The 65,844-nt window shown below is 32.7% G+C and overlaps 6 protein-coding genes and 1 long non-coding RNA gene across 7 annotated transcripts; 4 read left to right on the top strand and 3 right to left on the bottom strand.

Annotated features, from left to right (window-relative positions):
- The first annotated feature begins 5,168 nt into the window (after positions 1–5,168).
- On the top strand, positions 5,169–6,162 carry LOC111368038. Its single transcript, XM_022989201.1, has one exon. It carries the CDS (start codon positions 5,239–5,241, stop codon positions 6,109–6,111), a length of 873 nt encoding a protein of 290 aa, XP_022844969.1. The 5' UTR covers positions 5,169–5,238; the 3' UTR covers positions 6,112–6,162.
- Positions 6,163–9,360: 3,198 nt separating this feature from the next.
- LOC111366947 (pectinesterase 1-like) lies at positions 9,361–12,568 on the top strand. The gene is made up of 3 exons (XM_022987627.1): positions 9,361–10,156; positions 10,268–10,354; positions 12,561–12,568. The coding sequence occupies exons 1-3, from the start codon at positions 9,361–9,363 to the stop codon at positions 12,566–12,568; spliced, it is 891 nt and encodes a 296-aa protein (XP_022843395.1).
- A 9,437-nt stretch (positions 12,569–22,005) lies between these two features.
- Positions 22,006–23,004, bottom strand: LOC111366554 (transcription factor ILI3-like). Its single transcript, XM_022987290.1, has 2 exons — positions 22,843–23,004; positions 22,006–22,389 (listed from the first exon to the last, which is right to left on the bottom strand). Exons 1-2 carry the CDS (start codon positions 22,942–22,944, stop codon positions 22,234–22,236), a joined length of 258 nt encoding a protein of 85 aa, XP_022843058.1. The 5' UTR covers positions 22,945–23,004; the 3' UTR covers positions 22,006–22,233.
- Positions 23,005–32,033: 9,029 nt separating this feature from the next.
- On the bottom strand, positions 32,034–34,145 carry LOC111366946. Its single transcript, XM_022987626.1, has 6 exons — positions 33,970–34,145; positions 33,303–33,678; positions 32,871–33,261; positions 32,757–32,812; positions 32,460–32,591; positions 32,034–32,267 (listed from the first exon to the last, which is right to left on the bottom strand). The coding sequence occupies exons 1-6, from the start codon at positions 34,143–34,145 to the stop codon at positions 32,034–32,036; spliced, it is 1,365 nt and encodes a 454-aa protein (XP_022843394.1).
- A 296-nt stretch (positions 34,146–34,441) lies between these two features.
- LOC111368037 lies at positions 34,442–35,463 on the bottom strand. The gene is made up of 2 exons (XR_002697940.1): positions 34,821–35,463; positions 34,442–34,663 (listed from the first exon to the last, which is right to left on the bottom strand). It is a non-coding gene; the product is annotated as an uncharacterized LOC111368037 (long non-coding RNA).
- A 17,276-nt stretch (positions 35,464–52,739) lies between these two features.
- On the top strand, positions 52,740–53,927 carry LOC111366553 (transcription factor PRE3-like). The gene is made up of 2 exons (XM_022987289.1): positions 52,740–53,044; positions 53,756–53,927. The coding sequence occupies exons 1-2, from the start codon at positions 52,919–52,921 to the stop codon at positions 53,903–53,905; spliced, it is 276 nt and encodes a 91-aa protein (XP_022843057.1). The 5' UTR covers positions 52,740–52,918; the 3' UTR covers positions 53,906–53,927.
- A 2,790-nt stretch (positions 53,928–56,717) lies between these two features.
- On the top strand, positions 56,718–60,083 carry LOC111368036 (probable serine/threonine-protein kinase PBL18). Its single transcript, XM_022989200.1, has 6 exons — positions 56,718–57,031; positions 57,910–58,349; positions 58,438–58,573; positions 58,783–58,919; positions 59,002–59,125; positions 59,406–60,083. Exons 1-6 carry the CDS (start codon positions 56,920–56,922, stop codon positions 59,831–59,833), a joined length of 1,377 nt encoding a protein of 458 aa, XP_022844968.1. The 5' UTR covers positions 56,718–56,919; the 3' UTR covers positions 59,834–60,083.
- Positions 60,084–65,844: the final 5,761 nt, after the last annotated feature.

Here is a 65,844-nt window from a genome sequence, read left to right as displayed (position 1 = left end):
TGGTGATCTATGAATAAAATAAAATATCTCTGACCATTGAGATAATGAGTGGGGAAAGTCTACAAATATCTGTGTGAATAATATCAACAATGTTTGAACTCCTTTTGGCACCTCTAGTGGTCTTAGTTGTGTACGTCCCTTTTATGCAGTCAATACATTTCCTAAAATCAGTAAAAAAAAAAAAAGGTTGGTAAACTCCATCATTTACTAATCTTTTCAATCGTTTTATGGAGATACGTCCCAATCTTTTGTACCATAACTTAAATGAGTTTTCTTTAACAATACAATGTTTATTGCCAATACCATCACCATGCAATTCGGACAAGTTACACTCGTAAGTGTGATCCAAATCGAATTTATATAAATTATTAACCAAAACATAATGTCCAACAATAGTCAAACTGTGAAATAAGCTAAAGCCTCTGTTTTCAAATTCAAACTTGAAATTCAAATGTGCTAGTCTTAAAATAGAAACTAAATTACGAAAAAAGCTTGGAACATAAAAACTATTTTTAAGATTCAAATGAAAACTAGAATTTAAAACTAATCTAAAGGTTCCCACACTTTCAACAGTTGAACTCAACTGATTTTCAGAATATACTCTTTGTTCATTTGGTTATGGTTTCCTTAGGTCCAGAAAGCCTTGCACAGTATTAACAATATGAATTGTAGTACTTGAATCAATCCACCATGTATTATTTGGAACATTAGCTAAAAGAGATTCATGACAAACTAAAGAAATAATTGCACCTTTATTTTCGAGCCATTTCTTATACTTGAAACAATCTTTCTTCATATGTTCCCTTTCTTCTTGCAAAAGAAACAGATATCCTTATTGCCATTTTTGCTTTATTGGCATTTTGTTCATCATTTTAGGATTGTATTTACCATTGTTCTCATTTTCTTTATAATGAGTTGTCAAATGAGCAGTTTTCAACATTTCATGCTTTAGCGTCGCTTCCTCTTGAACACATATTGTTACAGTCCATATTTCCTTATATGTACTATACGATATTTTAAATGGACCATACTCCGTAGGAAGATAGTTCAAAATGAGATGAACAATGAATGACTTGAAAATCTCTATATCCAGGGATTTAAGATGAGCAGGAACATCTCTCATTTCCATCATATGTTCACGCACATCTTTAAAATTGTCAAATTTTACACTTAAAAGCCTTTTCATTAAGATGTTGGCCAACATTTGTCAATACTTACAAGTTGCTCTTCAATAGCCTTTACAAAGTCTCTGGCCTCATCATATTGCGGGATTGATCCCCTAATGCTTTTACTGGCACGAGTCTTCATAAGACTCAAGTTTAAGCGATCGAATCTTTCCCATGATTTATACATTGATCTCTCCTCTGGCGTACTTGATTCCATAGGGACAAATGGTTCATTCACATGTAGCACCAAGTAGAGATCCATGCGGCCCGAAGTAAGGGAAATTTTTTCCTTCTAGTTAGAAAGGTTATCATCACATAGAATTAGAATTTGAATGGAGTCATTGAAAAAACTAGGAACCATTGCATAAGATAAACACATACATTAATGCTATGAAGACAATCTTTTTATTGAAATAGTCAATGCCAATCTAATTATATAAATTCAATCCTTCATGTGGGTAGAGGTTGTTATTACACATTGAATTTGCAAGGACTTTAGTAATATCAAATACAAGTATTTTTCATGCTTGTGGGCCTAGGAAATTTCTTGTTTCGATATTTAATAATTACTTTATTGCAATTAAATCCTTTGGAAAACAATTTCCGTGTAAGGCCAAATAATCATAATATTAATTAACTGCACTTTATGAGATATCCTATGTATCAACAAATATTTCTTTATCTAATTTAATGTTCCACGATATAAAATTATAACTAAAGATGCTTTGGCTAATCTTAAGTTACAATGACATGTCAAAACCATATGTGTATATATATGTATGTATAGTAGATAAGTGAATGTCAAAATACTCCATCTAAAATTTTTCATAATTTAATCATTTAGATACTAAACGTGCAAATTTTAGAAGTTGTTAATAAATCAGTCACCTTAACTACATTTACAAACATTTTCATAAATACACTTAGTCTGCACATATTTAATGAAATCAAACTGGGTCCATAATTTCAGATACACGAGGTCTTATAACAGAAAATCATATAATTCAAGTTGCATAATATAAGGGGGGTTTTGCTATTTATACATCAGGGTTAGATAGTCCAGTCTACTTGTAGCAATACCCTAATATTAGCCAAAAAAAAGTCGAAAAAAGAAAAGGCAGAATCATAGGTTCAATGGTACGTGGAGATAATTAATTTGGTCAATTTCATTTTTTGTTCCCATAAAGCAATTTGCGTGTGACAAAAATTGAATGGTTGTGCTTGGTATACATAATTTTATGTGCATAAGGGTATCCATGCCCCACTAGTAGGACCTTAAAATAGAAAGACCTTAAAACTTGTCATGGTTACAAGTTTCAAAGCTTGTCATGTTTGTGGGGGCATGAACACCCTTATGTACATGAAATTATGTACAAGTAAATTTATTCAAAATGGAAACACCTTAAAACTTGTCATGGTTACATGTTTCAAAGCTTGTCATGTAAAATATTATAATATTCATAAATTTAGTGCTATATAGATGTATTGATCAGTTACTGAATGGAGCACTAAATTTTCTGAATGAAAAGGAAATGGGAATATGATGACTGTAAACAAAACATGCAACTTATGAGTGCATATTATTCCAAAATCTGAATAACCAAGCGTGAAGTGGCTCTGATACTATATGTAAAAAATTAAAATTCGTAATTCAAAATTTAATTGAAAATCTGAAATAGAAATGAGTCCTTAAAGTACCAAAAGTTTTCCAATCAATACCCACTTTTTAACCCCTTCAACTTGAGGGAAACAAATGCAAGACTCTCAATTTTAGAAAGAAAATTCTACAAGGATTTTGTACGGGTTTGGCTAGGGATCCTTTGGCATATATATAAGGACAACCACTACAACTTCCATCCATCATAGAAGTGGGTGGTTTTCTCCCACAATAATTTTCCTCTAATAACCAAATGAGAAGTTATTTAGGCATTATTAACCCACCATTTAAACCATATTGAATTAACTTTATATTGAGCACGTTGGCTACAAACGATTTACAGAATTCTCGATTAAATATTTTGCGGTAGTGGTGGTCCTGACTATAGGCGAGATAGACAATCGTCTAAGGCCCTACTTCGGTGAGGACTCCAAATTATGTAAGGCTAATTGATTGGCAGAAGAAAAACGAATTCTTTAAAATGAAATAATCATATGAAAACAAATGAAACTAATAAAAATTGAAAATACAATAACTTTTTAAAAAACATATAAATATCATAAAACTTATCACATAAATATATCACAAACATTACGTTCTCTATCTATAACTAATTTGATCATTTATCTTCCAAATATTCACTTTCTTTGCTTAACCAAACAAAAATGTCTCCTTTTCTTTTCAAATTCCACGTTCAAAAGTCACCCTCCATAAATTTTTTCAACCCAACGAGTAATAAATAATCTCCCTTCGGACTAAAATTTTGAAGATTCAATTTAGTAGATTGGTTTGGTCTCACTACCATTATTAAAGCCTTACGTGTTTCTCTTTCTCTCTTATCTTCAAAAGATATACTACAGAATACATAGACTATTGTTACTATTGTTTTAAAGATGTTTGTTGAAGGTATTTTGGATATAATAATTTTTTGTCTGTGTTCATACTTCTTATTTTTAAGTTAATTTCTCATGAATTAATATAAAATTAAAAATTCATTTGTATTTTATCGTCATTTTCATTATTTTGATACGTTATCTCTCGAAGTTAACATTCTCCAATTTTGTATATAAATCACTCAAATGTATATTCAATTTTGTTTGAAATAGTTACAGTGAGAAAATGATCTAAGAAATGAAAATACTCATTTGCTATTGCATTGTATTTCTATTTATCAAACTTCGCTTATAATTTGTGTTGTATGTTGAAATTTGACATTTTGTTATTTTCATCTTCAAATTTTTAGACTTCATTATTTATATTAGATTCTTCATAATTATATTAAAACTCTATGTAAGAAGACTCAAAATATAGGGGCCTAATTTTTAAAGTTGGCATAAGGCCCCCAAATTATCAAGGTCGGCCCTGATTTGCGGAATGACATTTTTGTTAGTGGAGGACTTTGTTGGATGAGATTCTGGATTTTTCAGTTGATTATTAACCCTTGATCTTTTGGTAATTTGAATGGATTATTGGTTTTGATTTGACGAGACTTTACTCTTCGTTCTTTCATATTTGTCCCTCGAACTCTCCACTTGAAAAACCAATCTTGATGCTTTGATATGATTTTAGTGCTATGAGCATATTCACTTTTGTAAATGCCCAATAAAGAATTAAGCGTTGAAATAATCACCGAACCTATGGGGCCTTGGAAAGTTTCCCGTGTTCTATTTTTAATTTTCTTCACTTTTCATTTCTAATCTATAAGTTATTTGTTTTAGTCATGGTCTCTATGCATAGCATCCTCATTTTCCACCATTTGATACTCATTTTAATGAGGGTTTTTTTTTTATTATTATTTTTTTTATCAAATCTCATTTTCCTACAGTACATGCGTGATCAAACGGTACAAGAAGTCAGATTTTTGATAGGATAGATATAAAGTGGATAATCCCGTAGAGCCTTCATGGAATATTTTGCCCTCAAAGCAATTAAAAATTTACAACATTGCCAATCAGATTTTAACCCAACCATTTCTTTCTAACCTACCATAAATTTAAGGGCAATAACGAGAAGTTAAATGCTATTTAGCATGTGGCCTGAGCAATGTTAGAGGAACCGTCCTATTTTCTAACTTGAGGCCCACACTTGTTGAAAAATGACTTGAAAAAATTAGCATAGAATGAGAGCCAAACACGCTAAATACATACTCAAAAAATCCAAAAACTAGTCCTTACCAACTATCCTCATCCACCCTTGTGTTAAAATTCTTTGATCCCTATACCTAAATAATAAAAATTCCTCGGATTAAGTATTTCAGTTTATAATTAAATATAAGTAAATTTTAAATAAATAATTTCTTTATTGGGTGTGTGGGCATTTTCCCACATTGCTTGGCACACTAAAGTTGACTAGCTCAAAGCCAATATTTTTCCCATTCATCCACCATTTCCACTCTTCCAAAACTCAAATCAAACAATGGAGTCCAGCAATGAAAACCTCAACGCAACTCTCCTCAATTTCGAAGATCAAACTCCACTACCACTACCCAAAACACGAAACAGAAAAACCTTAATCTTTACTTCAATCATTCTCGTCACCTTAATCGCCACTGCTGGAATCTTGTTCTTCGTACAGAATCGCTCGACAAAATCCAAATACTCAGACCTTTACTTCGAAGGATCACGCAAATTCTACTGTCACTTAACAATTTACCCCGATTCTTGCTTCAGTTCAATGTCCCACTTAATCAATCGTAGCTCAATTGCATCCAATCCCCTCCCAATTTTCTCCGCCTCACTTCAAATTGCCCTCACCGAACTCAAAAACAGCAACAACTCAATATCCAACGCGATGATTTCAATCTCGAATGAGTTATCCACCACAGTGTCGACTTTCCATAAATGTGCCACTCTGCTGAGTCACTCACTGAGTCTACTCAACCAATCACTGGCAACTCTGTCCGTTGACCTGGAGGCCATGGAGATCGAAACGTTGACTTATAGTGAAACTGATAATATAAAGTCCTGGAACATGGCTGCAATGACCGGTGCAGAAGATTGTTTCTATGCATTACAGGAGTTTGAGTCAACGGTGGAGATTGACCGAGAGAAAATGGTAGTAAATGAAGTGAGATCAAAGGTGGATAAAGCAAGGATGTGTTTGGCTAACTGGATGGGATTATTTCTTATGAAAGATTACATTCTTGACGAGTTCTATAATCCTATTGTCGTGAGTGATAATTATTACCCTGGTTACTCTGGTTTTGATTATGGGTTTATTTTGTTTCTCTATTGTGGTTTGTACTTGTTCTTGATAGTGTTGTACGTTATGGTTTTACGTGGTGATTGATACAAAAATAGTATATGATATTTACCAAAGTGGGATGATCAATTTAGTTTTTGTGAGTTAAAATTTTTTAGCACTTACTGAATTTTTTTGTTAAAAAAATGATCGATAAAATACCACGAACTACCTAATGTAAAGCTATTCTGATACATGGAACTAACTGACGTGGTTAATGAAAATAGTAAATTAGTCAACGCTACCCATGTGACAAATGAAATGCAAAATAATATTCTTCAATTTTCCTTGAACCAAAGAAATTGAATTTTGCAAAGACGTGACTCCCAAGTCGTCTTGACCGGGGAGTCCATTTGATTTTTGGGTAATGGATCACCAACAATAATGGAGAGAACAAAGCCCTTGTTTGAGCCCATTTTGAGTGGAAGAAAATGTGAGGTTAAAAATAAGAAAAATTTTTGAATTTGTGTGTAATATTATTTTATTGAAAAATTTGTAATTGAAATGATGTCAAAATATTGTAAAAAAATTCATTTTTTCTAAAGAATGAGGATCAAACAAGAGCAAAATGTCAACTCAACTCAACTATGTTACATTGTCAGAAAATTTTGATATCTTCCTTGATTAAAATATCACGTAACATTTTGTCATTGAACTATTTAAAAATAAAAAAATCAACAATTAAATTTAATCAATTCTTAGAATGTCAATATTTCCGACAAAGTAGCTTAATTCACATCGACTACACATTTTTCATATTAAGCCCCCTAGTTGTTTCCAATTATTTGAAGAGTAATTCATTGTTTGACCCTTTTTTTTTTTTTTGGCCAACACGGGATCCACTATGAGAGAAGAAGTCAAAAATTGACAATTGCAGTAGATGCAACGGTCCAGAAATGAATTGAAATTGGGCAATAAATTGCAAACAAACAGAGGCTAAAATTTTTGATTAATTCTAGAACTTGGAAAATCTACCAGTAAATCTTTTGCCAAATTTAAAAGAGATAATTGTAGCAGAAGTCTCAAACCTTTTTAACACTAACAAACATTTTTCTAACATTTCATTTGTTGCAACTGTTACTAATCAGACGAAATGACCCACATGGGGGGTCCTCATATTTGGACACATAGCAAGCACGCAAAAGCGGTCAACATCCAAGGCTGTCACGTTGAGCACTGAGGTTGTCTCATTGAGAATAGCCAAAGTAGCCTTATCCTTCTTTCCGAAGTGGCTTACCTTCTACTGTCGAGCTCTCTGAGTATCCGAAGTCCTTCACAACCAAAAGAGGGTTGGGCAAGCATCTCTTCAGAATTAACTACCGATGTGAGCTGATGTGACGTGTGCAGTTAATAAGTGTTAGGGATGTCAGCTTAGGTTTATAGAGTGGCTAATCTCTTGTCAAAAGTATATCAATGTAATTAATGTGGATTAGAGTTGATGTGACACAAAGGGTCGACAGATCAGGTCACGTGGATCCAATCCAACAATAACCACGTCGTAATCACTATAAATAGGCAATTCTTGTATCATTTACAGGGATCTTGAAAAATATATACAAGAGAACACAATACACATTCATTGTCTACTATTCATTTTCTTCTATAAACATACCGTTTATATTTTACATAAGGTAAACTACGTCCACGTGTACATCATCCTTTAACGACACCTATTAGTCATTTTCGAAGGTCAACAGATTGGTGTTATTTGTGGGAAGCTTGGAATATCTAAACCACGAGAATCCCATAGAAAAGGTAACAAAATTTGGGTATTCAAAAAGATCGAGAACAAAAATCCTTGAATAAAGGAAAACAACTCCAGGAATGGAGCCATGGCCATCAAGAAGGGACAGCTATGAGTCCGACGAAGAAAGAAACCGTATCAAGACAGGCCAAAGAATGCATTGGCAAGGAAACATCCTCTCAGAGTGCCCTAATAATCCCGGAGCTACTGCCAACCGCCCTCCTCATCTGCCACCAAAGAAGTGGCTTAAGGCGTAAGCCTAGGCTAGCAGCAAGGCTCACCAGAGGGTTGGCCACCGTCACCGCAAACGAAGGGACCATCTCTCGGCAAAACGCCACAGTACGAAAACTACTAGAGTGCAAGTAAGGTCAATTGGCTAACTCTTCACAAGACGAGGAGATCGTTCCACTAGAAAGAAAGGTGGATATGGATATGATTACCAATTACGTCACATATCGAACAATCGAGGAGACTGCCGTTCCTTTGGAATACAGCAAAGCTAATGCGCCAAGAAGGCAGACCAGTGTCTTCAACGGGCTTGGTCCTACAAGAAACAGACAGGATCAATCCCCATTTCACTCGCTCAGGCCATCCGCCCTCATATCTCCTTAAACCGGCCACATCCATTCAACTCTTTGTTAGAGGGAAATCAGTATGGACAACCTTAAATGGGAACCGTAGATGAGCTCGCTCTTAAATACATGCATCCCCCGCCTAAGAATAGGCATGAAAGACGAGCTGTACTAGCTCAAATGCGGACCAACTGAGATTAATCACGTGAGGAGAAAAGGCATAGGCCCAGGAAAGCCCTCTCGCAAAAAAGAGGCGCTAAAACATATAACTACCAGGCCGGATTTCACAACCCCGATTGACACGAGCCGACCTTCGCAGCGGTCGGTGAACTAAGGACATAAACCCCTCAGAAAAGTGATCCGCTGTCTTCCCCATTCTAGACAAAGGATACAGACAGGAGAAGAAAGTCATGAGTACTATCCTCATGAGACGGACAAAAGGCCTCGTTCGAAAAAACGAGTGCCAAGGGGAATCGAAATCAGTTGATAGGTTGTGGTGAGTTCGAGGTACATGACCTCGAAAAAGAGGTACCCTACCTCAAAGTTCAGGACAAACTATAGGTATGATTCGTCTTGTCCAACTTTGACCGATGTTGACATTTTGTCAGAAAATTTTAATAGATGTTTTAACATAATTTGAGGTAACAGAAGATGATTTGATAGGAAAGCTAATCGTGCTTAAAACAGTCCAATGATATAACGCCATGTGGCATAAAAAAAATCTGACCCTTTAACATGATTGAACTTCTAATTCCACTATTATGAAGTATAACATTATTAACTGGCTAAATTCCCTTGGACAATCCCGGACGTGTCACCCAAGAATAACTATAATTAAATATTAACCTTGTAGGCCAAGAGTATTATTTCTTCGTTTCTTGCTACTTTGATTTTTCCAAAATGACGTGCGCATACACTACTGCAATCATATAACAAGATATCACAACACACTTCTCAATTACCTTTGAATTTGCTTGATCCATGGAGTCCACGAACAACAAATTCAAAGGAAGCCTCCTTTATGAAGAAGATGAGCATTTATCATCATTCCGCAAAAGAAACAATAGGCTAATCATCATTTTGTTATCCTTGATCGTCTTAGTTGGATTAATCATGGGTGCCATAATCATCTCTCTCTCGCATGATCAATATATAGATACATCCATTCAAATCCACTCAAATCTAGCAGTCAATTCATTTTGCTCCTACTCACATTTGCCTTTTTATTGCTCAAACCAAATAAATTATAAAATCAAACCGAAAGCAAAAACAGATCCGAATCAGCTTTTCTCACTCTCTCTAGATATTGCTATAGAAGAACTCACTAGCACAACTCCACGCATCGATAATCAAACCGAGTCAGCGGTCAAAAATTGCTCGAGTCTGGTGCAGGATTCTCTGAGTCAACTCACTCAAGCTTTGGGGATGTTCCGGGTCAATCCTGATGTGAGAAAGCATACTGATGAGCAGAGGAGTGACATGATGAACTGGATCGTCACCGCTGAACAAGATCTGCGATCTTGTTATGATGATCTGGCAAAAATCAAATCGCCGGCGGTGACTGAAATCAGAGAGGAATTGGATCAAGCCAGGATATACGTGAGCAACATTTCACTTTTTCTCCTCAACTACAGATCCGTATTTTTCGAATTTAACCTCGCGCCTGCACGGAGAAACAGTTTCGATTTCCGCATTGCGATTGCACTCATTAGGAGATGGAATATGGAAAATGCATTTAATCTGGGTATAATTGTGTTGCAGTACTTGTTTTTGATCGGTTTATTTTGTTCACTATTTTGCCTTCGTTGAAGATAATTATCCATTCTTGAGGAGATCATGAGTTTTTCTTTCTTCTTCACATATTGTATGGACAAGTGTTGACTTGCAGGTCGCTTGCGAAATAGAGAATTTCCATTTGTACTGAAATCTGTTCCACACAATTCTGTCAGAAATCTCATCTGTGTGGGACCATGTTGTAATAAAAAATATCAAAAATTCCCCACCCGCTCCTTGTTATGTCCGTCATGTATGGTTTCTGTGTGTAGTTTCTGTACATACGGCAAGCTCCTACGAAAAATCTATCAACACTTGAGCGTTCTATAATTTTTTTTTTTCAAAAAAACTCTTTAATAAGCCCAAGCGCTGGTTTTTAGCCCATATTTGATTTAGTTAAAAATTATAATTTTAATTAAAGTTAAAAATATATGATTGAAAATTTGATAAAAATAGTAAATTCATGAAATGTGTGATTGAAAATAAGAAAATGAGCTTTAAAAAATAAAGTCCAAACAAGAATTTTATACTATAGCAATTACTTTTCTGGGCATACATAAAAATGTTTTGTCATGAAAAGATGCTTACTGGTTAGTGTGTAAGCAATGCTTTCCCACAAAGTATTAAGTTATTTGTATCGTAAATCGCGTATAGAAATCGAGGTCATTGATTGTATCAAGTATTGTTAATATCAACTATAAAACTGTGCACCATATCATGAAATATAAACAAAGCTATCAATCATAATGAAGGTATAGCAAAATTGTTCCTACAAATTTTGGTTATGTATCAATTCATTGAAAAATGTGCGGTGACCAACTACCACATGGCCAACTAATGGGTCAGCATTGACTTACAAACAGCATCATTATTCTTCTGTCTAATAGGGCCGGCCTAAATTTTTTAAGACTTCAGATAAGCTTTATATGGAGTCTTCTATAAATATTAAACAATTAAAAATAAAACTATATGCAATGATTATACATTTGAATGTTAGGCTTTATTTGTCTATCATTTTTTTCATATTTTATTATATTATTTTTTTACAGACATATTTTTTATTAAAATTATATTATACGTAAATTAAAAAAAAATTCTTTTTAAACCACATATTTTAACATTAATCACTATTTCATAATATATTATTCACAAATAATATGATACAAACAAGCACTTAATAGAATTAATATAATAGGAACTAGGGCTAACCAATGAAATCGTCAAACCACATATTTGAAATCAATCATTTGGCTATGTATGAATCCATCAAAATTTTGATTTTAAAAATGAATCAAACCGTTTCAAAGTTGCTTTAGGCTATCACCCATAGTCAAGTCCAGCCTTGTGATGAAAATTTTCAGATAATAAGGGTGCGTTTAATTGTCAATATTTTTAACGAAAAATGTATTTTTGTCACTTAAATTTCTACTTTTATGCTGTTTGATTGACGTTTTCTATGAAAAATATTTTATTACTTTTGGTAATGTGACCATATTTTCCTTAAAATAAAGGAAGATATTTTTTTTAAGGAGAGTAAGATTTGATTTTACATGAAATTCACTCTCTCTTTCTCTTTCATTTATCTGTCAATAAATATGGACAAATATAATATTTTTTAAATTGAAAATTAAATCAATCAAATACATTTAATTGACAATTTCTATGCAAGTAAATTCTAGACAATTCAATTGTCAAAAATTTATTTTCTTTCTAAACAAATTACATGTTTGCAATCAAACACATCCTAAAATAAATTGTTTTGAACGTCAATTTTGAAGAGGTTAATTGTAACTACTCTTCTTGAATTTATATTACTTGTGAGGATTTTACTACTTGTACATAAAATTAATATATAAAAGGTTAAGGAAAATGATGTGAAGGGAAAAGATTGGATGAAAATGTTAACTATTTTTTAAATTGACAAATGATAGAGCGTCATGTAACATTATATAATCCCTTTATGTATACCTTGTTGTACATATAGCAAGATCTTGCTTGTGAAATACATTCGTCAAACAAACTCATATTTGGCCAACTTTAAAAGTTATCATTAAATAATTTTGTTTTTGAAACATATTTAAATAATTTCTTGTCAAATGTATTTGAAGCTTTTATTTGATTTCATTGTTTTCAAAATAATTTTTTTTTATTTTTTTTTTCAATTACACATTTTCTAATAAAATAATATTACCAGCAAATCTAAATTTTTACTTATTTTTTAATCATACATTATCCATTAATTTATTGTCCTTAAATGTATTCTTAGGATAAAATGAGGCACAAAATTTCCTAAAAGTGGTCATTTTTCACCTTCGTGGTAATGGAAAAGCCACTTATGAAAAATCGCCCAATAAATTTATTCTTTTTTTAATTTATTCCCGTTAATATCCTATTTTCATATCTCTTAGATGCATAAGCTAACACTGAGCTGACTGTCCATTAACATGGATCCGTTGAATAACATCTCCAAATCCTCCAGCCTCCTAGAAAAAGATCCTTTCTCTTCAATTCAAGGAAGAAACAAAAGATTAATCATCAGTTTCTTCACCTTAATCATTCTGTTAGCACTAATTATAGGAGCCATGATCACATCTCTCCTTCACGATCATAATATGAAGTTACAGTCTCTTCATCCAAATCTAGCAATCAGAGAATTCTGTTCCGTGACTGGGACTCAGTCAACTTGTATTTCTTCTCTATCTTCCACCATTAGACCCACACCTGAAGCAGACCCTAACCAGATTTTCATTCTCTCTCTTGAAATCTGCTTCATCGGTTTGCACAACATTACTTCAATGATGTCGACGACAAGGTCAAAGGACTCGGTTTTTCAGAATTGCTCGAGTTCATTGCGTGACTCGTTGAGTCAACTCAATGGCACCTTGGGGATCATGTACCACAATCCAGATATAATAACGCAGACATATGAGCAGAGGAGAGACATGACGGTGTCGATCACAACGGCAATTGATGATCTGAGATCTTGTGTTAACGATCTGGGGAAGTTGAAATCGACGGCTGTGGATGAAGTAAGAGAGGAGGTGCATGAACTGGAGGTGTACGTAAGCTACAGCAGAAATTTTCTAATCAACTGCGATGGTGTTCTTGAGAATTTCGGTTACGCTTTGCAAATGGAAAACGCTGAGAATTCAAGTGAATTGCTATTTTTTGAAAATTTATTTGCTGTTGGTTTCTATGGATCCCAGTATTTGGTTTTAGTTTTTCTATTTTGCTTGCTTTTACGCATTTACTGATGTAATTTTTATTACTTATTAATTAGTGCAATATTTTAATCATCGCCATCACTTCAACTGTTGTATTAAGACTTTATTCGGCGCCGTCGTCGGTGCAGTCATCCATGAGTCAGTCACCGAGCCAACCGAGTCCGACGAAGAACCCTCACATCTCGCCTCCAACGCCGCCGAGTCACTCAAAACCATCTGCGCCTTGACTCGTCACCCTTCTCTTCCATTTCCTCCCTAAACCATACACTCACGGTGAATCATTTGAACCTCTTTCTTCAAGCCATGGTGCGAGAACTCTCGAACCTAACTTCCCTGCCTAAAGAATTGATTTTGATGTCAACCGAGTAGCCGATTGGGTCGGCGATGTAGGAGACGACGCGGTGAGTCAACTCAATATATCGTTCGAGTTGACGAAGGTGTTGACTAACATGAAGATCATTGACCTGCGAACGTAGATCAATGCCATGATGGTGAAAAACTTTAGTGAGACAGTCGCAACACGTGGTAGTGTGATAGCAGATCAGTACCACAATGAAGAGAAACTTCAGTGAAGCGGTCGCACCTCGTGGCAAAGCGATCGCCTTATCAGGATGCTCCACCTCGGCCACGTGGTACGCTCGCTCCACTAAAGATGTAGTCATAGCGATGACTTATCAATACTCGTGTAAGAATGGAATTGGACAGATGAGATGAACGGTTCTTGATAAGGTGAAAGGTGGAATAAGCCACTTTTACCTTCTTTTGTTTACATTATAGTTGACACTCCATTGATTTTCAAATTAAAATGGACGAAAAAGTGTGTTTCATTTTAAAACTGTCTACTTATGTTACAACACGTGGCACAATGTCAAAATTGATGTCAAACAAAGTATACATGTAGCATGATTGGGTGAAAGATACTTCTGGGTTCCTATTTCTAGGCCTAAGAACTCTAAGCGGCGTGCAAGTAGCGACTGTGACTTATATATAAATAATGTAATGAGATATGATTAGATCATAATTTTTTTTTAAAAAAAACATCATTTTTATCCATTTTCATCCAATTTTATATTAAAAATTGTGAAATGACGAATAAACCCTTCTATTTAAAAATAATAATTAATTTTCTTTTAAAAAAAATGCAAATGAGTCCCAAATTAATTGTTAAAAATTAAAAAACATTTAATTTTCTTTATAAGAATTGGGAGCCCAATATGTTGGCAAAGCTAAGATTCTAATCGGGGATCCTTACAAGTGCTTTTCACTTGGATCCTGGACTTGTGGGATGATTCTCGACCACGGTTTATATGCAACAAGGATGTTTCCTTATTCGAGTGGGGGAAATTTATTAGTTGTTTGTTTTCCTTTTCTTTTATCTTTTTTTTTTCTTGGTTGATGTGGGTTCGGATAATGCTTTGTAGAGTTTCTTTTCTTGAATAACACGAACTATCACTCACAATTTCAAATGCCATTGGACATGTGAATTACAAGCATCGTGATTGAGAGATGAAAATTTAACTATAGGCAGAATTTATGCTTATTTTTCCGCTCTATAGATAATTTCGTCGATTACTATTTCCTTCACCCGCATCTCTGTATTGAGTTATAGAACTTGTGATTCTAATACTGTATATTTAGCATGTGTTTGGCCCCCATTCTTGCCAATCTTTTCCAACTTTTTTTCAAAAAACATGGGCCCCATGTCAGACAGCAAGGACAGCGTCCCTTACAAAAACCGAGGTCGCCTGCGAAAATGTTGCCAGTTGAGTAAGAAAAATGTTTTCTTTCCGTTTCTACCCTTTTCAATTGATTGTTGAATATTGGTAGAATTAAAAATAGTGGAGGGCAAAGATGTACATTTCCAATGCATCCTAGGGCAATTTAGTTCTATAGGCTCCACGGCATTATTCTTTCCTTGTCCATCGCTGACAAAAATCATGTGTAATGTAACGTGTTGTCAACCAGTTACTATAGGGAAATGAGATGAGTGAAAATCATTATAATGGGGCTCAAACAGGGGATTAGAGAAGCATGTGTTTATACAAGTGAAACTTTTCGAATATTCATATTTACAAATGTTGGTATTCATAGTAAAAAGATTTGTTCGATTTGTTGAGAAATTTAAAATGAAATCTCGAGAAGAACAAGAACACAGAGAATTTTTCACCCTTAAAGGGTTCGGATGTTCAATCACAAAGACCTATTCACCCGTTGAGCATCGACTAAACGATTAAACTTTAGATCCACTAAAATCTCCAAGAAATCATACAAATGTACGAAGAAATCACAGATTTCTTCGAGTTCTCCCTAGCCTCTCTTTTTCAAATATGGTAACAAAGAATCTTACTTACAGATCTTCTAAACAACTCTCAATACTCAATTACAAAGAAATCATCACAAAGATGAAGGTTACCATATTTTCAGAGAACCCTAGTTCACACACAGATGAACAATCGAGAGAGAAAGACTAATCATCTACCGAAAAAATGGAGCGTCCAACAATAAGTACTCAAACTAAACGTTGCAGATCAAGAGTTGCCAAGAAGCCACGTGTAGGGCAGAAAGCATCCCTTAAGAAAGGCAAAAATTGTTATACCGAAAGGCGTTTTTAATAGATGGGCCGGGTACTAAACCAGTTTAAAATGGTCCAGCCATTTAGAAATAGCCAGGCAGCCCAGATCTATAACAAACTCCACCTTGCTCAACTATTTTTTGTTTCAATTAATTGATCTAGAAGTCGCATTAGCTTCATTTGCTCCCAAAATCTGTAAAAACAAAAAAAAATAGAAATTAGTTTAAATTCAATACATGACTTAAGATTCTAATTTATCACTGATCGTCAATCTTATGTGATATTTAGAATCATTAAGCAATTTTTAAACTTGTTTAAATGGAGAATTTTGGTACCTAAATCAGAGGGATTATATTCTGTAGGGATTTTGACTAAAGAAATCATACCTTTTTCAACCATGTTCCTCACAAAGTGGAACTTTATGTCAACATTCTTTGTTCTATCATGATAAACTAGATTTCTACTGAGATATATAGCACTTTGGTTATCAGTAAATATTCTTACAGAATCATTTTGAAAACCAATTTCATTTAATAACCCTCTTAACCGCATACATTCTTTAACAGCATCACATGCAACAATATATTCTGCCTCTGTTGAAGATAATGCAACTAATTTTTACAGTTATGATTTCCAACTGATACAACTACCACACAAAATAAAAATATAGGATGAAGTAGACATTCTTTTGTCTAAGTCTCCAGCAAAATCCGAATCACAATAACCCTTCAGAATTATACATTCATTGCACATTTTAAAATTTATTCCCAAATGACATGATCCTTTCAGATATCTAAGCATCCATTTAACGGCTAACCAGTGGGTTTCACCTGGGTCTGCCATGAATCTACTCAAGATACTTATTCCATGAGCTAGGTCTGGTCTAGTGCATACCATAAGGTACATTATGGATCATATTGCATTAGCATATGAAACATTTTTCATTCTATCAATCTCATCTTTAGTTTTAGGTGACTGATCACATGATAATTTGAAATGATTTGCAAGAGGCAGGGATACAGATTTACATTCAAACATAGAAAACTTATCTAAATTTTTCTTCACATAATTTTCTTGTTTTAAACACAGCATGTAATTATTTCTGTCCCTTTCTATATCCATTCGTAGGATTCTTTTAGCATTTCCTAAATCTTTTATTTCAAATTCTTATTTCAGTTTAAACTTAACAGATTCTATTTCAGATTTATCATGGCAAGCAAGTAACATGTCATCGACATATAACGGCAGATAAATGGATTCAGGACCACTAGAACCCTTAAAGAAAAAACAGGAATCTTAATTACTTTCATAAAGCCCAAAGTTTTCACATAAGAGTAAAATTTTATATATCACTGCCTGGGAGCTTGCTTAAGTTCATAAAGTGATTTTTTTAGAAGACAAACCTGTTGGGTTTTTTATTTTACCTGGTACCCCTTTGGTTGATTCATGTATATTTTTTCATCAAGTTCACCATTAAGGAAAGTTGTCTTGACATCCCGTTGTTCTAATTCCCAGTTGAAATGTGCAATTAAAGCTAGGAGAATTCTAATTGAGGTGTACTTTGCAACTGGTGAAAAAATTTCATTGTAGTCCACACCTTCCTTTTAGGTAAAGACTTTCGCTACTCACATGGTTTTATACCTTTTATTTTCTGAATTAGAGTCGCCTTGTTTTATTTTGAAGATCCACTTATAATCAACTATTCTTTTATCCTTTGGTTTATTCACTAACACCCAAGTGTCATTTTTAATTAGGAAATTCATTTCATCATCCATAGCTTCCTTCCAAAACTTTGAGTCAGCACAACTAACAGCTTCTTCATAAGTGTTTGGTTCTGAATTCAAAGAATCCAGACCAGAAAATAAGGTGACAAATTCATCATTATTAAATCTGGTATATGGTATTCTATTTCTCCTCTCTCTATCTCTTGTTAGTTGATAATCAATAAGAGATGTATTTTCAGATTCAATATCAGGTTCAAGCTGATCAATTTCAGCTTGATCTCCACCTCAATTTGATCATTCTGATCATTAGGGCTTTCAATTTGATTTTTCAGAACAGTTTGCTTTATGATTATGGATTCATTTGACTTTGGTCCAGATGAGTTCAAGTATGGCATATCCTTTTCATTGAATATGACATTTCTACTTATGATGACTTTAAAGCCATTCTATTCCTTAACCCAAAGTCTATATCCTTTGGTTTCCTCTCCATAACTAAGAAAGACACATTTTTGTGATTTCGGTTCCAATTTTCCTTCATTTTGATGAGAATAGGCAGCACGGCCAAAAACTTTTAATTTTCTGTAATCTGGTATGGTTCCTGACCACAATTTTTCAGGTATCTGAAAATTAATAGCACTTGATGGACTTCTATTTATAAGATAGGTTGCAGTTTTGAGAGCTTCCCCCTAGAAAAATTTTGGTAAGCTAAAACTATGTAACATACACCTGACCTTTTCTAATAGGGTTCTATTCATTCTTTCAGCAACACCATTCTGTTGCAGGGTGTATGTCACAGTTCTGTGCCTTAATATACCATTGTCTTTACAAAAAGAATCAAATTCAGTATTACAAAATTCAAATCCATTGTCAGTTCTAAGTGCTTTAATTTTCTTGTTAGTTTGATTTTCAATCATTAACTTCCGTTGTTTAAAGATTTGAAAAGTATCAAATTTTTGTTTCAACAGGAAGGTCCAAGTTTTTCTTGAAAAGTCATCTACTATAAGTATATAAAATCTAAAGCCACTCAGTGTATTTACAGAGGCTTGTCCCGAGAGATCAGCATATAAATACTCTAATATACATGATGTTTTATGAATTCCAGGTTTGAAAGATTGTTTTTGGTGTTTTCCAAAAATACAGTTTTCACAAAAATCTAACTTTTCAATGTTATCCTTTCCAAAACAGCCAAGTTTATTCAAGAGAAGGAGACATTTTTCATAAATTTGGCCAAACCATTTATGCCAGATTAGAGACTGATTTGTTTTAGACTTTACAGCTATGGAAGTGGAACCTACAAGATGTTCACCAAAAATAGTGTAATTCCATGTGTCTTATGAGAGGTGACGACTTCCTCATTGTCGTCATTTACACTTATAAGCCCTTTATGGATCACAATGTTGTATTGGTCATCTAACTACCCTAGGGATATTATATTTCTTTTCAAATCAGGCACATATCTGATATTATTTAACTCAAGTAAATAGTTATTAGTTAACTTGAGTTTCAACTTTCTAATTCCTTTAATTTGACAACTCATGTCATTCCCCATCTGAATTTGACCTCCATTGAATTCAACAAATTCAGCAAACCACTCCTTAATAGGACACATGTGAAAAGTACATCCAGAATCAGGGACCTATTCATTCTGGTCTCTTTTTGGTGTGTTGGCAAGAACAACACCCTGAATGTCAAGTTCATTATTGCAGGCTAGAGCTGCAGAATATTTTGGTTTCTGAAATCTGCCCTTATTAGAGGAAGTGTAGTTACATACATTCTTCTTCTTATTTTGGCTTTGTTTCTCTTTTATATAGAGACCCTCACCAATTTTTATATCTTTGAACTTTGACTTTAGTTCAAGTTCCTTATTTCTTAGGGCAATAGTGATGATATCAACAGTAAGGTTTTCCCTCCCATATTCTAAAGCATTTTTAATATCTCTGTATCTTTCACTAAGTGAATTTAACAGGCCAACAGCCTGCTGATCATCTGAAATTTTCTCATCACAATTATCTAAATCTTAGATCAATTTTGTATATCTGTCAATATTTTTTTCTAAATTTAGAGTATTATTAAATCTGAAGTTATAAAAGTGCCTAAGCAAATAGCATTTCTTAGGCATAGTATTAGTTAAGTACAAAGACTCCAGTTTAGTCCATAAAGCCTGAGTATAAGTTGTTTCCCCGATCTTTCTAATCACACCATCAGAGAGGTGAAGGAATATAGTGCTCCAGGTTATTTCATCAAGTTCTTGCCTTCTATAGGCACTAATTTCAGCAGCCCAAGTACCATCTAAAGCCCCTGCACACCTCTGTTGTAATAATAATGCTCTCATTTTCTGACGCCAAAGGCTAAAATCTCCAATACCATTCCAAGTTTGGACTTCAAATTTTTGTACAGTAGACATATTGACAAATATACTCATAAAGTAATAGTTGTACAATACACAAGATGAATGCAAGTAGTTTGTACAATGCAATTGCAGTGAATAAAGGCAGTACAAAATAGATGATGTTTATTTTGTTACTTATCATACAATTATCGAAGATTACAGAGAATCAGATTATATTTAATACAAAAGTTAATTTGAATTTGGTCTAAGAAGTTATAACCTTGGGGTTCACTGCTTCCTTAGATTTCCAGATCCTCAAGGGTTCTTAGACAAATGAAAGCAATGGCAAGTTACTGACCTTAATGACCTTGTTCAAGATTAACCGAAGAAAAGTTTCAGAATTAAGAAAGGTGCTTCAGAGGATACCAGAATTTGAAATCTCAAGATTTCAGAGTGAAAGAACAATCAAATTACCTGAATTTATCCAAGAATGCCAGCTCAGGTCAGCTAGACAACGAGTCACAGAGACTCAGTAGCACTCAGTGGTGAGTCAGTAGCACTCGGCAAGGAATTGAAACGAGCAGACTCAACTCGACAAGACTCAGTATGAGTTAAGACACAAAGTTACCAAAACTCAACAAAGATAACAGATCTGATCGAGTCAAGTACGAGTTTTGAGATTTAAGAGTTGTTTTCAATAGATTTTGGTTACAAACCCTAGTGTAACGAATATGGAGAAACAAATTCCCCAAGAAGGCAAACTGATTTAAAAAATAAACCAACCAACAGTTGGATCTTTGTAGATCGGGAGTAAAAAATCGGGAAGGTTTCTAGACAAGGATTTTAGTAGAATTTAAAAAAACTTTTCGAAACCCGTTCTGATACCACTTGTTGGTATTCATAGTAAAAAGATTTGTTCGATTTGTTGAGAAATTTAAAATAAAATTTCGAGAAGAACAAGAACACAGAGAATTTTTCACCCTTAAAGGGTCCGGTTGTTCGGTCACAAAGACCTACTCACCCGTTGAGTATCGACTAAGCGATTAAGCTCTAGATCCACTAAAATCTCCAAGAAATCATACAAATGTACGAAGAAATCACATATTTCTTCGAGTTCTCTCTAGCCTCTCTTTTTCAAATATGGTAACAAAGAATCTTACTCACAGATCTTCTAAACAACTCTCAATACTCAATTATAGAGAAAGTTGATCTCCTCTTTTTGCAATGCTCCCATTGTTGATCATCACAAAGATAAAGGTTACCAAATTTTCAGAGAACCCTAGTTCACACACAGATAGAACAATCGAGAGAGAAAGACTAATCATCTACCGAAAAAATGGAGTGTCCAACAATAAGTACTCAGACTAAACGTTGCAGATCAAGGGTTGCCAATAAGCCACGTGTACGACAGAAAGCATCCCTTAAAAGGGTACTAAACCAGCTTAAAAGTCGTTATTCCGAAAGGAGTTTTTAATAGATGGGCTGGGTACTAAACCAGCTTAAAAGGGCCCAGCCATTTAGAAATAGCGAGGCAACCCAGATTTATAACGAAAAAGTTAGATTAGATGAACATAAAAAGTATTAATCCTTTTCGATCTTTGTGTTAACTAAAATTTGAACTTTGACTCTGGAATTCGCTTATGATTAGCATCTGAATAGATCTTCTTATATGGCCCAATTAAAAGTATCGAGCCATCGAAGTACATGTGAATACATATTCCGTAAATTTTACTAGTCGTAGACTCGGCCAAAGTTCCAGCTCATTGAGCGTGACAAACTAATTAGACTCGAAGTTCCATCATGTTCGCCATATACCCAATGTACTTTATATTCATTAGCCTATGCTATATGATTTAAGTTATGACTGAGAAAAAGACACTGTATCTAGATGTTATGAGCTCATTTTGGGCCTATTAGCAAGGTTGTTTATAAAATTGTGTGGGACCCAAATAACATTATTTTGTTTAAGAGAGAAGAAATTCAAACCCGTAAATAGAATTGAACTTACATAAAGATGCCCCGTTATGGATTAAGCCTAATCTCAAATACGAGAGCAATAATGAAACGAACAAAAAGCAACAAGAAATACAGAAATTTATAATAGTCTACGTCACTGCGGCTCTTCCTTGACCTCGCCATGAAGGTCAATCTCGGCCGAGTGGATATATAAGTGAACAATATAATTAAATTTTACATAGTCCAACACTCGAGGGGTGGTTGAATGTGACAAACTCATTGTCGGAGAAGACTCGTAAGGATATCTGTATCAATAACACTGATGTCTCTTGATGCCAGAAGTTCAGAAAGTCTCTCACTTAGACCATCAACATCTTTGTGCAGCTTCTTAATATAATTGCATGTCTCCTTCAGTATCTTTGATGCTGACACCTATTAATAAATACAAATTTTAGCACTAATCTTCGACACTTGAAAGTACCTTAATTGCAAGTGCTTTCTCGAATAAGGTTGTAGGTAATAAGATTCACTAGTTATACTCCGAAAATTGGCTATTCCCATCAAAGATATTCTTTTCTTCCCTTCAGTAAAGAATGACATTTAATAATTATAGTTTTAAAATAGACGTAAAATGCCTAGTTTATTCATGCATCAAACCTTCCACGATGCATTTTTATGCACAAGTGTAAACTTAACAGTAATTGTTATATAATCTACTGCATTGATGTCTTCGAATTGCATGTTCGATACACATTATTAGAATTCTTCTTTTTCTTTGTTAACATTGTCGGGTACCGTCGAATTCATGTGATGTAAAATGCCGAATGCTGAAAACTTCAATAAAAGTATATTAAAAAAAAAGCTATAAGTAAAGTAAGAGCTAACCCTTGTTTTGCACCTTGAACTAGAATCTGGCAACAGAACCTGCAATTTCAAGATGAGTTCATTAATCTCATCTTCTGTAAATCTTGTTCTCCTGCTAGACATGATGATTTTGAGCTATAAAAGCACACACTAACTATACGATAACTGCAATCAAGAATCGGTGGGAAGCTGAAAGGAGAGCAATGGGGCACTTAAAAAGGAAGTGAAGGGCGTGAGGTAGTTAGAAAAGGACACAAATGCAAGCAGTTGTCTCACTTTATTGTATCACTGGGCCCACAATTTTTTGGACATTTTCCCGTAGAAAGCCCATTGTGTAATGAATTTTCCCAGCTTAGTTTCAACCACTGTACATAGAGAAATCCTCTGATTGGACAGGTGTCTGCAACTGATTTGCTTTGTATCACTAACAAAGATGTAAACAAGTCACCTGAATGATACCTTGTTTTTCTCAGTTAATTAGGATTGGGCTGTTGGGGTTTGGTCTTCTTGTCTGTAGCATTGCTATTTTTTGTTTAGGAAATTTTAAGGGGTCTGAGTTCTTCTAAAGAGAAGATGTATCAAGGTTTCAGTTTGTCTACCAAAAGTGTATCATCTAGTTGTTTGCAAGCATCATCCACATTTTGGACTTCTTCATTAGTGAAATTAATACTTGTTTTAGTGATATTGACAAGGTATGCATATCGAGATGGATATGGTTTCTTTTAGCCGTCTCTAACTTCATATTTTGGCCAAATATTTATTTTAACCCTAAAAAATAGACTGGATAACTGACAAACCATCATTCAAATTTGGATAATGTTGTGTGTACAGGAAGGATTTCACAGAATCTCTTCAGAACACACACAGCAGATGAGTCCCCATGTAGGACCCACCTCATAAAAAATAAAAATAAACTGGCGGGGGGGGGGGGGGGGGGGGGGGGTAGTGAAATTTTTATTTGAAATATTGGTTATTTTGATAGAATAAAAAGTTTTTTATTTTTAATTTTTTTTAATGATTCTCAATATCTAATATAGTAAATCTATTTATAAATTGTCGAATTTAACCTATTGAGATGTGCAGAAACAATATTTTTTTATCATTCTCAATAATCGATATTGAGTATTAACGTACATAAATTGTTGCCTTATATTCAAAGTACATCTTGTTATAATTAGAAATATAAGAATATCTCTAATGCATTCTATCAATTTCTGTATATGTAGATGTAATCCAAGTTGAAAGATATTTGATTTATGTACGTAGCATTAATATTTTAATGAATAAACATTCGGAGTCTATGATTGTGTCTCCAATGCGTCCTATCAAGCTACAATTCAAAATGCTATCTACTATCTAGTTGTCTTCTATTGACATGAAAGAAAAACAAAACTACATTCTAAATCTGCAATAGAAATATAAATCTTGCTCTATGCCTCCGTCTAATAGAGCTTTTGGTTCTAAGAGAAACTCGTAATAATTTCTATTTTTTTGCCATATCAACCTGGAATATGTGTTAACAATGTTTACCATTCATTTTACAATTATGCTTGTTATACCTTGCTGGATGACAGCAATTTAGATCGCCTGCATAAGTATCGAAATCTTGACCATTGATTGAAAAATGAGTTGTTGAAATTAATGTATAAAAATTTGTCAACTCACATGATTAGTGGTGGCAATGCTCGACCCTTAAACACACGAGCTCGACTTGTGACAAGCTCAGCTCATGCTCAATGGGCGAGCTCATGATTTCATGAGCCTTAAGTCGAGCTGAGCTCACAAACTCAATATATATATATATATATATTTTGGAAAATTTTCAAACTTTTTCTTCACATTTTTAACGAGCTCGTGAACTTTTGACTTGTGGCCGCTCGTGAGCTCGACGAGTATATATATATATATATATATATTTTGGAAAATTTTCAAACTTTTTCTTCACATTTTTAACGAGCTCGTGAACTTTTGACTTGTGGCCGCTCGTGAGCTCGACGAGTATATATATATATATATATATATTTTGGAAAATTTTCAAACTTTTTCTTCACATTTTTAACGAGCTCGTGAACTTTTGACTTGTGGCCGCTCGTGAGCTCGACGAGTATATATATATATATATATATTTTGGAAAATTTTCAAACTTTTTCTTCACATTTTTAACGAGCTCGTGAACTTTTGACTTGTGGCCGCTCGTGAGCTCGACGAGTCGAACCTTGCTCGGCTCGTGGAATCCCACCCCTGCTCGACTTGGGCTCGGGCTCGTCAAATGATGAATCACTCGACCCATTTGACATTCCAAATGACGAGTTCGAGCCACCCACGAGTCGAGCTTTAATAAGCCGACGTCGACTCTACTCGTTTGACATCCCCACACATGATGTCAAAAAAGATGGTAAACTTATGTAGTATGATTGATTCATTTAAGGGGTATTTTAAAAAATATCTAATTTTATGGGTGTCAATTGAAAAATGTCCAATTTTTAATTTAGCACTAAATTTTCTATTATATCCTTAATGAAAAAAAGAAACAATTTATTTATTTTTTCAATTTGTTGCGTATTTCGAGAAGTAGCTTCCATGAAAAGCTATATTAAAATAATGTTATCGACATTTCAGATATCATTCTCAATATTTAAATTTCGTTTATATTTTAAAAGTACACATATCAAATCACAATATTAAATGTTCTCGACATTTCAAATATTGTTATTGACATTTTAAATATCTAGAATAACATTTCATTACGAACATGACATTTCTCTACACTAGAAATGTAATTATTGACTTTTTGTGTCAATGAGAAAAATAGCATTAATTGTGATTTGACATGTGCACTTTAAAAATAAATATGGCCGGTTATGTGTCAAAAAATTATTGGTCAATAAATTTTTTGCAAAAATGTTTATTTCTTGTAGTGAAATTAATACTTGTTTTAGTGATATTGACAAGGTATGCATATCGAGATGGATATGGTTTCTTTTAGCCGTCTCTAACTTTATATTTTGGCCAAATATTTATTTTAACCCTAAAAAATAGACTGGATAACTGACAAACCATCATTCAAATTTGGATAATGTTGTGTGTACAGGAAGGATTTCACAGAATTTCATGAAGATATTTTGGTCCAAAATATTTGAAAGTGGACATTTTTACAAAGATTTGTGAAAGTGGACATTCTGACAAATGGACGGACATTTCAAATAATTTCCTCCTCATTTAAGGCATTTGAAGATGCTTCAACTGATGAATAGTGACAATGTTTGTCAGGTTTATGTGATTGGATGGTTCAATCATTCAACTGTCTAATCCAAATCCGTGAAAGAGACTAATGAGAAAGAATTGGAAAACGGAAATTTTCTGCATATGTTAACAGTGAAGAAGCTGCACATGAAATACTTGAAATATTTGGTCCACACTTTCTATATTGTCAGACAAGTTTTGCGTGGGCTAGGAACTAATCCAATATGAATTCAAATTTCTCACAATGTTTCATTGCAAACAAAACTACATTCTAAATCTGCAATAGAAATATAAATCTTGCTCTATGCCTCCGTCTAATAGAGCTTTTGGTTCTAAGAGAAACTCGTAATAATTTCTATTTTTTTGCCATATCAACCTGGAATATGTGTTAACAATGTTTACCATTCATTTTACAATTATGCTTGTTATACCTTGCTGGATGACAGCAATTTAGATCGCCTGCATAAGTATCGAAATCTTGACCATTGATTGAAAAATGAGTTGTTGAAATTAATGTATAAAAATTTGTCAACTCACATGATTAGTGGTGGCAATGCTCGACCCTTAAACACACGAGCTCGACTTGTGACAAGCTCAGCTCATGCTCAATGGGCGAGCTCATGATTTCATGAGCCTTAAGTCGAGCTGAGCTCACAAACTCAATATATATATATATATATATTTTGGAAAATTTTCAAACTTTTTCTTCACATTTTTAACGAGCTCGTGAACTTTTGACTTGTGGCCGCTCGTGAGCTCGACGAGTATATATATATATATATATATATTTTGGAAAATTTTCAAACTTTTTCTTCACATTTTTAACGAGCTCGTGAACTTTTGACTTGTGGCCGCTCGTGAGCTCGACGAGTATATATATATATATATATATATTTTGGAAAATTTTCAAACTTTTTCTTCACATTTTTAACGAGCTCGTGAACTTTTGACTTGTGGCCGCTCGTGAGCTCGACGAGTATATATATATATATATATATATTTTGGAAAATTTTCAAACTTTTTCTTCACATTTTTAACGAGCTCGTGAACTTTTGACTTGTGGCCGCTCGTGAGCTCGACGAGTCGAACCTTGCTCGGCTCGTGGAATCCCACCCCTGCTCGACTTGGGCTCGGGCTCGTCAAATGATGAATCACTCGACCCATTTGACATTCCAAATGACGAGTTCGAGCCACCCACGAGTCGAGCTTTAATAAGCCGACGTCGACTCTACTCGTTTGACATCCCCACACATGATGTCAAAAAAGATGGTAAACTTATGTAGTATGATTGATTCATTTAAGGGGTATTTTAAAAAACATCTAATTTTATGGGTGTCAATTGAAAAATGTCCAATTTTTAATTTAGCACTAAATTTTCTATTATATCCTTAATGAAAAAAAGAAACAATTTATTTATTTTTTCAATTTGTTGCGTATTTCGAGAAGTAGCTTCCATGAAAAGCTACATTAAAATAATGTTATCGACATTTCAGATATCATTCTCAATATTTAAATTTCGTTTATATTTTAAAAGTACACATATCAAATCACAATATTAAATGTTCTCGACATTTCAAATATTGTTATTGACATTTTAAATATCTAGAATAACATTTCATTACGAACATGACATTTCTCTACACTAGAAATGTAATTATTGACTTTTTGTGTCAATGAGAAAAATAGCATTAATTGTGATTTGACATGTGCACTTTAAAAATAAATATGGCCGGTTATGTGTCAAAAAATTATTGGTCAATAAATTTTTTGCAAAAATGTTTATTTCTTGTCTTTGTGTGAAATCATAAATTATTCATGAAGATATTTTGGTCCAAAATATTTGAAAGTGGACATTTTTACAAAGATTTGTGAAAGTGGACATTCTGACAAATGGACGGACATTTCAAATAATTTCCTCCTCATTTAAGGCATTTGAAGATGCTTCAACTGATGAATAGTGACAATGTTTGTCAGGTTTATGTGATTGGATGGTTCAATCATTCAACTGTCTAATCCAAATCCGTGAAAGAGACTAATGAGAAAGAATTGGAAAACGGAAATTTTCTGCATATGTTAACAGTGAAGAAGCTGCACATGAAATACTTGAAATATTTGGTCCACACTTTCTATATTGTCAGACAAGTTTTGCGTGGGCTAGGAACTAATCCAATATGAATTCAAATTTCTCACAATGTTTCATTGCTTTCATGGCCCCCATAAGAATTAATTTTTACTTTGTATATTTGTCCTGACGTAGGGTTCGATGTTAATTTGATTAATTATATGAAAAGTGCTTATTAAACGATTTTGGCGTAATCCAACGTTCAAAATTGCAACAAAGAATGAGAGGAGTAACGTGAAATTAGTGAAAAAAAACGACCTCTAATCAAGCTTTAATTTCATGGTAAGATTTAGAGAGATTTTAAAGTAAAGACGAATAATTTAAACAAAACATACATACGGGGTGTTCGATTCCATTTTTCTTATCATATATTTTTCAATTTCTTTTCAATAACATATTCTTTATTAAAATAATATTATACGCAAATCAAAATTTTTTTTCCTTTTTCTAACCACAAATTTCCATTAATCTACTATTCCAAAATATATTTTTCAAAAAAAAAACATGGCTAAAACACACCCATAGATGGAGAATTAAACTCTAAAAAAAGGAGGAAAAATCAAAACTCTCCTTTTGTATATTTTACAAGAATTACATTAATATCTAGCAATAAGTACTTTGAGATTTTATTTGGATCCCTTAATATTGGAACTCATTGAAAATCATTTCAAATTTGAATGTTAAAATTCATAATCTGGATTTCGAAAAGACAAAATAGTAAAATTTATTAATAATCATCAGATAAGATGACTTTTAAAATACATTTACGTTGCATCTAAACAAAAAATAATAATAATAATAATAATAATAATAATAATAATAATAATAATAATAATAAGTAAATAAATAAATAAATAAATAATTGACTTAGTTCAACACACTATCATCAATGGCAAAATGTTGCCTATCATTACAAGCTTGTATACAAGCTACACTATCAATGGCACTTAGTCATGTAATTCAAATAGTGTTCTAAGTTGTTTGATCGAACAATAAGTATGGAATCATTGAGCAGTCAGGTTTGAAAATATGGAGAATTATAAACCTTAATTCTATACCACTAAGAGCAATGTAAATGCAAGAAGAAATAGAAACACAAAAACATCTAAGAATTATAGAGTTTTGCCTCAATGCGATTACGTCATCTTTCATAATTATATTAATTCACTATGATAAATAGAAGTTTACAAGAGAATCGCACACTATATTTTTTCTAACTCTCTTTTGTTGATGATCAAATAAATCCAATGAAGGCTCCCTATTTTTAAAAAATTAGGGCTTAATTAAGATCAACGAAGCAATAATAATTAAGCTCCACACTTAACTTAACAGATAAGGACATTCATGAGCAACATAAATATAATTATTTTTATTTTCAATAGAGAAATTATTGGCATGACATACATTTTATGATAGAGATGAGACAAAATAGGAGTTTTATATTTTTCCTTTTATTTACTCTTTATTATATTTTTAATGACTTTTTGCCTTGGTATCATCGAATAACATATACTTGTGTTGTACCAATCAAGGGATAATTTTATTGCTTAATGCAGTAGTCATGATAGAACAAGGCGTGCATTTTTTAAGATGATTAATTAATGTCATTTTTCATAATCTTATCTCAACTTTATTTAATGCGAAATCCTTTTCCCGAGAGTAGGTTTCTGACGCCAATTAATTAGTAATTATGAGTAAAATATAAATCAACAATATTAATTACAAATTAAACAATTACAAGAATAGAAAAATATCAATAAATTGATCCCTCAACATGACTCGTCCCTCTTTATAGTTCCATTAAATTGCTTTTGAGTTGAGTTAATGAGCAAAGAACTTTACGCATCCAGTCATTTTCGTCTATTTTGAATTGTGATTGATGCAATCAAAGTGGGATTAAATAACAACGAAAATTTTATGTTCATAAAATTTAATTTCTATTCTTCTTTGCAAAATTTGTTTATATCATTGTCGAGATACAACTGTGTTAGTAATTAAGCAATTTGTTTTATTCATGAATATGAATGCATCATTTTGAGTTGATGGGAAATCTAATAATTGGGTTTTGGCTCTATTCACCAACCAAGAAAATTGGACCCTGAATTTTCGGTGTGCATTCTTATTAATTTGTTGTTATTAGAAATGGATGCACTTCACATTTCTCATTTTTTAAGCGCACAACAAAAAGTTGTACCAAAATTCAGCTATGTCATGTTGATGTTTCATGATGAAAACTATCACGTGGGTCGGTGGGTGTCGACAGTTGAACTATTGGGACATTATAATCCTTCTAAGTATTGTTGAGTTGATCGAATATTTTATAGATACATGAACTTGAGTTATACACAGCACAACTCAAAGTTTGTGCTGGGAAAAAATCGTCGGGGGATGTGACCATAAGGATTTGGCCTATTTTTAATTATTTTTTTGTATAAAAATACTAAAATTGAATATGAATGCAAATTTTACTCATTTCTTCTCTCTCTTTTTTTCTGTGACACTTTTTTCCCAACCCTAACTTCTACAATTTTTGCTTAAATTTCTTCAGATTTTCTCGAAATTTCCATCGAATTAAACCAAAATCCACCAGTTCTTTTTAATAATTTAACCTTGGCCGCTGCCTGCTGCTAATTTTTCCCACTTTCAACAGATATTTTGTCCCATTTTGCCATTGAGAAATTTGGTTTTGATTGTTTTGAAATCTACCCATCTAAATATTATTCTTCTTTCTTTTTCTCTGTCCAAATGTCCACCATGCAATCTATGAACCCTAGGCATGGAGCTGTATCTTGCTCGACTGGGCATCTTCAATTTAACTAAAATTTACATTTGCAGAATTCCTAGAAATGGAAACTGCCAAAATGAATTGAAGAAACAAGCGGTAACGAATTTATTTATTTATTTTTTTCCCTTAAAAATTGGAATTCATAATAGAAGTCACCAAAACCGATTGAGAGACGACTTTGAATTTTGAAGATTAGAAACCTTTTGAGAAGTAAGATGAATTGAGGGTTCAGATTTGGAAATGACTTTCATCTTGTTTGGCAAACTCGAAGGGTTTATACCCACATTGACACTGACTTTGTAACTTCTTTGTTCATGTAAATATATATTTTTGTGTTAAATGATAACATACTTTTGCTCTTTTGTCCTTTTCGTTTTTGAAACACAAACATACTTCTTTTTTGTTGAAAACTTGAATTTTTATTATTAAAAAAAAAAAAGAGAGAGAAATGAAATATTCTTCATGAATTTTACTTATTTTTCATCCCCTAATACTTTAGCTAAAAATATGGGTAAGTTTATGAAGTAGTGGAATTTTTAAAAAGAACAATCATGCTACACAAATATAATGGTTGACATAGTATTTAACATAATGTCCCATTGAAACACAATCAATTTTTTTCATCAAATCACATTATGCCAACCAACGGCGAATCCAAGATCGAAGTCCAGTTAGGACGGGTTAATCGTTGACCGTCGACTATCGAACTAAGGGGATTGATCGTTGACCATCAACGATCGTAATAGTCCGATCGTTTAATGAAATTTGGTTACATAATATTAAAAGTTATTCAATATATATAAATGAACTAAAACGTAAAATCGTATACATATGAAAATATACTTTAATACAACCCAAAATAGTAAAAAATATACGATACAACCTTATACAGTTACTCTGTAACTGTAAAATTAGACAACTGCATTCTACGAGGTCTCATGATTTGAAAACTTTGTAATTTTGCCTCATTCTCAAGTTTTTTAAAAATAGCTTTCTCCACGTGAACCACTGAATTGTCATTCAACCAGTCATCTCCCATTTTGTTACACAAATTACTCTTAATTAGATTATAGCAGAAAATACTCTTTCAATACTTGCAGTTGCCACACGTAATATCAAAGCTAAGGTGAGCAGCCTATATACCAATGGAAAATAACAGGAACTTCTAGTTTCAACCAACTTCTGAGCTACACAAGATATGCTATTGAGATTAAAGAAAGTTTCGTCCATTCTCACAAGCAAAAGAAATTTATCAAGTTGATGTCTAAGTAATAAAAACTCTTCACTATTGAAATCCTAAAGGATAGAACTAAGTAAGACATAGTAATTTATCCTCATCAAAGCTGCAAATGAATCTCTGGGACTTAAACATGAAATGCAAGTAAAGAGCTCAGTAATTGTTTCTGGAAAATGATCATTCAACTCTTGCAAGATTGAGTCTATCGCGTGACAATATAAATCAACATAAAAGCGATGAAAATAAGTCACCTGCTGAGCTACACGCCTAGGTCGATCTTTCACTACTACAGTATCCTCCATATTGGGCACTAAAATATGTCTATCAACACAAAACTCAATTACCCTACTCAGCAAAGTATCCCAACCATTCTCTTTCATGTTCTGCAATGCACACTTACACAAATGAAATAACCTCATAGCATTCTAAATATCTTGATCATTTTTCTGTAAGGCTTGCAAAAGGTCGTCTGTAACTGTAAGAATTTCAAACATAAAGTGGAAACTGAACACAAACTCAAAATCTTACATAATGTTCATCTGTCTTACAGTCGAAGAATTTTTATCTGAATGTACGCCATCTTCTGATATATTTTCAAGAACATCTATGATAGTATTAAACATATTAATGAAATGAGTAATTGTCAGTAGATGTGAGCCCACATCTAGTATTATCTGGGCGTGCCAAACTCATTTCTTGAAACTGACGACTTCCACCAGTAAGTTTCCCAATATTAAGCTTCTCCAGAATATTAGTTTGATAATTTATTCGAAGAGCATCTACACGCTTACATGATGTACCAAGCAAATTCACAATAATAGCAAGTATGTCGAAAAAATCACCAAGCATACAATTCCTACGTGCCACAGATACAATTGTCAATTGAAGCTGGTGAGCAAAGCAATGAACATACATAGCACGTGGGTTCTCTCTTAGAATTAAAGCTTTCAACCCATTGAACTCACCTGACATATTACTTGCTCTATTATAGTCTTGACCTCTCAAGCTAGATATGCTCAACCCATGTGTAGAAAACATTGCATTAATGACATCCTTCAGTGATTGGGCACAATTATCAGTCACATGGGACATACCCAAAAAAGCTCTTTCACTTGCCCACTTTTGTCAATAAACCTCAAAACAACTGTCATTTGTTCTTTCATAGAATTATCACGAGCCTCATCAACCAAAATTGAAAACAAAGAATCACGTGTCTCATTGATAATAGCCCTTGTCGTCTCTATGTCACAACAATTAACCAAATTCTTTTGGATGGTTGGTGAAGTCATTTGGTCATTTTCAGGAGCATTACTAAATAATACTTCTTTAATTTCCTTACAACGAGCTACATACCAGTTCAGTAACTCAATTAGATTTCCTCCATTAAGAGACTCTTTCGATTCATCATGACCACAAAATGACAATCCTTGCATCAAGAGGAGTCTGGTACAATCTATCACTACAGTCAACCTGGTCTTATAACTTTGTTGTTAACTACTACTTTGACTATAAATAACATAGAAGATACTTTGCTTTTGATTCATCAAGTTGATACACTTTGCAAAAGCTTGATTATGAGCACTATCAAAGAGATCGACATGATCTTTTAATGTCTTTTTCTGCTTCCAATCTCTAAAGCCGGTCTTAGTAAATACATGTCAACCCCCTTGACCGCCTCTATCGAGGTTGAACAAGTTGCAATGCAAACAATACGCCGCATTCTTTTCTATCCTATATTCCAACCAATAAAATTAGGAGAACCATTCTTTTTGAAAACATTTATTATCATTCTCCATCAATTTTCTTGGAAAATCACGTCCATATGGTTGACAAGGACCCTTCTCTAAGTATGACATCCTAAAATCATCTCTGATGTTAGGATCATATGACTCGATAGGGGGGGCGTATCCCTGGATCATATACAAGATCATCCACATTGAATTGAGCCTAAGACTTCTTTGTGTTATTGAATAACTCTTGTGCTCGACTAGAATTAGTGGCGGGACTAGTCGCACAACTAGAAGTAGAAGAATTGGGTATGGACTTTTGTTTTGGTTAAAAAAATCGTTCCATAATCTACAAAATGCCTCAATTTATTTTTCAATTACAAAACATAAATTACTAATCATAAATCACATTTCGCAAACATAATTTCGTAAATATAAATTCCCAAATCATTAATCATTCCTCATCAAAACATAAATTACTTATCATAAATCACAATTCGTAAATATAATTTCGTAAACATAAATTCTCATATCAATAATCATAACTCATAAAACGTAAATTACTTATCATAATTCATAAATCACAATTCACAATTTTTTAATTCCCAAATGAATAAATCATAACATATTTAACAGTAAGTCACTGACCTTAGGAAGGAATCCTTTGGCATTAATATTGGCTCCAACCAAAGAATTTGCTCGCCAAGTGGACAAAGAATTATGTGATTCTGCTCCAAATTTAGACACTTTATCAGTGTCTTTGGGGGGATGCCAATTTCATGCCAAATTGATACTCTTAAACATGGTGTTGACCAGTTAGCACATACAAATTACAACACAATAAAATTAAATTTGCCAATTTAATAGTTAGCACTTAGCACATACAAACAGGAGTAGGGGCGACCAGCAAAGGAAGAAGTGTCTCGTCACTCTCATGTGCAGGTACAGACCTCTTTTCTTGTTCATTACAGTGAACAAATTTGGGTAAAACAAGTCAAAAGAGAAAGCGTTAGACCAAGACTAATACGAACCTCTGTACTTGCTAATTAAATACATAATACAAATTTGGGGGAAAAAATCCATTTCTAATTAAAGACATAATGTCACAAATTCATAATAGACATTGAAAACAATTTGGCGAACTTATAATTACACGTGACAGAATCGGGATTCACCAAAAAAAAAAACCCCCTTAAATCCAAAACTTCGAGAGAAATTTTTCATTATTTAAGTACCATACAAAATTAACCTATTAAATAAACACACAAAGATAGATAATACAAGAATATAAGAATCGACCATATGACCAGGGACGAATCGGCGGTCCTGCACCGGCGTGTCTCGTGTGCAGCCAGTGCAAGGCAGGGGCGAACAATAGCGAAGGAAGAATTGAAGAAATCGGAAAAGGAGAAATGGTATCAGTTGATTTGGGCATTTGATTCAATTTTATTTGCTAATTGGACTTTGATAAATTGGATTATTTTCATTTAATAATTGGGCTAACAATAAGAGGCCCAAGATTTGAAGCCCTACCCAAACAAAAATAAAAATAAAAATGGCCCTCTTCTCTTCGTCTTCCTTCATTCTCCAGAGAGGCAGAGACATAGGCTCCGGTACTTATGCAACTGGCGCTAATCGGCAGCTTTGAAGATTTTGACGGAGCCAGTATGGGCAGTCAAGCCCCTCGCCGAGTGCTGGCTCTGTGCCTGATGCCAACACACATTATGTCATTTTATCTGTCACACACTTCTCGCACATCAGTATTATTCTAAAATACCTGAACCTTAAATTTGAAATTACAAAAAGACTAATATAGAACATTTATATATTTTTCTCAGCGATTGATTATTCATAAAAGTAATAAACTGATAATTATTGTAAAATAATGAAATAATTATTGATGATTATTTAGTATTATCATGATACATAAATAAGTCTTATCTAATGTAAAAGATCTATTTCTTTCCAATCATAACTCTTATTTTGAACCCTATAAATATAGAGTATTGGTTAATAATACATATAAGGCTATTGGCTTTTTCTTTATTTTATTTTATTTTCTCTATTTTATAAAACATTATCAACATGATTCATCTACAAAAAGTAGTATTGTCTTTCTTTGTACATGCATGGTTGTTTCAAATTTACAGAAATCAATTTAGTAGAATATGTTTTTTAATTATTTCAATTTATGCTGCACTTCATCAAAATAAGTAAAACTTAGTGACGTGCTTAATTTTACTCCTAAATTAATTGTGCTAGGGTCATTCAGATTGTAATATAATATGTTGAAAGTGGCCCAATTCTATTTATGCCGAACTCAGTTTCGGAATACATGCATCCACTTTCGGTAATTGTGTCCTTTGGTTTTGAATTGAGTATACATACATACATACATACATACATACGCACACGCTAGTTTTGTGCAGCAATCCATTTGGTACATTCCAAAATCTTTTTTCTTTTTTTTTTTCTTTTTTTTTTTAAAGTTTGGTGTATTTGATTGTCATAATGTAATTGCTCAATAATTATGAAATTTGCTCTTTGTATTTTGTATTTTGTTTTGTTTTTTTGTTTTTTCGTTTTGTTTTGTTTTTTTTTTTTTGTTTTCGTTTTTTGTTTTTTATGTTTGTAAAATATATACGTTTATGATAATTATTAAATATTCTTTATGTCTTTAACTTTATTAAATATTTTTAGATACTCTTTTATAAATTTTAAATTGATAATTTATCTTGTTGCTCCTGAAGTAACACAATATTATATATAATATTTCAGAAAAATATTAATTGTAGATTTATTTATTATAAATAATTCATTGTTACTCCTAATGTAGCACAATATCATAATTAATATTCTTGAAGAATATTACTTGCCTTTAAAGAGCATGAATTTTAAATTTTAATATTCCAAAATAATATTGACATATTAATCTTGAAGAAGTAATAATAAAATACAACGTACTCTCAAAACAGCACATGGTTCGAAGAATATATTATTTTTAATTAGTATTTATCCTTGAAGGAAAATATATAACTCATCTCATGTAATGTTAACATTGATTACTTGTGTGATATATAATCGTATTATTCGAAATTGGTTGTATTTTTATTTTATTTTATTGTATAGTTAATCAAATGACAAACATAGCAAAACATGAGTTTATTGCACTTGACATATCTAGAAAGAAGACTTGGTATTTGTGTGGGTCTTAATTCACTATACATTATTAGGTATCCAAACTTTTAATGGGTGATTTATTTATTGCACATTTTGTAAATTGTCATTTTGATGAAATGACTTTCTCAATTTTGGGAGGGAAAAATTACATCCTGAAAAATAAGATAAAATTTCTTGGAATGAAGCAACTCTGTCTTACTTTGATCTCCTCAGCAATTAATGTGAGTAAGAGGTTGAAAAAAATTCATTTGCAAAGAGTTGTAAATTAATTACTTGATGTATTTGTTGATATAAGAAAATTGACAATGTTATATATTCTATTAAAAAATATGTAGTAAAAATTGATGTTCCTGAAGGACAACTGGTGCTGCAAATGAATCTCAAATATGTTAGCAGGGTGGTCGATTAATTGGTTCAAAAGATTTTGTACCTCAAAAAAGAAATATACAAGATAAAAAATAATAAAAAACTTAGGAAGAAATAATGTTAGAAAAGATTGATCAATTAAATATTGAAAATATGGTTCCTGAAGAATTATAAGTGTATGAAAATAGTGAAATTACAATAAATTATATGTTATTTCAAAAATTATGGAACGAAATAATATTGTTGTAGACAATATTTTAGCCTTTAACATAGTTCTTGATATTATGCAAAATGAGAATTCTGAATCTAGGTCTGTTAAAGACTGTCAAAATATAAATGATTGGACAAAATGGAAAGAAACCATATAGGTGGATTTGAATTCCTTAGAGAAACCAAAAGTGTTTAGACATATAATCCGAACATCTGAAAATATAATCACCATAAAAGAAATGAAATTACAAGATACAAAATCCAACTCGTAGCTTAAGGTTTCTCATAAAGACCTGAAATTGATTATGAGGAAACATATTCTCCCATAATGGACAAAATTAATTTTAGATTCTTAATTAGTTTAACTGTGTCACAAAAACTTAATATGCGCCTTATAGATGTATTAATTGCATATTTGCATGGTTCGCTTGATACTGATAAGGTAGCATCTACATATTTGTATTTTTCCCTTGATATATATATATATATATATATATATATATATATATATATATATGAAAGCTCCCGAAAAACTTAAAGTTGCAGAAAATAATGATATATGCTTAAGAACCATGTTCTCAATTAAATTACAAAGATCATTATATGGATTAAAATAATTCGGACGTATGTGATACAATTGTTTTAACGAATATTTGTTGAAAGATGGTTATAAAATGACAATATCTGCCATGTGTTTTCATAAAGAAAACAAATATTATATTTGCAATTATGGTAGTTAATGTTAATGATTTAAATTTAATTGAAGATCTTAACGAAACTGCAGATTATTTGAAAAAAGAATTTCAAATGAAAAATTTGGGAAAAAATAAATTTTGTCTTAGATAGTAGATCAAACATTATTCAGAAGAATTATTTGTTCATCAATTTATATATACAAAAAAAAGTTTTAAAACGTTTTTATATGAATAATGCACATCAGTTGGAATCACTTGTGGTTATTCGATCACTTTATATGAAAAAAGATCCATTTTGTACACTTGAAGATTGAGAAAGTGTTCTTGATCCTGAAATACTATATTTTAATGCAATTGAAGGACTAACTTATTTTGTATTGCATAAACTCAAATTAGGGTATATCAAAAGTGATAAGACGAAGTGTATTTCTCTAAAATTCTTCCATTCATGTGAGTTTCAGAATAGTGACGATATCGATGTTCAACAAATTTGCTTAAGTGATAATGTGACCAATTTATTCACAAAAGCACAACCAACATCTATATTCAAGAAATTGGGTCATAAGATTAGAATGCGTCGATTCAAAAATATTCAATGATTTTTATCAGAAAAAGTGACTGTACTCTTTTTTCTTAGTCTAGGTTTTATTCCACAGAATTTTCCTAAAACGGCTTTAATGAGGTAGCGTGTTTTTTTATATTCCAAAATATTAACAATTAACTGTAATATTTTTCCTTTGTTTGATTTTTTTTTTTCATTGGATTTTATCAAACAAAGTTTTTAACGAGTCCATTATTGTACAAATAATCATCAAAGGGGGAATGTAGTAAAATAGTGACATAATTATTGATGATTATTTAGTATTATCATGATAGCTACATAGTCATAAAGATCTATTTAATTTCAATTGTAACTCTTATTTTGGATCCAATAAATATAGGATATTGATTTTTAATAATACACATAAGTCTATTGACTTCTCGCTATTTTATTCCCTTTTCTCTCTATTCTACAACAATTATATAATTATTAAGATGTGTTTGTTTAGCAAGGTATTATATTGACTTGGTAAAATTAATCATTCTTGCATATGTCACACATTCAATCGACAATTCTCTTCCATATTGTAGTGTCAACCATAAAAAAATAAGTGAAGAGAGCAAGAATTTAATAAGAAAAGAGACAGTTAAAAATATTTTGTTTTGTTTAAAAAAAAAATTATTATTATTATTATTATTATTATTTCTCTTTCAACGACAATAGCTATATCAACTTTGCTACATTTACACTCTTCCTTGCACTTTTTTCTTCAAACTCTCTCACATGACAATATCTACAATCTTGATTTTGAACTTATCCATCATATTACTATACAAATTTCCTTGACATAGGAAGAATATCGACCAAATTATCATACACGATGTACGTATAGCATTATTCTTGCTATATAGTTAGGACATTAGTCCAATTCATGAACAACTAGAAAGTATTTTTCTAACTTCTATTAAAAAGGGGAAGTAGTTTCTATTGTAGAAGGAATAGTAAACTAATCCCAAGTTACTGTACAAGAGAAAAAATGGTGTCATTTTTTTTTTGTTTAACTTTTCCATTATCCATTCTCATACGTTATGGCCATGCCTTTTCTAATCTCTGGAGATGCAATATCTACAATAGTATTGAATCCCATTCTTTCATTCCATCCCGGTTTTAACAGTTTCAAAATTATTTCAATTTCAACACACAACCATTATTTTCATTTCTCTTTCTCCTATCTACAATCTTCTGTCTCTCCATTTTTCACACAAAAACCAGAGACTACAAGCAACACCTTTTTCACACAAAAATCAGAGCCTATTTTATTATTAAATAATTTCAATTTGGTGATTTGAACAATGTTGCGAGAGGTTGCTCGACATCGATGTAGGCAATTTGTAATTTCAATTTGGTAATTTTATCAATGTAGACATTTTCTTAATAGAGTGCATGGGCACCTAGGTTCCTCGTGAGAGGGAGCTTGCGAGTGTAATAGTGCAAGAAAGAAAATAAGGGAAGGCAGTTGTATAACATTATAATGCAAAATTTGTAATTTTGTAATAATGAGATGCATTATTCACTACTTTAAATAACCTATGGTCTTATTGTTTTTTCTCAATCATGCAGCGCTTACTGATTTGGATGCTTCCACCTCATTATTTGGTGTTTATGATGGTCATGGGGGGTAAGTTTTTCTACTTCTGCTATTGTTATATTGTATACTAAATTAGGGTGCATGCCATTTACCATGGCACGAATATTTTGAATACAAATCGGCATTCCTTAGCATATACCTATGATTCAAAAGATATGACTAGGCAAAAAGAAAGATGAATTGTTGACTCTAGGCATTTGTATACCATAATCTATGTCATGAGATCTTGTACTCACAAGTCACAATACAGATCCATTAACGATTATAATTAGTTTGAATTGAAATAATGTTTGTTGTAAATCAAGTTTTGCTACCCAATTTCTTTGTTTTCTGGTCAATGCGTTATTGTTGTCTTATCAATGCATTGAATTTCACAGGTAAGGTGGTTGCCAAATTTTGTGCTACATATCTTCATCAGCAAGTTCTCAAGCATGAAGCATATTTGACTGGTGACATAGATACTTCTGTTCAGAAAGCTTTTCTTAAGTCATTTTCTAATCTCTGGTAGTCTTTAAGAGTTTCTGTTTGTGTTCAGTGTATGCACATATTTTTTTTAAATGATGAATTCTATATAATAGGTCTTCTTTGAATGACATAACTATTTTCACCAGCTTTATCATGAGATACTTGCAACTTACTTTAAGAGAAGCAAACTTATTTTGATTTAGGCAATTGTGTGGAAAGCTATTTTTTCCAATTGAATTGTTGAACTTAAAATTTATTGCAATTGATTGTTTTATCCATTGTTTTTTTAAGGGTAATTAGCACAAAACGTCCATACCTTTCATGATTTTTGTGGAAAACATACATGCCTTTTGTTGTTTGGCGCATTTATCCTTACCTTTACCTTTTCTTGTAGAAAACATCATTTTCACCATTTTTCTCAATAAAAGTTATAAAATGACTAATTTACCCTTCTATTTAAATTAAAAAAAAAGATCTAATTGCAATCATAGTTCTAATTTTTAAAAAAGTTCAAAAGAGGAGGTGGAGGTGGAGAACTTATTTATTTTTTTATTTGGAACTATAATTGCATTCAGTTTTTTTTTATTTAAATAGAAGGGTATATTAGTCATTTTATAGCTTTTTATTGAGAAAAATGATGAAAATGATATTTTGCACAAGAAAAGGAAAAAGTAGGGATGAAATGCGCCAAAAAATGAACGATAGGAACGTTTTCCACAAAAATCATAAAAGGTAGGGACGTTTTGTACTAATTACCCTTTTTTAAATATATATAAACAGAAAAAAAAAACTCTGCATTGTGCGGAGCCATCTCTCCGCACTCTCTGCATAGCACGGAGCCATCATTGTGCGAAGCCATCTCTCCGCACTCTCTGCATAGCACGGAGCCATCTCTCCGCACAGTGCGGAGAGTTGGAGAGAACACTCTGCACTCTCCGCACTGTGCAGAGAGTTGGAGAGAACTCTCCGCATAGTGTGGAGAGTTCTCTAACTCTTCGCACTCACGGTGCAGAGAGCATACGGACACTTGGCACACTGTGTGGATCTCGATCTTCAAGCATTGCGGGGACTCCACACAAAATTGGTGCGGGAAATCCCCGCAAAGTCGTGCGGAGTCCTTGCACAGTCGTGCAGGGTCCCCACACGAAATTGGTGCGGGGAGTCCCCGCCGCATGCTCAGCGGCGGAGTGTCCGCATAGCTCCACACCATTTTTTTTTGACAATACTCCACACCTATATATATATATATTAGACTAAATAGTAATGACTTTTTTTAAAAATCTATAGATAACAATTTCAAAGAAGGTGATATTGATAATGTCATACCATTCAGCTTGATATATATTTAATATTTATTTTATGTTGTTGGATTTTATACGCAATATTAAAGAGATTAAAAAGAAAATCAACACAATAATTTACGTGGTTCGGCGGTGTGCCTACGTCCACGAGAGCGAAGCGGAGATTTCTTTTTTCAGTAGTGAAAAATAGGGTTATAACATATTATTTATACTAATCTAGCTTGGCCCATATACGACTTTAAGGCCGTACAGGAAATACCCCTGTACTGTACCGTACCGTACTGCCCCCGCGTTGTCCCCGGACCCCCAACCCATTCAGCGTCCCTAACAACCAGACAGTGAATTAAACCCGCGCAAGGCCAATGCCGTCGCTCCGCTCCTCTCACTTCACTTCGCTCTCTCACTGCATTCCACTCCGCGCCGACATCGGCCCATTTGATCCAGGACATGTGTTCTACTCTATATAAGCCACACACACACAACATATGTTGAAAAAATAAAAAAATCTGGGATTTTTTTTAAAATTCAATTTGGTAAGTAAATTACGGTGTTTTGTATTCCCGGTTTGTAAATGCAAAAATCTATATATAAAAAATACAGTAAGTTGCAAATACGGTACACATCATATACGGTAAGTTACAAATACAATAGACAGCATATACGGTAAGCTGCAAATACGGTAGGCAGGCAGCAAATACGGTAAGGTGCAAATATGATAAGCTGTAAATACAGTAAGTTGTTTGCAAATACGGTAACCTGCAAATACGGTAGGCAGCAAATAGAGTAAGTTGTAAATACGGCAGACAGCAAATACGGTAAGGTGCAAATACAGTAAACTGCAAATATAGTAAGTTTTTTGCAAATACGGTAGATGCAAATACGGTAAGTTGTTTACAAATATGATAGCCTACAAATACAGTAGGCAGCATATACGGTAAGCTGTCTGCAAATATGGTAAACTGATTTATAATTTGTTATAAATGTATGAAATTTATTTAATATTGAATTTCTTGAGTATTAAATGTTTAATTGAATATTCTTTCCTTTTTTATAATTCTATTTCGAGAATTAAAAAAAATATTATGAAATTGCTAATTTTTAAATATTTTTTTTTTCTTGAAGATAAAAATGATTTTTTATGTTATTTGTAAAAAAAATAAATAAAAATTATTGTACTTTTATTAGTTTATTTTTTATATTTTGTGAAGAATTTTTCATGATTGATAAATATTCTTCCACATACGCATCATGCTAAAGTTTTTTTTTTCTCTCCGCACCTTTTTTTATTTTTACTCCGCACTTGGTTGAACTGTCTTCGCACCATGCGAAGAGTTTTTTTTTTTTTTCAATTTTACAATATTGAATTACACAAAATTTAGAAATATAATCTTCACATTCAATTCAATCATATCAACATTAATAATTTTTATATTTCTTATTTAAATATGAAATATACAAACATATTTTTCTAAATAACATACTGCTATGCAATTGTAAAAATAATTTGTAATTATTTTCTTATATCATAAAAATATTTTTAGATATTCCTTCAAAAACTTTTTAAAAAACTAAAATTCATACACTAATAAAAATATGATAAATACAAAATTCGTGCAACGCACATGACAGCGACTAGTATTTATAAAAGCACACGAAGAAATGTAGCATTTGTTACGCCTTGTTCAAAGGGGTCAGTGGGTTCCACTTCATATGCCAATTAACTTTTTAATTATTAAATTTAACAGTGAAAAAAATTAAGCATCTTTTTTATTGTTAATCTTTTGTTTTCAATTATGACGATACAATTAAATATTTATATTTGTTTTGATGTCATGTTGAACTATATCATTTATAAAGGAAAAGTTTTAAACATATACTTCGTTAAACACCTAATTTCTCGTTTAATCAAAGATTTGAAAAAGGGTTCAAAGAAAAATCTTTCCTCTTTCGGTCACTTTCCTTTTTCCTTTTTCTTTTGCCAAATAAAAGAAAGGAAATGAAAAGAAAATAAAATAAATGAATTGCCTTATAAACCTTCTTGATGAAATAATTAATCATTATTTTGAAGAAAAACCCTAGACCCAAAATTTCATATTGCATGTTTGTTCAGTAAATTAAATCATACTTGAACATATTAAATTAGAAAAAAAAAAGTGTTAATCAAAATATTGTCTTGTACCGTCCAGTATATAAGTACCAAACACGCCAATATATTTTTACTTTAAATTGAAGGAATTTCACCAAACACGACAGTATATTTTTACTTTAAATTGCAGGAAATTCACAAAACTAACATGTGTTAGGTGTTGGATGAGTATTGCATTGAGGTGAATGGTCCTGGTTAAGGATGAATGTTTCAATGGCTGAGGCAGTACCAAACTTAACTGTATTAAATTCTGAAAAACCAGATTTGGAACCACCAATCAGAGATCAATTCATCAATTTACATTCGAGAAATTGCAACTTGATATGCTTCTTAATTAGCAATTTGATGGGATCAACATAAAAAATTTAGTAAATTTTGATAAGAAATTGATGACACGTGAGTTAAAAAATTGTAGGACCAATAAAATATGTGGTCAAAATTAGTTGTTGGCTTTGACTTCGTTTAAAATTTGGATTTTAATTTTTACCAAACAAGGGCTTAGTATTGTGAGTCATATACTTTGATAAAATAAAATGATTCATGAAGACTTGGAGTTTATTTTAAGTAAAACGGGCTTTGTTAATCTTGCTTTTCTTTACCTTTAAGCCACACTCCCTATTAGAGGGCTGTTAGCAATGGTATACACTAAAATGGCAAAGGTAAGTCTTGGTTAACAAGCATTATTTGAAAACTCCTTTTAATATACTCATTTTTAACCACATACACATTATAAAATATTTTGTATAAAAATTCAAAAAAATTTCTTGCTTTTAACCACACATTCTCCTAGAAATCAATATTCAAAACATTGGTTTTGAAAAAATAAAAAATAAAAAAAAATAGCCATCCAACAGAGGCTAAATTTACCATGCAATTCATTTTAAATTAACAAAGTATCTTTTCAAAAATAATGCCAATAAAGTTTCTTTTAAACTATTCTCTACCCTGGCTGCAAATATATCTTGTTGACATGGATCAATTTACTGAATATTGAGCTGTGGAATTGAGAGAAATGGGATGGATACTCAGCATGTATAGGTAAGAAAAGTTCCATCAACTCGTTCTTCAGTAGACACACGATGACAAACCCTTTTGCAGTAACCATGTTGATCGAACAAAAACATTGTACAATTTCATATATTTAAGAATTGTAATTTTGGATCTACCTATATTTGCAGCAAATTATATATTACTGAAATTCTCTGCCTTCATCACGTGAAACTTATAATTATTTTCCAAAGCAAGTTTCATTAAACATTTTTTTTCTCATTTTTAAAAGTTGATAAATGAAAAATAAAATCTTAAGGGTGACATTATAAATGGTAACAGTGGCACCAGTTAATCACACCTAGATCTTGTAAATTGTTATTGTTTAAAGCTTTTATGATACCCTTAATAAATGCTTGACCAACTGAGGCGATTATTATTCTTTAATATTAAAATAAGCAATAAATAGAATCCTAAGAGCATCTTCAACTCTTTAATTTTAAAGAATATTTTGATCATAATAGAAAATATCTTTAAATTTAAAGAGTAAAATTTTCAATACACGTTAACAAATTCTTTATTTTGCTAATTTTTTTTTTTCAACATTAAATTATTTTTTCCTCATTTTTAATCAATATATATTATTAGATGTCAATAGCTAAAAAATTCAATATGAAATATTGAAATACATAGAAAGTGATTTTCTCTCTAAATGAAGAACATACCACTTGTTTAAGAGTTTCTTGAACATGGTTCTGATGCAATTAGTTTACTGTTAAAAAGAATGCACCAAAAATTGAACACGATTCTCTTCCCTCGATGCATGGAGTGAAGAGAAGATGCTGAATTAAAGTCCTCCACGTGCAACAGTTTCTCAACTCTTTCTAATTAACTTTCAAGAATCCTCAAGCAGTCAACCAATTCTTTGCATACAACCTTGGTGCCATTTTATCGAAGCTTGATAAATAAATAATTCAAAAACCCCTTGCACAATTTCTTATTCTCTTTTATGTATTTGATCGATGTATGATAATATATATATAAATGTTAACTAATGCTCGAAAGCATGGAAGATGGGATCGGGAGTCTTTTGAACTACGAAGAAATAAGTACATTAAGATTCACCCGAAAATATAAAGGGAGATAGAGGAAAAGAAGCCGAGAAACAGAAGAGGGTTTTACCTTGACAACTGATCAATGTCTTCCGTGCTTAGTATTAAACACTAATTTCATGTTTGGTTCATTTAAAAAATTTGGTTAAAATTTAAGTAAAAAATAATAATAAATATTTACCATACATTTTATGAAATTACAACTTTTCAACTAAATATTTATCACATTTTATTAAAATCTATTAAAATTTTGATTATTATCTAACCCATGCAAAGGGTGTATTCACTTTTTGGCTGAAGAAGTTTCTTGATACTATAAAAGAAGTCAATTTTGGCTGCCGCTGCTGCTTTTTTAATGCTTTTAAGCTAACATGTTAGGGAAAAAGAAGAGAATTAAAAAGTATCACTCACTAGAGAAAATATTAGTTGTAATAATAAATGAAGAGGGCAAATGTTACATACAATTGGACACCAAAAACTGTAGCTAAAAGTTGAGATGTGAGTTTTGATTTAAAAATAAAAATAAAAATAAAGAAAGATGTATTAATTTGGCCATCCCTCCAAATTTTGAAACGTTCCTGCATTAATCAAAAGAATCTTTCTATCCCACATTAATTCAGAGTGTTTTAAATCGAACAAATATACAACTTCATATGGTAAATCGATTGTGGGCAAAAATTCAACTCAAATAATTAATCACCAGATCGACCTAATCCCGACATTTTAGATATAAAAAAATCATACATGTCGTCGGTGTTAACAGTTTATATTGGCGGTTAAAACTTTTGTTTATCTTCATTTCCCAAGGCCTTCAGTCTTCACCGACTTCAAGAATAATTAATTTAGAAAATTAATAATAACAATATCTCTTACATTTTGAAATAATATAATAATATTGAAATAATATTGAAATTAATAATACATATCTTAGTAATTTTGAAATAACGCCTCGTTTGAGCCCATTTTGGGGAAATTTCTTTTTTAAATAGTGTATTGATGAAAAATGTGTGGTTAAAAAAAATGAAAAATTTCAAATTTACGTGTAATATTATTTTATTGAAAAATGTGTAATTGAAATGATGTTAAAATGCTGTTTAAAAATATATTTTTTTCAAAAACTGAGACTCAAACAAGGGCAAAATTTATGACATAAACCAAAACAATTGTCATAAATATGCTGGTTTGAGCCCCATTTTTTAGAAAGAGTGTATTTTGTAATAGTAGATTGATGAAAATATGGGTGGCAATGGGACGGGTCGATCATTCCCATCCCATCCTATCGGATATTTTTGTTATCGTATCCCATACCTATATCCGATTAAAGGGGATTTGGGGCGGGATCGGGGCGGGACAAGTCTCCTGTCCCAATTTATTTTTTATGTAGTAAATAATATTACTTTTTTACCAATTTATTAAAAACAACTTATGTTCTCTTTATAAGGATAATAAATCTATTATTTTTGTTTGATAAAAATTTAAATTTGAAATTAATATTAAACGGGTCGGGAACTATGTTTCCCATACTCGTCTCATATCGGCTACAAGGCAATAATCTTCGTCCCATACCCATCCCATGTACTTGGTTAGGTGGGTGGCCCCACATGCATCGGGTTGAACGAGTTTTTTTGCCATCCCTAGATGAAGAATGTGTGGTTAAAAATTAAGCCCTATTTGAATCGTGTTCTTTTTAAAAAATACATCCTTAATTAGTGCTTTGACATTATTTCAACCATATATACTTTAATAAAATAATATTATACGTAAATCCAAAATTTTTCTTTATTTTTTAACTATACATTATATACATCAATTTACTATTCCACAATACATTCTTTTATAATAATGTAGCTCAAACATATACTAAGAAAAAATTTAGATTTGCATGTAATATTATTCTATTTAAAAATGTGTGAATGAAAATACGTTTTGAAAAAAAAAAAAAAAGAATTTTTAGAAAAATTGAACTGAGATAATATTAATAGACGAGTCCATAGCATATGCTAAGAAGATTACCGAATATCTTTCTTGGACTGTCAAAAAATTTCTGAAAAAATAATAATTTTAAACAGAAGATTGGATTTGAAAGAAATCAAGAAAATTAGGGTTCCTCGTGATTTCGAGCGTCCTTGCTGTCCATTGGATCCAGATCATGTGCACCGGGATGCACGCTGAACAGTCCTATTTTTCACTTACTAGTTTCAGAATGATTTACTTTTTTATTCAGATATATAGATATATCAAATATATCTATTTGTAAGTTGATAAGTGTAGATTTGACTTGAATGCATAAACTGAATTTGAAATATTTGACAAATTGTAAAATGTTTATTTCAATATAAATGTAATTTATATCCTATCTGAAAGAGATTTTTTTGCTTCTCATTAAGTGCTTATCTCCTACTTTTATTGGGATTTCTTTTCCTAATATCCTCCCTATAAATGTACCTTTTATAGTCTCATAAAACAATGCAATCTCAATATAACATGATATACGGCAGTAGAGAGTAATTAATAAAAATCGAATTGTACGAATCTTTCAAGAATTTGTTATTTAAATAGGTTATATTATAATATTAAACAAACTAATTAATTTTTAAGAATAAAAATATTACTTAACTTTAGTTTTATTAGCTAATAAAAACAAACTAATTATTTTTGTTTGATTGAAATATCGTACCTTGCCAACCATTGGATGCCTCTTATGCACGTGTTTATGAAAAATCATGTCCAAAAGCCTATGCAATTATCATCAGAAATAGTACACTGTAGAGAATCAAAAATTCATTTATAAATCATACAAACACGCCAATTTGACAACTTAGAAGCCAGAATAATTAATCGAAATAGATTTCATGCATAAATATTTTTATATTTGTTGGTGGACTTGGCCAGAAAAAGATAATCTGATGTAGGAGGAAGTTAGTTCCAGTATTGTAAAAAGCTCGCTTAGGTTTTAAATTTCTAAACGGTTGATTTTTGCCTTCATTTCTTTTGTCTTCCGTAGACATGTTTTATTATTATTTTTTAAAGTCTTTTATTTGATTTTAACGTATTATTATTATTATTATAAAAAACTTTCAATTGACTTTAGTTTCAATTTTTGAAAGATTTTATCTATACAAAAGTTAAAAATGATTTTATCTAAATAGTTAGATAAGATTTTAAATTAAGGTGTTATCTACCTTATGTAATTATGATATTGAGACTCGTTTTATGACAAACTCTGAAAGCAAGTATGAAGTTCCTACAAATCTATTAAGTAGGAATTATCTAGTTGAAAATTGAAACTATGAAAAATATTCTAATTTTTGCGTTTTGAATATTCGAAAATTGCATAATTGACTAATGGTAGGAGTTATTAATTAAATATTGTATTTTATAATTTTAGATGTTTAATATGTATTATTTTAAATATTAAATAATTTTTAAAATAATTAAAAATTTAAAATAATATTATAAATAAGAAAATGAGTTTCTACGCTTGAGGCTCATGAAGTTTGAAGGTTTGGCTCCACATCTAACCACGTTTTTCGCTTTTTAAAATACTGGTTAGTTCACAATTGGACTTCTTGGCCTCCTTCCATTGATCACTAGTACCTTGAGAAGAAAACAGAACCAAACCACCATAGTAAACAACCTGAAATTTGGTGTTCCATACTTTAAATTGAATAAAACTCGACAATAAAAGAATTATATTTTTATAAATCGACAAACAAGTTTTAAAGACTTCAGGATGATGGTATTGGTAGATCTCTCAAAAAATTCTGACGTCAAGAGTTCACCGCGCATTAAAACCATTGAAATATAGCAGCAATGGGAATAATAAACTGAAATTGGATCTGCCAAAGAGGATGGTCCGTCATCAAAGGATAAGCTATGGTTTTATCAGTTCCACCATAACTGCACATCACTGACCTCACTACACCAATATAAAATAAAAATAAATACATAAATAACTAAATTCTCTGCACTTGAACAAGGTTGGTGTAACGTTTGACACATGGACGGATTTAGGACTGGGGGTGGGCGGGTTTTGGGGTAATTGATTATACAGGTGTGGGACCCACATACTGTGAGGAACGGTAGGGGTCCTGAACCCCTATCCTGGTAAAATAGCAAAATTCATATCTATATGGGGAAAACACAAGCTGGATGAAAATTAATTCGACTAATCAATCCATGTATATTTATCGATTTTCTTTCAATTTATAAACTTTCTCTTTTTTTTTTCCTTCCCAAATTATATCAAGCGTACACTATAAGTCTTGAACTTTAATCCCAAAAATTCAACATTTTCAAAGTAGTCCAAACCCTAATACGTATGTTGAAATTGAGGTTTTACATTCTATAAACACCATCGTTAAAATTCGAATACTCGTTTCAGCTTTTCAAACTCTCGACACAAGAAGAGTATCCAAATCTTTACACGTCCAATATTGGAATTTCAATTTGTTAGCATTAAGATGCACACCATCCCCATTTATTATTTTTTTTTAAGAATTCAATACTTTAAAAGAAAAATTCCTTCTCGTTTAGGAATAATCAATTAATGGGGAGGTTGGATTATCACAGGAGGGACTGCAACGAATCTGGAAATTTGCAACAAGGGATTTTGTAGAAAAAATAGTATAAACAAGAAAAAGAATACCCTGAGGTGGGTATGGATAACAAGAGCCCCACCATCCCCATTTATTATTTTTTTTTAAGAATTCAATACTTTAAAAGAAAAATTCCTTCTCGTTTAGGAATAATCAATTAATGGGGAGGTTGGATTATCACAGGAGGGACTGCAACGAATCTGGAAATTTGCAACAAGGGATTTTGTAGAAAAAATAGTATAAACAAGAAAAAGAATTCAATACTTTAAAAGAAAAGTTCCACAAAATTTCAGTAATTTTAATAAAAGATGGAAACTAATATTATTTAAGAAATATGATAAACAATGAAAATCTTAATTTACAAAATATATTTGAATAATTTTGACTTTTAAGGATAAATATATTAATTAAAAAATTTAATAACTATATTATTGTTTTACTTTAATGAATAATAATAATAATAATAATAATAATAATAATAATAATAATAATAATAATAATAATAATAAATGGGTAGTAAAATAGAGCAAGAGGCCTTCCTCGCCCCGCCTTGCCCTGTGTTAAACGGGTAACGAGGTAGGTGGCAGAGGAAGTTTCCCTGACTTGAACCCGCCTCGTTGTCATCCCTAACTCCTAGTAATGAATTTGAAAGTGATCATGAGGTAGAGAAACCCTATATTTGGCATATAATGACGGAAAATATGCTAGGACTAATGAAGTATGAATAAAGCTTCTTTGTCAGAAAAGTTTTGACATGTTGCTTGCATGTAGTGGGACTCGCGTGAGATCCACTTGAATAAAAAATGTCAAGAAAGTACACCCATCCCCTTCCATTGTGAGTGTATGTTAGGGGTCAAACCTTCCCATCTATTAAAATTTAGGATTTTATCTTAAAATTGTCAATTTTATTAAGAGAAGTAATGAATTATAGTTTGCTCAACTCTTACAATTTCTTCCGTCTATTAAGATTTAGGGTTTCTTCTTAAAATGTCAACCTTATTAAGAACAATATATAGTACAATCTCTTATAAGTTAATATATATTTTCATCTTTATTCAATGTGAGATTTTATCTTTTAACATGTCCCGTAAAATAGTGGCTCGTTTGAGCACATGTGCTTTTATTTTTTATTTTTTAATTGGATTGAAGTACTCGTTTGAACTTCATGAGTTCTAATGTTATATTAAGATTTGAAGTTTCATTTTAAAAGGTCAACTTCACTGAGATGAATAGTTTAATCCCTTACAATTTGCTCTATATTTTCATTTTTATTTGATATGAGATTTTATCCCTTAACAATATCTCCGAAGTAGTATGTTTATTTTTTTCTTCCCACTTTTAATTGGAGTTAGATTGAAGCTCCTCTTCTCTATGTACTACGTTTTATCTTTGTGTTTAATTAAACACACCAATATATGTTAAAATAAAACAAAAAAAGGGCATCCGACAGCGTGGTATACCTCTTGAAGCTACTGATTGTTAGTGAGTACCCAATCTCTCCAAAATCCTATATAAACACATCCCACCCACTGTATTCTATCATGCACATCTCCTCTTAATTGACTCTAAGAAAACTCTTTCTTTCGTTCTTGTGCTCAACCTAGTACTGTGGTTCACCCCTCTCATCTTCTTCAAAGCTCCGTTTTACATTCTCTTGTACAATATTAATTTCTTGATCTCCTTAAAAAATTGCATCTAAATTCTCTGTCAAATTAATTACACATCATAAGAAAAATGTCAAGCCGAAGATCAAGATCAAGGCAAGCAGAATCTTCAAGAATCAGTGAAGATCAAATCAATGAGCTTGTCTCCAAGTTGCAGCAGCTTCTTCCTGAGATACAAACTAGGCATTCAGACAAGGTACTTTTGATTTCTCACTTGTGTTTAAATTTGAGCCCATGTTTGGCTGTATTTGTAACTTATTTTGCCAAATATGATTTTTGAAAGTTATTTTTTAAACTAAGAAAGGCTACCATGCAACTCTTTTGGAGAAAGACATGTCAAGTTATTTTTTAATCTCTATTATTAGTTGGACTATATGCTTCAGTTTTTCTTTTCAAGAATGAAAACCCCAAAACCAGAAGTATTCCCATTAATTCTCCTGATGAAGTGTCCATTTTAATTGTGAAAATATTATCAAATTGCTGATAACAAGGGATGTGTATATATATGTCTTGTACCATATTTATACAATGATTCATGTGAGTTTATACACTCAAGAAATATTCTATTCCTAAATCCTAATGACACGTGGAACACCCAAAGATTGGAGTTTTTCGGGTCCGATGATGACCTTGGAACTATACATATATGGATAATATGTAAGACTTTATAGACTTTGTGCTTTCTAGTGCATGTGTGGTATATGGTATTAGATTGTACGAATAATAACTTTTTTTTTTTTGTTAAATGTGTTGTGCTTTCTAGTCTACCTTACCAAACATATGGTCAAAGCTACCATAAACGCATTAAATGTAAAACCTACACACACGCACACACATATTTAAGAAAGTATCATTAATTTCACAACAAGAAGTTCTCACAACTGGGAAAAAAATTGTTTACTTGCAGATGTCAGCAGCGAAAATCTTGCAGGAAACATGCAACTACATTAGAAACTTACATAGAGAGGTGGATGGGTTAAGTGAGCGGCTGTCTGAATTGTTGGAAACCTCAGACACAGCTCAAGCCGCTTTAATCAGAAGCTTACTTATGCAATAGATTTTACCTCTGTTTTTCCTTATTAATTACTTCCCTTTTTTGCAATTTCTGCTCTTGTTTCTAGCTCTCACTAGACCTCTTTAAATAGTGTTTTTAAAATGCTTTGTTTAGTTGAGAAATCAACTTATTTTGAGCATTTAATAATTTTTCCTTTTACCTACGTCAAGTGTTTCATTGTTCAAGTCAAACTTTAGTGTTAAGTTATTTATTGTGTCAAACATGATTTTCGAGATTATTATTTTGCAATAACAACACTTACTGTTCTTAAAAGAAAGTCTAACCAAAACAGTTACAGTCAACAATTAATTTCAATTGCATTTTACAGAACTCGCAAATTTTTAACCACGTTCCATTGACTTCTATCAAATTCTACTAAAAATTTTATTTTTATTTAAATCAAATAGGGGCTAAATTTACTCAGCCATGCGCTGTTACTAAGGGTTAAAAATTTGAAGAACTTCATATTATTACATCGAAAGACTTACAAGAAAATAACAAAGAAATGAAGAAAAAGAAATTATTTGGTTGACACAAAAATTAGACGCTTTCTCACTAAGATGAAATTGTATCGCACACATGCTTACGATAAACTGCACACAATTTTTAAGATACAACGATCACTGTTAATGATAAATAAATAGATATACATGAATAGCGACTTAGCTAAAACAAATATTATAAGTTTGGCGACTATCTAAGTTAAATTAAGATCTCTGACTAAAGTAACAAAAAAGTTTGGTTACTTATAATGGAGTATATATCTCGGAGTACTTATTGTGTCATAAAATTGAATGTTTCAACGTATTAAAATAAAATTTAAATAAATTCAAAACACCACATATTGTGTCTATTTCTGCCTCCGTGTTTTATTTACAACAATATGTAGCAAAGAGATAAAGTTATTTTTTCAAAATTGACCTTATATTATTGAGAAAATTACACCCACATGTTTTTTAATTTTCTGTTTCAATATTTAGATAAAATTATTTTTTTCAAAAATTTTGATGTAATCCATCCCACCCTAGTCGATTCCACACCACATCCCACTGTGAGCCTAAATCATTTTCACTTCAAAAAAGATCAAAGAAATTAAGACATGAGATTTCCTGCATAGGCCTACTTAATCCTGGTCCCCCACCCGACACCATATCTCGTGCAAGGCAGCACGGTAGCTTTACGATGACAGCATGTCGGTTTGTGACTGATAAATAAGTTGTGATTTGTAAAAATGTGTGATTTGTTACTAAATTTTGCAGTTGTAACCAATAAGTAAGTTGTGATTAATTAAATTATGAATAAGTTGTGATATATAAAATTGGAGTTGAAATCTGTTGTCCAATTTTTGTTGTACAACCGATTAATTACTGATACATCATTTGACATATTCATTTAAATGATATGTCAATAATTAATTGGGTGGACAACACAAAATTGGACAACAAATCTTAAGTATTAAAAATATGTGATTTGTTATACCCACATTTTGTACATTTGTCGACTGCGACTTTTTATGATTAGTACGTAATCGTGAAAATAAATTGTATGTTATTCAGACATTAACATATTTAATTAATAGCACCTTATTTTTGAAAGAATTTTAAATTTGCAGGTATATTTTGAACTTATGGTAATTATGTATTTTTCTTAAATTGCACATGGTTGGGCACGTGACACTAACCCTACCATTGCGTCCAGCTCGCCATCTGCAATGTGCGCGCCACGGCTACCACATTGTGCTTCTCACCCCTTTCCATATGTCATTGATGGGCAACCAATTTGGCCACATATTGTGCTAAGCCTAAAGCTATTGGCCGATTTGTAATAGCCTTTAATTGGTATTGATTATAATCTGATTTTAGTTTAAGTCAAAATTATATAATCAATATTAATCTCATATTTCATGAGTCCCATAACTTTTTAATCATATATTTTACCAACTTTTATCAAAATTTACTAAAAATATAATTTTAATCCCTACCAAACAGGCATTTTGTTCATCTCTTGTTGCCATTATCTATCGTGACACCACAACTTCTAAGATATACTTTTCAATCCATTGTTAGTAGCATAGATCGATCTTTGATACCAACTGATGAAGAAAAAATCATAAACAAGAATAAAAATGAATTGCGAACATGAATCCGTGCACGAATTAATGATTGAGTGGATAATTGAAGAAAAATCTACAGAAATATATATAAACTTAATAAATAAAGTACTTTTAAATAAATAAGAAGGATAATATTTGAATCATATTACTGACTCCATCAATGAAATTCGTTGCCCGGCCGAGATTTTGTGTAGGGTAAGGAGCGTGGGGAGGGATGGACTGGAAATTGAGTTAAGGAATTGTTATTATAAGATAAATCATATGCTTCACATGTATTTTTAGACATAGTTTTAGATGTATCATGCCGAGTTGAATAATATGAAGTCATGTTTGGAGGGCTTAAAATTAAACTTTTAGTAAATTTTGATAAAAGTTAATAAAATGTGTAACTAAAAATGTATGAACTTAACTTAGGGTCCGTTTGATTGAAGTGAATTCCATGGAAAATGTCACAGCCGAAGAATTCGTTTTTTATTTTGGCTGTTACGAAAATGAAAATGGACTTCAAATTTCAAGGTACAAATACTTAAAGAGTATGTTTTTGGCCAATTCCATGGAAAATGAATTCCTATGATTTTTTTTTTTTTTTCAACTTACTTTTCCACCTTTACGATCAAATGATAATTGTTTTTTCTCATTACTACAATTCATTATCTGAAAACTCTTTGATTTGCCATAAGTTTATCAACTGACCCAAAATACATGGAACATCCTCGCAAATATTCTCCTCGTTCCTCTTCGTTGGTTTTAATTTCGTTTTCTTCTCTTTTAATTTGTTTTCCTCTCTCTTTCTGTTGATGCATTTCTTCTCCTCTTCAGGAAGGCAATGGGGACGGAGGAGGAGAAGAAAGCAACACCATTCTTTCTTTCTTTTTGCATAGGTTTCAAATATTCAACATTTTAAATGGGAAATTGCATTGAAAAGACGAAGCAAAATGTTGGCAAAGTTGACAAAGTTGTCATGAACCCTTGTAAAGGGAGACCCTTACCTCCCCCTTCCCCTCCCTTTTCTTCTGGTAATTTCTATCTTTCTCTCTCTTTAAAGAAACCATGCAATTTCAATTGTTCCTTCTATAAATTATTATGAAAAAAAATTGTGGGATTAGATGTTTGTATATTCATTTTGTTCGGTTTTGCATTTGTGATTGTGTTCTATGAATCATATTCTCAACGGGCTTCTATCTCGCGGTTAGGTTCAGGTAAAATCCCACGTCTTAATATATGAATGCATGGACTACTATAAGATTGAACCCAGTGACTCAATATTTGTCATTAGAGTTTTGTTAATATTAGGTTTTCCGTTTTCCTTTTGGGTAATCTGTTAGGGATTGGATGAAATTAATTCGCAAATTTTGAATTGTTTTTCAAAACAGAAGTTTCCATATTTTTCTTGAATGTCTTTCCTTTTGCAGCTCTTGGGTTTTGTTATTTGTCAATTCATGATACTCTGTAAATATAAATTTTCTAAAAAGTTGTTAGGATGATTTCTGTTATTAGTCAAAATTCAACCGCTATCTTCTGCATAATGTCGTGTTTTGTATTCTATATTTATTCTTGATTTTCATATAAATTGTCAGTGCTTTGAATAAAGTAGTTTGATATCAATTTGGACTAGTTTACATGGATAAAGGACCGCATTAAGTGTATGGTGAGGTTAAAGACAAATTCTAAATTAATAATATGATCTTCGTCCGATATTTTATAACTTTTAGATGACACAGTTAAGAGTTACTTATGCCACCCAAAATTTGATTCACTGAATGTGAAATATGGATGCATAAATTTTCTTGAAATAAAATGATTCCGAATGTTGATTTTTCTTAACTTATGCATATGTATGTTGACAGTTTACCATAACCTTTATAAAATTTTCTTAACTATTTTGCAATTTCAGGTTCCATGGAACATTTTAACAGTCAAAGCCATCCTTTGCCAACCCCCATTCATCCTATACAAACACAACCTGATAAGGTTTGTACTCTTCCAATGCCAAGGCCAGATACATCGCCCAAGCACGTTAATAAGGCTAATGTTCTGCCAATGCCAATTCCGGAGACATCAACTGCACATGAAAAATCTCGTATTCTTCCGGTGCCAACTTCAGAGAGTGAAATATTAGCATCTCCGTACCTAAAATCATTTCGATTTGATGAACTTAAAAATGCAACTGGAAACTTTCACCCGGATAGTTTACTTGGTGAAGGTGGGTTTGGTTGTGTTTTTAAGGGATGGTTGGACGAGGAAAGCCTCATGGCTACTAGACCTGGATCGGGTAGAGCAGTTGCAGTAAAGACGCTCATACCTCAAGGTTTTCAGGGCCATAAGGAGTGGTTGGTAGGTTTAATTTTGTTTAGATTCTTGTTTTCTTCATGTCTTTCAATGTTTTAGTTTTTCTGATGAGTGTAGAGATGGTTGCTTGCAGTCAGAAGTTAACTACCTTGGTCGACTTCACCATCCGAATCTAGTTAAACTTATCGGATACTGCTTAGAAGGTGAAAATCGGATATTAGTTTATGAATTTATGCCCAACGGAAGCTTGGAGAATCACTTATTCAGAAGTAGGTTAATGTCTTCCTTTTTCTTTTTCATTTTCATTTTTCTTTTCATAATTTTTTGTTTGATTATTAACACTTTCTTTGCCTATCTTTTGATGTAACAACTATCGAACGCATAATTTCCACTCCATTTGGTTCGAATCATTAATAGAATACAAATTTGATTTTACGACAAACAGTTCCACCCCTTAATTAGCACTTGTTATGTACAGGACATATGCCATCTCTTTCTTGGACAACGAGGATAAAGGTCGCTGCAGGTGCTGCTCGGGGGCTTTGCTTTCTACACAACTCCGAGTCGCCTGTCATATATCGTGATTTCAAAACTTCAAATATTTTGCTAGATTCTGTATGTTCCTTGAAAATTTGAGTTTGTATTGTATTTTTAACGGCACAAATTTAGCTTATGTTGATTTTGTTTGTTCAACCAGGAATTTAATGCAAAACTTTCGGACTTTGGCTTGGCAAAATCTGGTCCTACGGGATTCAATACTCATGTAACTACACGAGTAATGGGTACAGAAGGCTATTGCGCCCCTGAATACCGTACCACAGGTATGCTTTGTTTCTTCTTATAATGCACAATATGTTGGTGCTTCGTATCGAGAAAGTGTTATTTTCATGGCCATAGAAGTTATTAGAATCTATATCTCTAGTTTTTTTGTCGAATTTACTAAGAAAAACCGATATGTTTTCCACTTAAAAAAAATCTGTTGAGATGTTTCAGTTTAGACAACAAAAGCTCGTTATGTTTAAATTAATGCTTCAACGTTGTCAAATGACTGTTTCTTTCCTATATTGTTATGATCTCAAATGACTCTTAGTAAATGAACAGGTAAATTGACAGTCAAATGCGACGTTTATAGCTTTGGAATTGTGTTACTGGAGCTTCTCACCGGGCGTCGTTCCATTGATGAATCAAGAGGCGAAGCAGAAAAGCAACTGATAACATGGGTAAAGCCTCACTTGCAGAACAAGCGCAAAGTATTCCGAATCATGGACACTAAATTAGGAGGACAATATCCTAAAAAAGGTGCTTACATTGCTGCAAATCTTGCAATACTTTGCGTAAACCAAGAAGCCAGATTTCGACCACCTATGACTTACGTTTTGGATATTCTTGAAAATATTTTGTCTCAAAAAGCCAATGCCGCTTCTTCACCTAAGTTGCAGTCACCTATGAATCGGACACCTCGAGGGTCACCATTACCGGGATACAGAGAGTCACCCTTCTCGGAAGGTTCAAAATTCTCGCCAAAGTAAATATCTCACTAAATTTCAATGTCAACTTTTTCCTATCATTATGTACATATATATAACCTTGGACTTGGGGATTTCTGTCTTTTGTTGTTGTTTCTTTTCTTCTTTTTGATACAGATAGAAGCAGAGTTGTGACAAATTTAGACAAATCATTGTAGAAATAACGTATATTTGTTGGCATGAGCTGTCATTAGGAACAAACATGAGGAATTACAGGCATATCATATTTGTAAGATTCCATATCTAAGGGAATCAAGATTGATTTTAGCCACAATTTTTTACGGATTATGTTACTTGTACATAAAAATGATACATAAGGAATTACGTAAAGTGTTGTGGAGCAAAAAGATTGGATGAAAAAGTTAACTGTATTTTAACTAACACATAATAGAGTGACATGTGATATTATGTAATCCATTATGTAAAACTTGATGCATTTATAGCAATGTCCATTTTTCGTATAGCTAAGAATAGGTTTCAATTCTTCCTATCATATGTATAATTTCTACTGTAAAAATTGTAACTGACAGTAGAAACCTGACATGGTATCAGAGCCATATGATTTCTGGCTACCTGATATCAATCATAAACTTCTTCCTTCTCCATTTCAATGGTGGACTCCGGTGATTCAAACACCTTCGGAAACACATACCATGTCATCGACTCTATTGTTGAATTGAATACCAAAATGAAAGAAGCTTTGAACAAAGTTCAGATCCAGACTCTAACTATCGAAACTTTTACTGCTCCAATTGGCATCAAGCTAAACGACTCCAACTATGCTCTATGGTCCCAAGTTGTCGAGATGTACATCTCCAACAAAGACAAACCCTATGTCAACGGCAACTCTCCCCGACCGTCCCCTATTGACGCCTCCTACCACAAGTGGTGTACTTACAACGCCATTATTAAGGGATGGTTTATTAACTCCATGGATTCCTCATTGATTGGATATTTTATTCGCTTTCCTACAGCAAAAGTAGTTTGGGATTCGATTGCCATTACTTACTTTGATGGTAATGATACATCACAGGTGTACGATCTTCGACGTTGTGTGACCCAAATGAGGCAAGGTATAGATTCTCCAAAAAAAATTACACTGAATAGAAAGGCTTGTGGCGTGAAATTGACTTTCGCCACCTGAATCCTATGGAATGCCATGATGATATCAAACATTATAATCGGCTACTCCAAGAAGACCGTGTCTATGTATTATTGGATGGCCTAGATGATTGACTAGACAAAATCTGTGGTGATGTTCTGCAAATGAAATCTTTTCCCACTGTTGAGCAAGCTTGTGCCAATGTTTGACGAGAGGCTACCTGACAATAGGTGATGGTGACAAGCGACATCAATATCACCCAAGGGATAGTTCTAGCTTTCAAGAGTCTCTTGTTGGGCCCATTTGCCGATGGCAAATCTGCTAAGACTTAAGCGTCCATCGATGGTTCTAAATGTTCTCACTGCAGTAACCAGAAACACACTCGTGAAAATTGTTTCCAATTGAATGGGTGCCCTGATTGGTTGCATGGCCTTCAAGCACGAAAATGACGTGATGGAGTAGGCAAAAATAAGGAACAGGTAAAGCTGCTATTTTTGCAATTGAGCATACTACCAGCCATAACGTCCCAGGATGACTCCTATAACTTGAACTCAGGTACCTTCAAAGATATGTAGAATGTACTACTTGGGTTCTCGACTCTCAAGCCAACTGACCACATGACCTTTGATGTTAGGGATTTCTCTTATACTTATCTTCCACGATGTACCACCATTACTAATGCTAATGGTGTTATTTCTCCAATTTCTGGAGTAGGCTTTGTGACTCTATCTCCCTCTCTACATTTATCCAACACTTTACTTGTCGTATCTCTTTCCTATAAATTGTTCTCTATAAGCTAAATTACTACAGACCTGGGATGTGACATACTCATTTATCCTACCTTTTGTCTTCTTCAAGGTATTCTCACAAATGAGATAATTGGACGTGGTAATAAGAGGAGGGGTTATATTATGTAAATGACTTCAGTATGCAATGAGCACTTTATACGCCCCATTCAATTAGTACGAAAGAGAAAGCGATTTGGTTTTGGCATCGTCGTTTGGGACATCCATCTTTTACCTATTTGAAGTATGTTTTTCCTAATTTGTTCACACATTTATAGACTTTTGACATGAAATGTGATACTTGTAATTTGGCCAAAAGCCACTGAGCTACTTATCTATTAAGCCTGAATAAAAGTGACTTTCCATTTGCATTAATTCATTCTGAAGTATGGGGTCCATCACCTGTTACTAATATATTTGGATTCCATTGATTTGCTATATTTGTAAATGATTGCACCTATATGACATGGCTTTACTGAATGAAATACAAAGACGAAGTTCTCAGTATGTTTAAAATATTCCATATTGTGGTTCGTATTCAGTATATATGTCAATTAGAGACTTCAAGCTTATTTCAACCAACATGGTCTAATTCGTGAAACTTCACACCCACAAACACCTTAATGGAATGGTATTGCCGAGAGGAAAAGGAACATATTCTGGAAATCGCACGTGCACTACTCCTTGGTGCTAATGTGCCTAAAGATTTTTGATTGATGCCGTATATACTGTAGTCCATCTTCCCAATCGAATGCCTTCCAAGGTCTTGAATTTTATGACTCCATTCCTAGCTCTATCCACTCACATCTCATTTCCTACGGCCCTGGTACTTCTTCCTTGAGTCTTTGGATGTATGGCATATATACACGTCCATAAAAATCAACGTACAAAATTGATCCTTGTGTAATTCGGTATATTTTCTTAGGCTATGGCATACATAAAAAAGGCTATCGTTGCTATGACCCTATCAACAGAAGGCTCTATGTAACTATGGATGTGCAATTCTTGGAAATCGACGTGTTCTTGATCAATTGAAAGGTACAAGCAAGGCTGGTCACAAAAGTATATACACAGACATATGGCATAGACTATTAAGAGACTTTCTCACCAGTGGCCAAATTGAATATAGTTAAAAGTTTTATTATTCCTTACAACAAATTTAAACTGGCCTCTACACCAATTTGATATAAAGAATGCGTTCCTCTACGACGATCTTGAAGAGGAGGTCTACATGGATGTACCTCCAGATCATATGACATCCTCAAAAATCGAAGTTGTGTACAAATTACAGAGAGAATTGTATGGACTGAAACAATCACCAAAAGCGTGGTTTGGATGAGCTTGGCAATGAAGAAATACGACTTCCAAAAAAGTAACTCTGACCACCCTTTGTTCCTAAAGCATCAATTAGGCAAGATAACAACTTTAATAGTTTATAACGCCCCGATTCATGCAACATTAAACGTGAAATGCCTAGGCTATCATGCAAAATATGATCGATGACCTACGAAACAAACTAAAATCAAACAAATTCCTAAACTAATGCAACGCAATAAAATAAAATAAAGGATATAGTGGGTTGCCTCCCACTCAGCGCTATGTTATAGTCGATAGCTCGACTTTACTGTAATGCGTCATTCTGGTGATCCAAGTTGGACGGTAGACTTGTCCTTTGAGAAATCACCGCCCCAGTAGTGCTTCAACCGCTGTCCATTGACTTTGAATGTCCCCTTACTGTCGTGAGTGATCTCAATTGCCCCATGTGGAAATACTTGTGTAATGGTATATGGACCAGACCATCTCGATCTCAATTTTCCTAAAAACAGCTTAAGCCTGGAGTTATACAGTAATACTTTTTGCCCCACTTGAAAGTCACACCTCTGGATATGCATGTCATGCCATTTCTTGGTGCGCTCTTTGTAGATCTTTGAGTTCTCATAGGCTTCCATTCTGAGTTCATCAAGTTCATTCAGTTGTAACAGCCGTTTTTCACCTGCAGCCTTCAAATCCAAGTTCAACTTCTTCATTGCCCAGTAAGCATGATGTTCGATCTCGAGAGGTAGATGGCATGCTTTCCCAAAAATCAGTCGATATGGAGACATTCCTATAGGAGTCTTGAATGCAGTCCTGTAGGCCCACAAGGCATCATCCAGTTTCTTTGACCAATTCTTTCGTGATGAGTTAACTGTGACTTCCAGAATACGCTTCAATTGCCTATTGGATACTTCGACCTGTCCGCTGGTTTGGGGATGATATGCAGTGGCTATGCAGTGCTCGACGCCATATTTTGATAACAACTGCTCGAACTAACGATTGCAGAAATGTGTGCCCCCCTCACTGATTATGGCTCTCGGTGTCCCAAATCGGGTGAAAATATTCTTCTTCACAAACTCAATCACCACTTTCCCATCATTTGTAGGCAATGCAACCGCTTCAACCCACTTCGAGACATTGTCCACCGCTACTAAAATGTATTGATTTGAAAAAGATGGTGGGAATAGCCCCATGAAATCGATCCCCCAAACGTCAAATAATTTCACCTCTAAGATACTACTCAACGGCATCTCATTTTTTCTAGAGATGTTACCCGTGCCCTGACATCGGTCACACCTCTTTACAAATTCAAACGCATCCTTAAAGAGTGTGGGCCAGTAANTTAATTCATTCTGAAGTATGGGGTCCATCACCTGTTACTAATATATTTGGATTCCATTGATTTGCTATATTTGTAAATGATTGTACCTATATGACATGGCTTTACTGAATGAAATACAAAGATGAAGTTCTCAGTATGTTTAAAATATTCCATATTGTGGTTCGTATTCAGTATATATGTCAATTAGAGACTTCAAGCTTATTTCAACCAACATGGTCTAATTCATGAAACTTCACACCCACAAACACCTTAATGGAATGGTATTGCCGAGAGGAAAAGGAACATATTCTGGAAATCGCACGTGCACTACTCCTTGGTGCTAATGTGCCTAAAGATTTTTGATTGATGCCGTATCTACTGTAGTCCATCTTCCCAATCGAATGCCTTCCAAGGTCTTGAATTTTATGACTCCATTCCTAGCTCTATCCACTCACATCTCATTTCCTACGGCCCTGGTACTTCTTCCTTGAGTCTTTGGATGTATGGCATATATACACGTCCATAAAAATCAACGTACAAAATTGATCCTTGTGTAATTCGGTACATTTTCTTAGGCTATGGCATACATAAAAAAGGCTATCGTTGCTATGACCCTATCAACAGAAGGCTCTATGTAACTATGGATGTGCAATTCTTGGAAATCGACGTGTTCTTTTCACCTAATTCTCATCTTTAGGAGGGATACGTGATAAAGAGTTGAATTGGTTGACACTTGACGACCTTGTTTCTTATGATAATGGAGTAGGTGTTTGAGAATGATTCAGTGATGATCATGATGGGCAAAGTAAGTAGAAACGTGACAATCCAGGCCCTATTTTGAATTTTGAATATGATATATGTTCTAGTATAGAACCTGATATATTTCCTAGTGCAGAGTTTGCTCCTTTCGAGATCCAACCTGAGCCCCCTACTTCGAAGTATCCACTAACTTATCTCCTAAGAACACCCCTAAGGTAAGTAATCTCACTACACCCCTATATAATGATAACGTAGATAATTCTGTGGACTATATCTTACCACCTAGGTATAATCGTGGGAAGCCACCTAATATATATTATCTAGACATTGAAGAACGAAGGGAAAAATATCCTATTGCTAACTATATCTCCACCAATGCCTCAAGAAGTTTGCACAAAAGCTCTCCTCGTATCATATTTCCACTAGTGTTCAGGAAGCATTAACGGACCCAAGCTGTAGAGAAAGAAATGGAGGCACTACTAAAAATGATACATGGACTCTTGTTTCACTACCTAAAGGAAGAAAAACATTAGGATGTAAGTAGGTATTTTCCATCCAACCACAAAACAGATGGATCAATTGAAAGGTACAAGCAAGGCTGGTCACAAAAGTATATACACAGACATATGGCATAGACTATTAAGAGACTTTCTCACCAGTGGCCAAATTGAATATAGTTAAAAGTTTTATTATTCCTTACAACAAATTTAAACTGGCCTCTACACCAATTTGA

Source organism: Olea europaea, chromosome 18 (genome assembly GCF_002742605.1).
Source record: "Olea europaea var. sylvestris chromosome 18, O_europaea_v1, whole genome shotgun sequence".
Classification (NCBI taxonomy): domain Eukaryota; kingdom Viridiplantae; phylum Streptophyta; class Magnoliopsida; order Lamiales; family Oleaceae; genus Olea; species Olea europaea.
Note: the sequence above shows the minus strand (reverse complement) of the source record. Positions and strands in the feature narration are given on the sequence as shown.

Excerpts from the sequence above, each read along its gene's own strand:
- LOC111368038 (XM_022989201.1), top strand. The coding sequence starts at position 5,239 with ATGGAGTCCAGCAATGAAAACCTCAACGCAACTCTCCTCAATTTCGAA.
- LOC111366947 (XM_022987627.1), top strand. The coding sequence starts at position 9,361 with ATGGAGTCCACGAACAACAAATTCAAAGGAAGCCTCCTTTATGAAGAA. Across the intron at positions 10,157-10,267 it reads GCAGTACTTGTTTTTGATCG|GTCGCTTGCGAAATAGAGAA; the intron begins GTTTATTTTGTT and ends GTTGACTTGCAG.
- LOC111366554 (XM_022987290.1), bottom strand. The coding sequence starts at position 22,944 with ATGTCTAGCAGGAGAACAAGATTTACAGAAGATGAGATTAATGAACTC. Across the intron at positions 22,390-22,842 it reads GTTCAAGGTGCAAAACAAGG|GTGTCAGCATCAAAGATACT; the intron begins GTTAGCTCTTAC and ends ATTTATTAATAG.
- LOC111366946 (XM_022987626.1), bottom strand. The coding sequence starts at position 34,145 with ATGTGGATGATCTTGTATATGATCCAGGGATACGCCCCCCCTATCGAG. Across the intron at positions 33,679-33,969 it reads AAATGTTTTCAAAAAGAATG|GTTGACTGTAGTGATAGATT; the intron begins GTTCTCCTAATT and ends TTATAAGACCAG. Across the intron at positions 32,813-32,870 it reads ACGCCCAGATAATACTAGAT|ATGTTCTTGAAAATATATCA; the intron begins GTGGGCTCACAT and ends ATACTATCATAG.
- LOC111366553 (XM_022987289.1), top strand. The coding sequence starts at position 52,919 with ATGTCAAGCCGAAGATCAAGATCAAGGCAAGCAGAATCTTCAAGAATC. Across the intron at positions 53,045-53,755 it reads AAACTAGGCATTCAGACAAG|ATGTCAGCAGCGAAAATCTT; the intron begins GTACTTTTGATT and ends GTTTACTTGCAG.
- LOC111368036 (XM_022989200.1), top strand. The coding sequence starts at position 56,920 with ATGGGAAATTGCATTGAAAAGACGAAGCAAAATGTTGGCAAAGTTGAC. Across the intron at positions 58,350-58,437 it reads AGGGCCATAAGGAGTGGTTG|TCAGAAGTTAACTACCTTGG; the intron begins GTAGGTTTAATT and ends GGTTGCTTGCAG. Across the intron at positions 58,574-58,782 it reads GGAGAATCACTTATTCAGAA|GACATATGCCATCTCTTTCT; the intron begins GTAGGTTAATGT and ends TGTTATGTACAG.